The 69452-nt window shown below is 43.7% G+C and overlaps 5 protein-coding genes, 3 long non-coding RNA genes and 1 other non-coding gene across 9 annotated transcripts; 5 read left to right on the top strand and 4 right to left on the bottom strand.

The window, feature by feature from the left end:
- The first annotated feature begins 4256 nt into the window (after nt 1-4256).
- LOC146712674 (E3 ubiquitin-protein ligase TRIM21-like) lies at nt 4257-7097 on the top strand. Its single transcript, XM_085452182.1, has one exon. It carries the CDS (start codon nt 4263-4265, stop codon nt 5931-5933), a length of 1671 nt encoding a protein of 556 aa, XP_085308308.1. The 5' UTR covers nt 4257-4262; the 3' UTR covers nt 5934-7097.
- Nucleotides 7098-8442: 1345 nt separating this feature from the next.
- LOC146712675 (CST complex subunit CTC1-like) lies at nt 8443-12179 on the bottom strand. Its single transcript, XM_085436902.1, has 8 exons — nt 12053-12179; nt 10603-10756; nt 10258-10326; nt 10022-10184; nt 9764-9819; nt 9501-9657; nt 8680-8800; nt 8443-8608 (listed from the first exon to the last, which is right to left on the bottom strand). Exons 1-8 carry the CDS (start codon nt 12177-12179, stop codon nt 8517-8519), a joined length of 939 nt encoding a protein of 312 aa, XP_085293028.1. The 3' UTR covers nt 8443-8516.
- Nucleotides 12180-14731: 2552 nt separating this feature from the next.
- On the top strand, nt 14732-20750 carry LOC146712676 (uncharacterized). The gene is made up of 5 exons (XR_014919058.1): nt 14732-14960; nt 15335-15422; nt 15512-15697; nt 20234-20355; nt 20526-20750. It is a non-coding gene; the product is annotated as an uncharacterized LOC146712676 (long non-coding RNA).
- On the bottom strand, nt 15193-16383 carry LOC146712677 (uncharacterized). Its single transcript, XR_014919071.1, has 2 exons — nt 16280-16383; nt 15193-15675 (listed from the first exon to the last, which is right to left on the bottom strand). It is a non-coding gene; the product is annotated as an uncharacterized LOC146712677 (long non-coding RNA).
- Nucleotides 20751-21602: 852 nt separating the features above from the next.
- LOC146712678 (uncharacterized) lies at nt 21603-25777 on the top strand. The gene is made up of 8 exons (XM_085452206.1): nt 21603-21791; nt 22254-22428; nt 23500-23541; nt 23621-23887; nt 23971-24221; nt 24275-24470; nt 25045-25170; nt 25293-25777. Exons 2-8 carry the CDS (start codon nt 22398-22400, stop codon nt 25295-25297), a joined length of 918 nt encoding a protein of 305 aa, XP_085308332.1. The 5' UTR covers nt 21603-21791; nt 22254-22397; the 3' UTR covers nt 25298-25777.
- A 7773-nt stretch (nt 25778-33550) lies between these two features.
- LOC146712679 (E3 ubiquitin-protein ligase TRIM21-like) lies at nt 33551-40833 on the top strand. The gene is made up of 2 exons (XM_085452129.1): nt 33551-33740; nt 37938-40833. Exons 1-2 carry the CDS (start codon nt 33702-33704, stop codon nt 39615-39617), a joined length of 1719 nt encoding a protein of 572 aa, XP_085308255.1. The 5' UTR covers nt 33551-33701; the 3' UTR covers nt 39618-40833.
- A 5454-nt stretch (nt 40834-46287) lies between these two features.
- On the top strand, nt 46288-51676 carry LOC146712680 (uncharacterized). The gene is made up of 3 exons (XR_014919059.1): nt 46288-46505; nt 46668-46793; nt 48813-51676. It is a non-coding gene; the product is annotated as an uncharacterized LOC146712680 (long non-coding RNA).
- Nucleotides 51410-51481, bottom strand: trnap-agg (transfer RNA proline (anticodon AGG)). Its single transcript has one exon. It is a non-coding gene; the product is annotated as a tRNA-Pro (tRNA).
- A 931-nt stretch (nt 51677-52607) lies between the features above and the next one.
- LOC146712682 (uncharacterized) lies at nt 52608-58055 on the bottom strand. The gene is made up of 5 exons (XM_085452208.1): nt 57726-58055; nt 56659-56991; nt 53936-54265; nt 53439-53768; nt 52608-53373 (listed from the first exon to the last, which is right to left on the bottom strand). The coding sequence occupies exons 1-5, from the start codon at nt 57871-57873 to the stop codon at nt 53282-53284; spliced, it is 1233 nt and encodes a 410-aa protein (XP_085308334.1). The 5' UTR covers nt 57874-58055; the 3' UTR covers nt 52608-53281.
- Between the last annotated feature and the right edge of the window lie 11397 nt (nt 58056-69452).

A 69452-nucleotide genomic window follows, 5' to 3' on the forward strand; every position in this document is an offset into this window, starting at 1 on the left:
TTTTTAAAGCTAAATGAAAATAAAACTGAGGTTGTCATTTTTGGCAACTTTAATCATATCGACAGCACTCTGGGCCCCTTTCCTCGTATTGTAAAACACATGTAAACAACCTCAGTGTCTATATTGATGGTTCTTTTAAATTGAATAAGCAGGTGAGTGCAGTAGTTCAGTCCTGTTTTTTTTAGTTAAGACAGCTAGCCAAGGTAAAGCCATACCTTCCGGCTAACGTCTTTGAGCGTGTTATTCACCTTTTTCTTACTTGCAGATTGGACTACTGCAATTCATTTTATTATGGTCTAGATCAGGCCACCATCCATCGTCTTCAGATGGTTCAAAATGCAGCTGCTCGCCTGCTAACTGGTACCAAACGGAGAGAGCATATAACCCCACTTTTAGCTTCTTTACACTGGCTTCCTGTCTCCTACAGGATCCAATTTAAACTTTTACTTTTTGTTTTTAAGTCACTTAATGCCCGAGCCCCTCCTTACCTGTGTGAGCTCCTCTCTGCCTATGCTCCAGGAAAAACCATGAGGTCTAGCTCAAAACTAATGCTGTCCATCCCACGGACTAACCTCAAATCCCGTGCTGATAGATCCTTCTCTGTGGCAGGTCCCAGACTTTGGAATAGTCTCCCCTTAAATATTAGATCTGCACAAATACTTGAGCAATTTAAATCATTACTAAAGACACATTTCTATGCCCTGGCCTTTAACACACTATGACCCAAGCATTTTGGTCTTATTTGAATTAGTTTAGTTATTGTTTTAATTCTTTTACTGTCCTATTATTGGTTTTTTTTTGTTATTATTGTATTACATTGTTGCTTTTTAATACCATTTCTATATTGTTAAGCACTTTGTGCAGCATCGGCTGTTTGAAATGTGCTATATAAATAAATTTGACCTTGACCTTAAGTTAGGAGCCAAAAAGGGTGTAGTTTGTGTGTGTGAGCACCCGTGTGTACACCTGTGAGCATGAGCACGCTTGTTTTTAAAAGGTTCCTTCATGTAATGATCTGCTAGAGGGTGTGGGGGGGCCACAGCCCCGTCCTCCAGGGCATGAAGCAGGTATGGAGGAGATCCAAACTCCAGACATCCAGAGGCCCCCAGAACACAAGAGACCAAGGAAGACCAACAGAGGGGCAGCCGCGCCACTGTCCCAGAAAGAGCTGAGGAGAGTCCCAGATGAGGGCTCACTCAGCAGCCGCGGAGCAGAAGCCAGCGGGGGTTGCAGTGACGTGCCCGTGAGCTCCGCCGGCAGCCAGCTGTGCCAGAGTGACCGAGGCACCCCACCCACAAAGTGGCCCGAGCGAGCCCCAGGCTCCAGGCCCCGATAAGCACCCACCAAGGAGTGAGCTGGTGTGTACCTGGACGCCCATCCCCGGACACAAAGAACCACCAACGCACCGACGTCTGAGGGCGTCTGCCACCGGATATGAACTTTTTTCAAGACAGTGAATCTTGAAACCAGAGAAAAAATAGAGTTTTAACTTGTTCCATTGGCAGATTTTTTTCACTTATTTCAAGCTAAAATATTTATTAGAATTCAAATTTAGACAGAAACAAAGTGAATAATATTATTTTATTATCACGTTGATGCAGCACATGGTTCAGTTAGCTTTGTATAAACACGTGTTAGAAATGTTCTTCAATCAGCTCTTTTTACTCTCATTTCACAGCCAGTACTTTTTACTTTTACTTGAGTAAAGAAGTTGAATTAGTACTTGGAGTATTTTTAACAGTAGTACTTCTACTTCAGTACACACTGTGTGTACTTTTACCACCTGTGTCTGAGACCTCCTTCAGGGTCCACCTGAAGCTCTCAGTCTGCTGTGGAAAAAGGAAATCCAGGTGAGTTTCTCCTGATCACCTGAGGCCGTCATTACTGTGTGAACCCACACACCACTCCTCACTCCTCCCACCCGCTGCACACAGTCACTGAGTACAGACCGGCTGATTCCTGTAAAGGGAGAGGCAAGAAGAGGCGGAGCAACACCTGAAAAACAAGAAGCTCAACGTCATTTTGCAGAAGTGAAAGTGTGAGAGAGCAGCAGCAGAGCTGCAGTCGAGTCCTGTTTGTCTCTAAAAGAAGATTCACTGGAGTCCATCAGGTTCCTCTCAGCAACAGTGGTGAGTGCAGCTGACCACACTTCCTGCTTCTACACAAATCTTCACTCTGTTCACTTCATCAGGGCTCTAGAGCGCCACCTCATTTCTCCATGGTGCCACTTAGGCTACGTCCACACTCGCCCGGATAGATTTGAAAACAGCGCTCCGCGTCCACACTAGTGTTTTCAGTCGTTTTCACAGAGTTGTGCGTCCACATTAAGATGGCTGAAAACGCTTACGTTCCAGTCCTGCGCATGCGTGAAACGCAAGACGATTCGACCGGTCTCATTTCTGTCTGCCGCTTATTCACTTTCCGGCTGTTTGAAACGTCGCGGCAAAAGGTGGAGGAAAAGCACCGAGTTTTAAAATGGACTAACAGTGAGGTGGAGTTGTTGCTGCGAGTAACACAAAAGTACAAAGTTGCAAAAGCGAGAGAGAATTAAAGAATTTGAAGAAAAGCTCTGTGGAGAGAGAGCGGCCGGACCAGTTTCTCTGACTATGATACTGTAAAGCTGACAACATGATGCATTTACTGTGGTGAGTGTGCAAAGACCATGGCAGGTGTTGTGCCAAGGTAGGGATCCCCAACAGGATCTGTTTCCCTGCGTCAGGAACATCGGCTGGGCAGGGAAAGCGGACCCAACGCACTCCGCCTCCATCATGACCAACTAGACGTGGAAGGAGTGATGTTTTAGTGACAACATGAAAGATGAGTGTGACCGTTCAGTTTGTGGGTTACAACAGAAAATGATACATTTATTGTTCTCGTGTGTTATCGGACGGGATCGTTTTAACAAACCGAGGACATTTTCCTGATAATTATCTGTATCCTCCTGTAACTTTACTGTTTAAAGAGCTAAAACCTCCAACATTTCAGGATCAATAAGTCCTTATAAGACGTGTTTGTGAGCTAAAAATCAAGAATGTGGGATACTGTTTGTCTGTGTCAGCCAAACAACTTCACATCTTTGTAACGACTGTTAAAAAGATGTTCATCCTGTTGATCCTGTTCATCTGGACGCTGCACTGTACAGCAGACACGACGTTGTTCAGTTTGTGTTTCAGATGAACCAGTTTGTGTCTGAGTGTGTTGCTGGGTCTCCACCAGTTACTCTGACAACTGAAGGTTCAAGATTTTTATTTTGACATTTGCACACAGGACCAACAGTCCATGCACAGTGGAATACTTGTGCAGAGCTTTCCAAGTCAAATCACACTTTAACAATATAAAGACAGAAAAAGCAGGAGGATAGAAATGAAGTCCGGAGTAGGGTAGTCGTACTATTTTCTATATACAAAGAAAAAGAAGAAAATGTACAGAGAGTGTGTAGTTCTCTACCTCTTATCGCACTCACAGTGTTGCACATTTGTTCCACAGATCTGTTTCACAAGTCTGTTGTGAGTGTATTGCCCGATGGTCAGTGAACCGATGATACATTCAAAGTGAGGTTAAGTAGTGCTGTGTTATTTTAAGTGTTCAGTGTGTTTTTGTTTGCCGTCAGTCTGACAGTTGTGGGGAAGAAGCTGTTGAAGAATCGTGTTCTGTGTGTGATGCTGCTGTCCGCTCTGTTGTGTCTGAGATTGTATGTGCAGCTTTGTATGTGCAGGTCCATGGATGCAAGTGTTGTTCCCATAATCCTCTCTGCAGACTTTATGACTCTGCAGAGCCTTCCTCTGTGTCTGTGTAGTGTTTCCATACCAGACAGTGATGCCTGCGGTGAGGATGCTGTCTATCAGTCCTCTGCAGGCCTGGGTGAGAGGGTGGTGGTTCATGCCAGCTTTCCTGAGCAGCCGAATGAAATAAAGCCTTTGCTGGGCTTTTTTCACAGTTGCTGTAGTGTTGAGAGTCCAGCTCAGGTCTGATGTAACCTGCAGTCCCAGGAATCTGTGGCTGTTTGCCCTCTCCACCTCCGTCCCTTTGACAATAAGATGCTGCAGGGGAGGGAGTTCTTCCAAAAGTGCAGTATTCATTCCTTGGTCCGTGTTGAGGATGAGGTGAAGAAGCTTCTGTGATGAGTAGAAACTTAAAGAAGTCCAGACGCTTTTCTCTCCAAGCTCCTCAGACTACTGACGCTTGTTTCTCTCTTTGTAAAATGAAATTTAAAGTGAATTTTGAATAAAATGTTTCTCTTCTTTCTCCCTCAGAGTGCAGACATGTCTGCTGCCAGCAATCTGCGATCTGAAGATCAGTTTCTGTGCTCCATCTGTCTGGATGTGTTCACTGATCCAGTCTCTACACCATGTGGACACAACTTCTGCAAAACCTGCATCAGTCAGCACTGGGACACTAATGGCAGAAAGAAGTGTCCTATGTGTAACAGAGTGTTCAAGAGACGACCTGAACTAGACATCAACACTTTGTTCTCTGAGATGGTTGCTCAGTTCAGACGTGAAGCTCAGCAGAAAGCCAGCAGCAGCAGCTCAGAGCAACAAGCTGCCAAACCAGGAGAAGTTCCCTGTGACGTCTGCACTGGAACCAGACTGAAGGCCCTGAAGTCCTGCCTGGTGTGTCAGACCTCCTACTGTCAGACTCACCTGGAGCCTCATCTGACACTGAAACGTCTGAAAAGACATCAGCTGGTTGATGCTGTGGAGAACCTGGAAGGCAGGATGTGCACGAAGCACGATAAACTCCTGGAGCTGTTCTGTAAGACCGACCAGACATGTGTCTGCGTGCTCTGCCCTGTTTTAGAGCACAAGAACCACGAGTTTGTTCCTCTGAGAGAAGAATATGAAGGAAAGAAGGCAGAGCTGGAGAAGACAGAGGCTGAGATTCAGCAGATGATCCAAAAGAGACGACTGAAGATTCAGGAGATCACAGAGTCGGTGAAGATGAGTAAAGATGCTGCAGACAGACAGAAAGCAGAAGGTGTTCAGGTCCTCACGGCTCTGATGGAGTCTGTTGAGAGACGCCTGAAGGAGCTCATGAAGGAGATCGAAGACAAACAGGAAGCTACAGAGAAACAGGCTGAAGGTCTCATCAAAGATCTGGAACAGGAAATCTCTGAGCTGATGGAGAGAAGCTCTGAGGTGGAGCAGCTCTCACGCTCTGAAGACCACCTCCACCTCCTCCAAAGCTTCTCCTCCCTGAAAGCTGCTCCACCCAGCAAGGACTGGACAGAGGTCAAAGTTCATCCACCATCATATGAGGGGACTGTGGGGAGAGCTGTGGCTCAGCTGGAGGAGACAGTCTGGAAACCCATGAAGAAGAAGCTGTTTGAGGCTGAGCTGCAGAGGGTGCAGCAGCATGAGGTGGATGTGACTCTGGATCCTGATACAGCTCATCCTGCTCTCATCCTGTCTGATGATGGAAAACAAGTGTACTGTGGTGATGTGAGGAAGAATCTTCCAGACAACCCAGAGAGATTTTCTCTGTGTGTTAATGTTTTAGGAGAGCAGAGTTTCTCTTCAGGCAGATTTTACTTTGAGGTTCAGGTTAAAGAAAAGACTAAATTGGCTTTAGGAGTGGCCACAGAGTCAATCAACAGGAAGGGAATAATCACAGCGAGTCCTCAGGATGGTTTCTGGACTGTGATGCTGAGAAATGGAAATGAGTACGAAGCTGCTGCTGGTCCTTCAGTCCCCGTCTGTCTTCATCCTGGTCCTGAGAAGGTGGGGGTGTTTGTGGATTATGAGGAGGGTCTGGTCTCCTTTTATGATGTAGGTGCTGCAGCTCTGATCTACTCCTTTACTGGCTGCTCCTTCACTCACAGACTCCACCCATTCTTCAGTCCCTGTAACAATGATGGAGGTAAAAACTCTGCACCTCTGATCATCTGTCCTGTCAATCAAACTGATCAACGACTGATTTTATTGGATGAATGATTGATTTTTCTTGAAGGGAACAAATGAACATATTGAGTGTAAATCCTCTACAGTCTCCATGTTTCTATAGAATCTGATCATCAGGACTCTGATTCACACTTTGATTCTCATGGAGTTTGATTTGACCAGAAGAAAAGTTGAATCAGGAAATGTTCCCACTGATGGAGACTCGAGCTGAAGAGCAAATATCAGAGAACAAATGTCCAAAAGCTTCATTTCCAATAAAGTTTGTTCAATGCTTTGAGTGAATCCAGACTCATGTGTGGCTGTTATACGGAGCATCAGAGTCCAGCTGAGTTATGTTGGATACAAACTGCTTATTTTGGCTCTGTGAGGAGTTTTGTTCACTGAAAACTGATGAGACGGATAATATTCAAAGAACTCTGTAGAGATTCATGCATCCATGTTCTCCACCTGCAGGTGTGGAGGAGAAAGGTGGAGCACAGACTGCTGCATCCTTCCAGTCACATCATTTTGATGATTATATTTGCATGTTGTGATGATTTGGGTTAAAGACAAACAGAGTTGAACGGCTGCAGTCACAGCATGAAGACGATGCTGAAGCTGAGCTGTCAGTGAACATGTTTCACTGTGATTTGATTTGAAGAATAGAAAGTGTGTGTGGCTGCTGACAGCTGCAGTCTCTGCTAGTCTGCATAACACACACACAACTTTCCCCCTGAGGCAACGATGCAGCAACAACACAAAGAACAGCTGCAGACACACACACACTGTTAAAGAACACTTTACTGTTTAAGGCAGAATTCCTCAGTAACAATGATTTGAGTCTACTGTGTCTACTGTGGTTTCCAACATACAATCTACTGAAACATGTTTTTCTTTCTGCCGTACAAACTATTTGATCACAACATCTTTGCTTTTTTCCTCCAATCGTTTATTCTGATTATTTTATTTAGTTTAACTAAGAAAAGCTTCAAATTTAACTCTTAACCTGATTTAAACATTTAATTTCTCATTAACTCAGACTTTTAATTTATTTCCTTGTTTAATGTATTATTTCTTTATCCTTGTTTAAGTTTTGCCGATCCTTTCTGTGTAACCTGTTTAATCTGACCTTTGACCCTTTAATTTTAACTTAACAGTACTCTTGTTTTGACCTTTGACCTCTTTATTCCTTATAACCAAATAAACCCTTTTATCTGATATTTTCACCTTATTGATTGATTATATATATCTATTATATTTTCTCACCTTACCTTATTTTGACCTTTGACCTATGTCCTTGTTAGCCTTGATCTTCCTTCATCAAAGGTGAAATTTCTTTCACCTTTGAACTTAAAGCTTAAATCAAACCTTTGTTAAAAAGCTTCTTACCAACTTGTAATTACAACTCTCTGCATTAAACACGTATCTTATCATATAAACACTGGATCACTGAGAGAACTTTAGGCAGAACCAAATGAAGCAGCTGACCTCGTCAAACTCACAGCGACAGTAACTGACAGTGAATTATTTTAATCTTCTTCATTGTATTTGTTAGAAACGTTTATTTTCCTTTAATTGGACTTTGGTTAAGTTCAATCCGATGTATTAACCGACCTTTGAGGTGAAGTGCAGCTGCGAAGAACGCTAAGGCAGGCAATGAGGTGCGTTTAATGTCGCTCTGTTAATTTGAGCGTCCATAAATTGAATGTCTTATTTTTTCTTACTTTATTATTGCTCATTTATTGGAGAATTTGGCCATTTAATCAAGATAGATTTTATGTTGTTGGTGGTAAAGATCTGGATGGATGTTTTATTTTATTCTGTGTTTCTATTTTTCAGTTTTACTTTTCAAGACTTGGTGAATTGCCTTTTTCTACTTTTTGTTTAGTTTTGTTAAAATTAGCAGCAGTGAGAAGTGTTGTTGTTGGTCTTGAATATATTTGATGTAGCCCATACTGTTAAGGTAAGTGTCATGTTTTTAGTTGTTAGTCTGATGAAGAATCTTTTATTTTTCTCCAAAAGTTGATTGTGTTTATCTGGACATAGTGTTTTTCAGGTCCAGCTGAATGCAGGTTTCCCCAGTCTTATACGTGTCAGGAGCATCAGCACAGCTGAAATGCATTTTTCCTAAGCACCGCGTCTCTGTGGCTTTTAAACCCCAAAACACGCTAAAACAAAAATGGGTCCACCCCAAGGATGGGGTCCCCCGGTGTAGTTTCCACTGTGACAGACTGTGGGCTTCCTCAGAGTGAGGCTGAGAGCGGCAGGCCCAGCTGGAGTCTGACCCGTGTCACACAGTGGAGGTCAAACCTTCTGTGCCACAAACACCAGATTAACCAGTTTCACTCATCATCCTTCTACTGTCAGATTTTACTGGTGCAGGTTTGATGAATCACCATCTGAGAACGTCTCTGATGTGGGCGCCACCCACAGGGATCACTTCCTGTAGAAGGGTCACATGACCTGTTATAGGCCCCTTTCGTGTGAGGTTAAACCCAGAGAGCTTCGTGTGACCTCTGACCCTGATCACCAGCGTTAGGGTCAGTGAAGGTGAGATACCATGTGACAGGAGGAACAATAAAGTTTTATTTGTACGAACACGTAGAACAGATGAAGTCAGAACGAAGCAGGTGGAGCTCAGTCAGGGTGGAGATGCAGACAGGTGAGCTGAAGGGGAGGAGCCAGTCTGGTCAGGAACTCTCTGTCTCCTCGAGTGAACCTCCTCACCTCTGAAACACACACACACACACACACTGAAGGTTGCAGTCAGGGTTGGTCAGGGTGGTGAGGGTGGGGTTACCTTCTGGTCTCTGGTTGGTGTGTTTCCTGCAGGTGAGGCTGAGCGGCCAAATCATGACATCGCTGCTGCACAGACACAACAGGAAGTGGAGGAGGAAGTCGTCAGCGTCCCCGTCACACACCTGAGACAGACACAGAGGTTATGTCTCTGCAGACTCACGGCTCGGACCTGTGGAAACGTCCTGCAGGACGCCTGTTTCTCTCTGTGGTGGCCCCCCCCACAGCGTCCCCACCGTGCTTCACTGTGTGGACGCTGTTCTTTGGGTTGTAGCTGCATCTTCTTCTCGTTTCACCTCCTCTGACCACAGGACGTTTCAGTCTGCAGGTCTTCGTCCTCAGCAGTGTGGCTGAAGGTGTCTGCAGACGTGGAGCTCTGTGAGCTCACAGTGCGTCCCTGTGCAGCCTGTAGAGTCTTTGAAGTCTTTGCTCTGACAGGCTTGTTCTGTGCTGGGCGGCTCTTTGACTTTCTTCAGGTTTCCCTTCCTGACACTCTGATAACCTCAGATATCCACAACGTGAATCCTCACAAACATCTTTTTCTCTCTTTTCACTCAAACCTTCTGACGTTTTCACACCAACTGTAAATATGAAGAAAACCCTCAGTTTGACGCCACGCCCCCAAACCAGTTCAGCAGTAAAGTGTGAGCAGACGGAGCTGTTACCAGGATGTAAACAGGATGTGCCCTTTCACAGTTAAAGCCTCAGGAATAAAAACATGACCCGATCTTAAATTTTTAAAGATAAAATAAAGTTTAAAGACGACGATGAGCACGTGACTCACCTGTGGCAGGTAAACATACACACCTGACAGGTGCTACTGACCTGGCTCTGCCCACGAGGGAAGACTCTGATGTGACCTCTGACCCTGAGAGCTCTCTGAAGCCCTTCCCACTGAGCATCAGCCAATCCCAGCAGAGCAGGAACCAGAGCAGCTGAGAAGCAGACGTGAGCCTCACCTGTCCCGTCATCGATCACCAGCCTGATCGAAGAGCAGAGCCACATGGTTTGATCATGTGACTGTCACCTGACTCATCCAGGTGATTAACACGTATCAGCAGGTGAGCTCAACAGGAAGCTGCTCTTACTTTGCTTTGGACTGAAACACTGACGAGGTCGAGTGACACTGAGAGCTGCTGCAGCCCTGAGAGAGAGAGAGCAACAGGTAAACACACACACCTGAAATCGTGAGCAGTTTCCTCCAAAACGACACTTTACTTACTGCACCAACACTAACACACCACCAACACGCTAACAACACATGAAGCACTCTGAGTACTTTCACTGCACCCGAGAAACTGCAACTAAACACATCCTGTACACACTGTGTGTATTTTATGCAGTACCTGTGTGTACACGCTGCCACACAGCGAGCAGCTCCACTGCAGTTGCAGGAACAGGAAACACACCACGTGACCTTTGACCTGTCCCACAGCGCACCTCTGCTTGCTGCTCAGAGCCCACTCACCCAGGTGCATGATGGGAGCAGGAGGAGGAGGCTGGGCCGAGCTGATAGAAACCAAACAAACAAATAAACAACAGCACGACAAACACGTGAACCAGACTTTACCTGTAAACTTACCTGGTGTCTCCCAGGGAGACCACAGTTATGGAGCTGACAGGTAAGTACGTGCAGTACACACTTCCTGTCCTGAAACACACACACAGGTAAACCGCACAGGTACGTAACCATGGGCGTGACTTTGTATTGAACATTGGGGGGTCAAGATTTCTGTCTAAATAAATAAATCTGGGTACATTTCCAGATGATTAAACAACTATTTTGCTGGTAACACCTGAAACCAGTAAAGAAAACCAGCAGCCTATTGATGCAAGATGATCCATAACTTTATTGGGGCTGACATTGTTGGAAATGAGTCCAAATAAAGAGTCCAAACTTTTATAAGCCTGTCTATGTGTGTCTCACCTGGACAGCCTCCTCTGGAAACCAGACAACAGCAGAGTGTTACCCGGCAACAGGCCAGGTGGGTAGGGGGTGTGGCTTAAGTCCAGGTACACCTGCAGACTCCTCCCAGCTTGGTCACAAAGAGTGAGACGCACACCTGCACACACACATTCAGCTAACAGTCAGACCAGGGGTCCGTTCTTCGTACCTCGCTAAGTAAGTTAGCTGGATTTGATTGTTGACGATTTCGTGTGATCTTGGATCGTTCGGTTCTCCGAAGCTCATCCGGGACTTGCTGTCATAGCAACAGATCCGTAAGCGTAAACCTGCTCGGGAGCAGGCTTACTTTATGTAAACAGGATTAGATCACAGCCACTCAGGTATGTCCGCTTCATGTATACGAAAGCAACGGTGAAATATACTCACTCAAATGAGCAATCCTATTTATCCATATTGTATATTCTGTATCTATATATGTGTATATATGGTGTATTTATGCTTATATCCTTACTCTTATTCCCCTTAATGTATCTGTAACATGCAACTTCCTTCGGTGCTTTGCTACTGGAAACTGAATTTCCTGGAGGAACCCACCCGAGGGATTAATAAAGTTTCATCTAATCTAATCTAATCTACTTGGGTTTTCTTCCTGCAGCCCTCATGTTTACTCAAGGTCTAGTTCTGTCTTCATGCTGATTTTCTTGTTCAGTCGTGTCTCATGTTGCAGTTTGTCAATCCTGTCCCTGTGCTCTGTGTTCCCTCTGTTCAGTATCAAGTATGTGCCTCATGTGTTTCCTGTTTTATTTTGATAGTCCCTGTCCTGTGTGCAGTGTGCTTGGTTTTGCTTCCCTTCTGTCATTAGGCCTGATTTGTCCCAGATGTGTTACCACCTATTCCCCATCTTCTCGTAGTCCTGCTTGTGTATTTAAGCCCTGTGTTTCTCTGTTAGTTGTTGTGTTGTACCCTCACTGTACTGTGTTTTGTTTTCTATGTGCTTCTGGTAATGTTCTGGTTCACTCTTTCCTGGTTTGATTTTCTAGTTTCCCGGGTTTCTAGTTTGGGCTTAAGTTTTGAGTTTCTAGTTTTGTTTTCTTCTATTTCTATTTGAATGTTCTCCAGCAATAAAGCTGCCACTTTAGTTAATCATTCTGTCTCTGAGTCCTGCGTTTGGGTCCTACATCCTGCCTGCCACCTCAACACCTTTAATTTTACAGCTTCTTAGTTATTATAAAGTGCTGCAACTCATAATGTTTTCTAAGATAGTAAAACCAGATTTAAACCGACTACTTCTACAAAGATGGAGCTAAAGTGATGATATACATTTAGTGTTTGGACTTGGACACATACAGTCTGTTTTTCCTTATAACTACATGTGAGTTCAATTAACATTTTGTAGGAAAAGGGAATTTGTTTTTTAAAAGGATTATAGATTCGGAGCTGAATTACCCAACGGAACATCTCATTCACTGACGTTTGCTGGAGAAGCTGCTCTGCCTCTTTGTGATGGAGCAGCAGCGTGACGTACTGAAGACTGTTAACGGGGAAGTGCTGAAGCTGAAGGCGTCTCTCTGCTGCTCAGACTGACGTTCAGTCGTCATCCAGACAACATGAAGACTGCACCGGTCTCTCTGCTCCTCGGTGAGTCAAACACTAAAATCACCGATTTATTTATCACAGCTCCAACAAACAATATGGCAGGAAAACAACCTTTCAGCAGTTACAAGCTTGCAGCTACTGACTTTAAAGTTCATGTAAAAATTCTGAAAAGTTTCGTCAAGGCGAGAGGAACAGTTCATTCTCCTTCTTACGTCTTTCTGGTTTCATTTGATTGGTGGCTGTGAAGTTGGGCAGGAACCAAGAAGTGATGTTAATGTTGAATAATGGAGCTCACACTTTTAACTGAAATGTATGAAGAGTGATAGAAAATGGTTTCAAACATGCATGATGAAAGTTTTTCGGTTTAAATCGATCTCATCATCACTGCAAACCTCTCAGAGGTTCAGACTCTCAGCAGTTTAATCTGGAGTCCTGCAGGAAAGTCACCATATAGTCTGGACTAAGTCAGCGATTAAACTTTCTGCCCAGCTAAGTGTCAGTAACATGAAGACCAAAAGAACAAAAGAGACTTGACCTCTTTTCATCAAACATCTCTTCAGTCAGGAAACCACAGCCTCTGACTGCATGAAGCACAGGGTCCTCTGACTGCGTCCCCTCTTTTATCTAGTCTTCACTTCCTCTATTCACAGCCAATTTTCCATTAAGAGGACTGAGTGTATTCAAACAACCACAGACGGTTTTGACTGTTAAAGTTCCCATTCCCATTGACATGATGACCTTTAAACAGCAGCAGTGTGGGAGTGAAACAGGCCGCAAATCTGAAAATAAAAACTGTGCTTTTGAAGGGTGGCTTGTTAGTCCCACACTTTCTTCTCTGCACATGAATGAAAGCTCATCCATGCACAGTTCCTTCTCCATTGTTTACAATGCTGTGCACTGTGACGTTTACCGTTGATTGCCATCTGATCAAAAAATGTATAGAAAACAGGAAAAGACAGGCTAACCTGCGTTGCTGTCTCGGTGGTATTTTATAACTTCCTGTTCCTGTTACAGTGCACGGTGGTGTTTGTGTAGTTTAATCTGCGTGGCTCACAGATCTGGCAAAAATACAGACCTTCCATAATTAAGTAGAAGTACAAATACTACTGTTCAAAAATACTCCAGTAAAAGATGAAGTACTGATTCAACTTATTAACTCAAGTAAAAGTAAAAAAAAGTACAGACTATGAAATGTACTCAAAGTAAGAAAGTAGTAGCAGTAAAACCCTGGCTGATTGTGACCCACACCCATTACCACACCTTGGCTCATGTGATTAGGTAGAGGATCATCAGGGGGTCCATTGTCCCTCTCAGTGGGAAACTCCCACAGAGCTTAAATGTGGGTCTCTTCACCGTTTGATCCTAGAACTGAAGAAGCTTCTCAGATGAGAGGTGAAACGTCTTCAAGCAACTTAAAAAAGTCCAGACGCTTTTCTTTCCAAGCTCCTTAGATTGTGGCAGATACTTCAGGAGATTAAAAAGTTTCCTGAGAGAAAAAAAACAACAACAAAAAAAAACTGTGCAGCCTCAGTCTTTCTTTAAATGACCTCTGACCTCCTGTTGCAGGTGTGTGTGTGCTGCTGCTGTCTGCACTGACTGTTTGTGCAGGTGAGTAGATGAAGTGCACCATGGTCCAGGACAAACACTGAGTGTAAACACTGATAGAAACTGTCCGTCTGTCCTCCAGTCTCTCTGAGCGTCAGTCCAAACCTTCAGCAGTTCTTCACAGCAGCCTCAGTATCTCTGACATGTGAAGGTCAGCTGGGCTCTGATGGATGGACGGTGAAGAGGGACACAGGAAGTGGGACTGAGTCATGTGGAGCAGGTGGGCGGGGCTTCGGGAGGTTAACTGGTTCATCCTGTTTGCTTGATAAGCAAAGCGAGCCAATCAGTGGAGTTTACTGGTGGGGCAGGGATAGCTCAGTAGGTAGAGTGGTGGCCCCATGATCGGAAGGTCGGGGGTTCGATTCCCCTGAACAGCTACCCTGAGGTACCCCTGAGCAAGGTACCGTCCCTACACACTGCTCCCCGGGCGCCCAATGGCTGCCCACTGCTTCACTGAGTGAATGGGTTAAATGCAGAGAGGGATTTTCCCCACGGGGACCAATAAAGTACACCTTCTTCTTCTTCTGGTGTGAAGGTGAAGCTGGAGAGAAGAGTGAAGAAGTCAACATCACTGTATCAGGTAATGAAGTCGTTCATTTCATCAGACTAACAGCAGACTGTTATACCACCTCTACATCACTCTGTGGGTCTTTTCCTCAGATAAAGAAGTGATTTTGGAGATCCCTGCACTGCACCACTTCCCCTGCCAGTGGCGGACTCCCTCAGGTGTCGGTGCGTTGGTGGTTCTTTGTGTCTGGGGGTGGGCGTCCGGGTACACACCGGCTCACTCCTTGGCGGCCGCTTATTGGGGCTCGCTCGGGCCATTTCGGAGGTGGGGTGCCCCCGGCCTCTCGGCCTGGGGCTCGGTCACTCAGGCACAGCTGGCTGCCGGCGGAGCTCACGGGCGCGTCACTGCAACTCCCCCTGGCTTCTGCTCCGCGGCTGCTGAGTGAACCCTCATCTGGGACTCTCCTTAGCTCTTACTGGGACAGTGGCGCGGCTGCCCCTCTGTGGGTCTTCCTTGGTCTCTTGTGTTCTGGGGGCCTCTGGATGTCTGGAGTTTTGATCTCCTCCATACCTGCTTGATACCATAGAGGACAGGGCTGTGGCTCCCCACACTCCCTAGCAGATCATTACATGGAGAAACCTTTGGAATGCAAGCATGCTGATCCACACAGGTATGCACACAGGTGTACACATGGGTATTCACAGGCGCGGACTACAGCTTTCTTGGCTGCTGCCTCAAAGCACATTGTGCGCTGTCTATCTTGCGTGTTGCACAATATCGTTTATTATTTAGTAACTATTGATATCTATGGCTAGCTAGTTTATTGTGATGGTGCTTTTTTTTTTTCTTATTATGTTGCTCTTTGTTGTTTGCTGTCTCCTCTGTTTTTTTTTCTCCATACAGGTGATCCAGGAGTTTTGTTTTTTTTGTTTGTTTGTTTGTTTTTCTCTCTTCCCCCCCTTCTCACCGTCTCTTCTCCCCTTTGGTTTTCTTTCTTTCTCTCCCTCTCTTTCTTTCATTCTTTCCCCCTGTCCTATCCCACAGTCATGTCTGTCCCGTTTGCAACTGAAAATCAGTCAGTGTTCTACTGATGAGTTTGGATCATCTCCTCAGAGCTTTCTGAGGGTCAGAGGTCAGAACACTGACATCACTTCCTGTTTAAAGCAAACCTGCTGAGCTTATAATAAATTCAATGACCCAGTTTTATCATCTCTCCTGCAGATGTCTATGACACCACCACCATTTCACCAAGTGCCACCAAACCACCACCAACAACAACTATCAATCTCAATTCCCCTCCTTCTACATCGTCCTCCTCCATCATCTCACCTGTAGCTGCTCTGGGTTCTCTGGGTCTTCTAGATCTTATTCTGGTTGCAGCTTTGCTGTTTTGGAACAAAAAACAAGGTATAAAGTGTGTCAAACCCCCCAGAGCTCATTAGATTAAACATTTTACATGGAAAAATAAATTTTCCTTAATAATTATGTAATTATATACTATAATTCAATTATAAACTGTCCCCATTCACATTGTTTAGCAGAGAACTTATCTTACATGAAAAATATAGAGACACTTTTATTGATAAAGTATAAGACCCGATCCTTGGGGTGGAACAATTTTTGGCGCAGCGTGTTTTGGGGTTTAAATTCCACAGAGACCCAGTGTTTAGAAAAAATGCATCTCAACTGCTCCGATACTCCTGTCACAACAGTATCACTACAGGTTTTGACAAAAGTCCAGCTGGAATTAGTGATGGGATTTCCGGCTCTTTTTAGAGAACCGGCTCTTCCGGCTCCCAAGCGGCTTTTCAGGTTGTTTTGTTGCTTTAATTAAAAACGGTCCGGGGCTCCAGGGTCCGGGGGGAAGCAGGGATTAATCCCATACATGCTCTCAGTGGGTTCCAAACACACACACACTCTCTCGGGTCCAGGGCAGATCTATATACACACAGAGAGAGACGTCCAGGTTAGGGATAGTCTCAAACTCACAGATACAGGTTCAGGTCCGCCGTCATAAATAGTGCTCCAAATCAGCTGGGATCGGCTGCAGGTGTGACGGTGAGCACAGGTGCGTGGGCCAGGGGCGGGAGCCCGTAATGAGCACCGCCCCAGCAGAGGAGAGAGAGCGCAAAGGAAACAAAACAAACAAAACATGTTGCCAAACACAGAGTGAGCCAGCGAGGCACGAGGACCACGACACAAAGCACGTGCAAACTCCAAAACACATTTCTAGCTTTAACTGAACTTCAAAGCAGAGCAGATCACTTAAATTACACAATTGAAAGCATGAAAGCATGTGTGTATTGTTTGTGTATTTATACACAAGCACTCATATATATTAAAAAATATGTTCATTTACCTGTTACTACCACACACCAAATTCGGTTGTTGGTACTTGCTGGATTGTGTAGCCTCTAGGTAACAAAAGCTCAACACTGCGCCCAGCATCCTGGAGCACTTCTGTTGTCTTCTGTACATGCCTCGGAGTTTGTATGTGCTTTGTCTGTAGGGGCCACCGTAAATATACTTTTATTTATTCACCCCACATAAAATGTAATAAATAAATCATATAATACAAAAACCAACTATTCACATTTCAACTTTTAACTATTTAAATTTTCAGCTTTTTCCTTTTAAACAAATTTAAAGTGAAACAACACAAAACACTGCAAACCACAACACAATTAAATATAAATTATAATATGAAAACAAAAAGAACATGCACATTCTCTGTCATATGGACCTGCATGAATAAACTTTCTGAATCCTTTATCATCTGCAACTGAAAATAGTTGTGGATGATTACTATACCTTTCTAATGTGACGTTGTTGTCCCTGCTCTCTCTCTCTCCGTCCCGCTCTGTTCCTGTGCTACTGAGTGTCACTACCGCCCCTCCCCCCTCTGCTCAGTGAAGCGGAAAAAAGTGAGAGAGAGAGAGAGAGAGAGGGTGAGAGAAAAAAAAAACCCACGGCTCGCGATAAGGAGCCGGCTCGTGTCGTTCACGTCAAAGAGTCGGCTCTGAGAGTTTCCTTCGCGACCCACACATCACTAGCTGGGATAACCACATTTACTCAGGGCCTTCTTGATTCAAATTCAAATTCAAATTTTATTTGTCACGTACACAGTCATACACAGTACGATATGCAGTGAAATGCTTGGACAACTGCTCGTGACCTAAAGAGAACAAAAAAGGAAAAGGCTATGAATAAGGTAGGAAATAAATATGAAAAATTAAAAAGGGTAAATTTAACTAAGAAGGAATAAAATATAAATTAAGGTTAAAAATGAAATAACTGTACAACACAAATTAGAATGAAGGGTAAATTTAACTGGGAAGAATAAGATAAAGATAAATATATAAATTAAAGTTGAAAATAAAATAACTGTACAACAAAATACAAAATACACAATATAGAACTATATAAGAATGTATGAAGAAATATAAATGTAAATAAATATATACACAATAACAGCAGCTGTACAAGTATTAACCGGAAATGAAGAATATAGTGACCAGTGTTGTGCAAAACCAAAGTCCAGAAAGTCCAGTGTGTGTGTAAGAACTGTATGTGTGGGTCAGTACTGTGTGGTGGTGTGATTGAGAGACCGTATCGCCTGCGGGAAGAAGCTCCTCCTCAGTCTCTCTGTGTTGGTCTTCAGGGAGCGGAATCGCTTTCCTGACCTCAACAGAGAGAACAGTCTGTTGTTGGGATGGCTGAGGTCCTTCACGATCTTCCTGGCCTTGGTCCAGCACCGCCTGCTGTAGATTGAGTGCAGGTCAGGGAGCTCGGAGCGGATGGTGCGCTCAGCTGACCGCACAACCCTCTGTAGAGCTCGTCTGTCCTGCATGGTGCTGTTCCCGAACCAGGTTAAGATGTTTCCCGCCAGGATGCTCTCTATGGTGCACGAGTAAAAGTTCCTGAGCACCTTGGAGGGCAGTTGGAAGTCTCTCAAGCGTCTGAGGTGGTAGAGACGCTGTCGGGCCTTTTTCACCACGGTGTTGATGTGACAGGACCATGACAGGTCCTGCGTGATGTGAACTCCGAGGTATTTGAAGCTGTCCACTCTCTCCACTGGGCACTCGTTGATGACGGGGGTCTGGTAGTTCCTCTCCTGCTTAGTGCTGAAGTCCACTATCAGCTCCTTTGTCTTACTGACGTTTAGAAGGAGGTTGTTCCTCTGGCACCAGTTCTCCAGATTCCTAATCTCCTTCAGGTAGGCCGTCTCGTTGTTATCAGAGATCAGGCCCACCACGACGGTGTCGTCAGCAAACTTGATGATGGTGGTGGAGCTGGTAGTGGCCACACAGTCATATGTGTACAAAGAGTACAGCAGGGGGCTCAGAACACACCCCTGGGGGGCTCCAGTGCTGAGAGTGGTGGAGGCTGAGACATGTCCGCCCATCCTTACTGCCTGTGGTCTGCCAGTTAGGAAGTTGGAGATCCACTGACACATAGATGAGCTGAGTCCCAGATGCTCCAGCTTGGTGGTGAGTGTGGAGGGAATTATGGTATTAAATGCAGAGCTGTAGTCTATGAAGAGCATTTTAACATAATTCCCCCTTCTAGTGTCCAAGTGAGTGAGTGATGTGTGGAGGAGATGAGAGATGGCATCGTCTGTGGAACGATTTGGACGGTAAGCGAACTGTAGTGGGTCCAGTGTGTCTGGTAGTGAAGAAATGATGAAGTCTCTGACCAGGCGTTCAAAGCACTTCATCACTACTGAGGTGAGGGCTACAGGGCGATAGTCATTGAGAGAAGCAGGGTGGGGTTTCTTCGGGACAGGAACAATGATGGACTCTTTGAAGCATGTGGGGATCACCGACTGAGATAAAGAGATGTTGAATATCTCAGTGAACACAGGAGCTAGCTGGTATGCGCAGTCTCTTAGGATACGACCTGGGATGCCGTCTGGTCCTGCTGCTTTCCTGGTGTTCACTCTCTTGAAGGCTCTCCTTACTTCATGCTCGGAGATGACGAGCACGTTTCCGGTGCTGGCAGTATCTTCCTGTCTGCAGCCGTTAGCGCCGCTAACACTAGCATTGTTGGAGACCTTAGCTGCAGCCTCGAAGCGAGCATAGAAAGTGTTCAGCTCGTCTGCCAGAGTCACGGCCGCGTTCGTCATACCGGTTGTTGGTGCTTTATAGTCCGTTATTGTCCTTAGTCCCCGCCACAGGCTCCTAGAGTCACTCTGTTGGAGTTGTGACTCTAGTTTCCTCCCGTAGCGCTGCTTCGCCTCTTTCACCGCCCTCCGCACGTTATATGACGCGGCTTTGTACGGGTCCATGTCCCCCGTCATGAGTCCCGTGTTGTAGGCAGCGGTGCGGGATCTCAGAGCGTCGCGGATGGTTTTATCCACCCACGGCTTCTGGTTGGGAAACGTTGTGATAGTCTTTGTCTCCACGGTATCATCCGCTAGTTTCCCAATGAATCCCACAACCGCTTCCGTAAACACGTTGACGTCATCGTCGGAGCTGTTTCTGAACATGCCCCAGTCTGCGTCATCGAGTGCGTCCTGTAACGCGGCCACCGATTGATCCGTCCAGCGCGCGACCTTCCTCTGAACCGGAACTTCCTGTTTCAGCCTTTGTTTGTATTTTGGCATGAGGAAGATGGCGGCGTGATCAGATTTGCCAAACGGGGGGCGGGATTGTGCCTTGTAGCCGTCCTTGACCGTAGTGTAGCAGTGGTCCAGTGTCCTTTCACCCCTGGTGGGGCAGGTGATGTGTTGATAAAAGTTCGGCGCTGCGCGTTTGAGGTTGGCGCTATTAAAGTCCCCCGTCACAATAAGCGGGGGCTGCTGTGTCTGTGGGGATGGTGTTCGCTCTGTGTTGTAGCATCCTGATGACTCCCAGTTTGTGCTCCATGCTGGCAGACGTCTTCGGTTTAGAATCTTTTATTATTTGTCTCGTGTTTAAATCCTCGTCTTTCTCATTCCTGCAGAAAGGACGCTGTCATCAAGTCTGAGTCAAGTCACCTATCAGGATATGAACTTCAGACAATCAGCCAATAAAATTACAGATACACACTCACATGTTGTTTTCTCCAGTCCGAGGACACTGCAGGTACACATTCAGCTGTTATCCAACAAGTTATTGCTTCACAAAATATGATTATGACCCTTTGTCCACTGTGGGTCCTTGTGATAATTTCTTTGCTCCTCTATTCGTCTTGTCTTTCCATCTCCTGGATTCTCTTTTAACCATCTACTCATTCTCGTTCTCTTGTGCATCAGGGCTGAGTTATTGATGGAGTTTCCCAGATCAAATTTAAAGGAGGATGGGAAGAAGAGGATTTTCTCTCTGCCAGTCCCGTCAGCTCCCTGCTAAGATTTAGAGCTTGTCCTGTTTTTCAGTATGAAGGCCCTGCTCATCTGTTTTTCTTGCCATTGCTTAAAAAGTGTACATTCTGCATCCAAATGTCCAGCTGCCTTCAACTTTGATGTTTGTCTTGGTCAAAAATAAGCCTTCAGTTTATTCCTTTGTTTAAATAAAAGTCTCTTGCTGATAAACTGAACCCTGGCTGTGGCGTCAGAGTAGCGCTATATAAGTGCTACATAAGAACCAGTCCTTCTACCATTTACTAAAAGCAGGCTTTTGCCAGGGCTGCAAAGGGATTTGTAAAGAATGAGTTTTTAGTGTACTATGTTTCAGGCAGTTGTTGCATGGAAGTGGCTGTTACTGAAAGTCCAGCACAGACCTGTAGTGACAGCCAGTGATTGGCATTTTGAAATGATAATAATAGCATAATGATTTAAAATTCCAGGTTCCTAATGGAGGTCTTGCAGATAAACAGTAACACATTCTATAATTTATTATTAATAAATAATAAACAGGTGGAGCCGGTAGCTCAGCATGTTTGATTTGGCAGTTTTGCACTAGATGAGCTTCCTGAGGCAACTCAAACGGGATCTGTGTTTCCAGGTGGAACTGAACAACAACCTCTCCATTGGAGCCAATAATAAAAACATGAATAACAATAAGCTTTATTTGGGGCTCTGATCTGAGGATGTAACATCATTTGTAATGTGGGTCTCAACAAGCTCAAGGAACGCTTTAAAAGTAGCCATTAATATGGTAAAATCACAGGTAGCCAGATTTCCTGATGTTGTATCTCCATTAACAGGTCACGGCATTTCGCTCTCGAGGCAGCCAGTGCCCTCCCTGCAGTCCCAAAAGGTTGATTCGGTTCATCTTGACGCACACCTGTGTGCACTTATATTCAAAAGGTTTTTCCGTGTAAAGATCTGATAGTGGGTGTGGGGAGTCATAGATTCTGCCCCCCCAAGGACCACCGGATGGGCGGATGCTCCACCCTCTTTGAAAGAGCTGAGGAGATGCCTATATGGGATGTCACCCAGCAGCCACAGTGCAGAAGTCAGAGAGGGCCGGCAGCCAGCTGCACCAGAGCAGACCGAGGTTTGAGGGCCCTCCACCCCCCAAAGTAGCCTGACGGAGTCACGGATGCCAGGCCCTGCCAAGCAGCCGCCGGGAGTGAGCCAGTATGTGAGACCTGACTTGACACATAGACATAGACAAACATGCACACACAGACACAAACATACACCACCCTCATACACACATATACAAATATTCAGCACTCACCCAGTGTGGAGACAAGATGAACCCACACTCCCCAAACACACTCTGAACCCCAAGTCCATTTCTTTTAGGGGAGAAATGTTTGATTTTGGGGTGGGGATAAATTTCATGATACATGATCACATGGTCAAATATTTTTAGACGTTTGGCTCCTCCCACGGGATGGTGTGCATCTTTCTCTGCTTTCTCTGAGATGTGAGTATGGATATGTGTGTGTTGACTGTTGAGGCAGGTGGATGCTGCTGATTGCTGGTTTGAAAGAGTTCCTAAGTGTTGATTGGATGATTGGATGTACAGCAGCTTCTTAAACCCCAGCTCACAGCCACCTCCGCCCTCTACTTCCCTCCTCTGTACCAAATAAGGAGCCAGCTTTGATCCAAATCAGCTAACTGCGCATCACCAGCTCTTCCTCGTCCTCGCTGTCCAGAAGCAGCAGCGTGATGATCTTGACAGGGAAGTGGTGAAGCTGAAGGTGTCACTCTGCTGCCAGTCGTCGTCCCGACAACATGAAGACTTCATCTGTGTCTCTGCTCCTCGGTGAGTCAAACGCTGAAATCCTTCACTCACTCATAGCGTTCATTTATCTTATAACACAGTAACAGAGTGTGTGCTGGATGCTCTCACTGACTGACTCTAAAATGAAATCTCTTCAGGTCTGTCCAAAGTCTGAAGTTACGTTTATGCGAGAAGAAGAGTTCACTCTTCTTCTTTAGTGTTTTTGTTGTTTTAAAGTTCAGATCCATCGTGTGTTCTGGACTCAGAGAGTTGGACCTTCATATCCAGTTTGTTGTCTGTAACATGTTGACTTGTAGAGAAGTCAGGCAACCTCTTTTTTTTATCGAAGATCAATTTTCATTCAGGAAACCACAGCTGCTAGCTGCAGGTACCACATGCTCCTCTGGTCTGTTATGTAGTCTTCACTTCCACTATAGAGAGCAAACTTTCCTTCATGTGGACTCTAATGAAAGGACTGGAGACTGTTTTTTGTCATTTACCTTACTTTTGTGTATTTTGTTATTTTTCTCATGATGAGCTTCAAACAGAAGCAAACTGGGACTCAAACCTGTGAATAAAGATCAATGAAGCAGCTTCTCCAGGTTTTTATTCAGCAGCTGATGCTGAATAAACAACTAACCCTTATCCCATGGCTTTGGTTTATAAGTTCTGACTGTTTAATCCTGAGAATGCTTTTCTTGCCTGCTGTACCCCTTACTCTTTTATTCCCCATTGCCCATCCACCCCAAACTGCTGAGTCTTCATGAAGCCTGAGTGGGGAGCAGTTTCTCTTCTGCTGCCAATAATCAACAATTCCCCAAAATCTGCTTAGTTTGGGAAATATTTAGGTGCAGGGTGTTAGATTGTCAAAACACATATGACGCCCACCTCATTCAGACCAAGTGTACCAACATAGTTTCGTCAGCATGTGTTAAAACTGAGCTGGCGCTTTGTGTGATGTTTATAAGTCTAAATGTACTTTTAAAACCTAAACAGAACCTTCAAAGCGAATTAAAGGTCTCCCCCCTTTAATGTGATGTTTTTGGAACAAGACCAGATTGAAACAGGTTCATTGACCTCTGACCTTCAGTGACCTCTGACCTCCTGTTGCAGGTGTGTGTGTGCTGCTGCTGTCTGCACTGACTGTTTGTGCAGGTGAGTAGATGAAGTGCACCATGGTCCAGGACAAACACTGAGTGTAAACACTGATAGAAACTGTCCGTCTGTCCTCCAGTCTCTCTGAGCGTCAGTCCAAACCTTCAGCAGTTCTTCACAACAGCCTCAGTGTCTCTGACATGTGACGGTCAGCTGGGCTCTGATGGATGGACGGTGAAGAGGGACACAGGAAGTGGGACTGAGTCATGTGGAGCAGGTGGGCGGGGCTTCGGGAGGTTCAATGGTCCATCCTGTTTTTTTGATGAGTTCAGCCCAGTCAGTGGAGTTTACTGGTGTGAAGGTGAAGCTGGAGAGAAGAGTGAAGAAGTCAACATCACTGTATCAGGTAATGAAGTCATTCATTTAATCATCAGACTAACAGCAGACTGTTGTACCACCTCTACATCACTCTGTGGGTCTTTTCTTCAGATAAAGAAGTGATTTTGGAGATCCCTGCACTTCCTGTGAGGACAGGAAGTGATGTCACACTATGCTGTAAAAACAAAATTAGTGGCACAGCTGCAGCTTATTTCTACTTTAATGGACGTCCTGTTGGACCTAAATCAGAGCACATAATCACCATTAACGTGCAGCAGTCTGATGAAGGTCTCTACTGGTGTTCTACTGAGGAGTTTGGATCATCTCCTCAGAGCTTTCTGAGGGTCAGAGGTCAGAACACTGTTTCCTCTTAAAGCTTAAACCTGTTGAGCTGATAACAAACTGAATGACCCAGCTTCATATCTTTCCTGCAGATCCTACTACACCAACACCATCAACAACAAAAACATCAGCAAACATCCATATCTCCTGTTCTCCTCCTCCTCTTCCTAATCCCTCCTTCATCATCCCAGTCATAGTTACTTTAGGTTCTCTGGTCCTTGTGGTTCTGGTTTTGGTTCTAGTTCAGCTTCTTTGGAAGAAACGCACAGGTATGATATCCGTCTGACCCACCTGGGCTCTTTTGGTTCAAGCAGCAAATTAAAATATTTTGAAATTTCACTTGAGAAAATCTGAGGGACTTTCCTGTCTGCATTTATTTTGTAGAGCACTGGGTCCCAACATCTTTAGACTGATGCATTCCCATGGCCCAATTGAAAAGTTTTAAAAGTTCTGGAAGTGGGTCCATAAAAATGAAAAGTATTACTGATATAAACTTGGCTTATCTCTCATCCAAAGTCACGTCCAGACAGCTTCCATCAGGGTTTCAATTTTAGGATCGCTCCCTAGAAATTAGATTCAGACTAAAACCCCACAGACACAAACACCAGTTTGGGTTGTTTTTCCCGATTGGCTGTCACTTGTTAAGGTGGTATGATACAGGAACAGTTTTCTGTGGTCTCATCACTCTGATGCTGCCATCATGGCTCTGCTTAATCCATAATCAACGAGTCTTTGCTCCTGAATCCTGTACCTGTAACATCAGACTGTCTATGAAAGTCTTCTAAACATCCTACAGCAGTGAAGTGATCACCAACGTTCATTCACAACACATCATTTCTGCAGGGAGACACCAGCCAGCCTCTACAAATGATGTCGCATATGCCGAGGTCACCATTAGAGAGTCAGCCAATAAGATGTCAGTCATCCAACCAGAAGGGATTTACTCCAGCCTGAGCATAAACACTACAGGTACACATTCTAGCAGGTGACATAAATGAGCGATAAAAGCAAGAGAAATTGAGAGTTGAAGAAGATGAGACTTTTTTTCTCCTCTTCATGCTGCCATGTGTATTTGACCTCTGTCTCTACAGGTTAAAAGAAGAGAAAACCAAGTGGTACCAAAGACCAACAGCTGGAGGAGGAACACTTCCAGAAATGACTGTCAATGAACACAGTTCACCACACCACCTATTCCAGGAGCGCAGCTTCATAGTAGGAGAGTCAGGTGCTGAACTGGCCTGCCTGCAGTCCTGATCTTTCATCAATGAAAACATCTGGAGCATCATGAAACCAGAAGCAGGACAAAGAACAGCCAGGACTGCTGGGCGGCTAAAACCCTCCATCAGACACGGATGGAGCAACATCCCACTCCCAAAAAGTCCAAAAGCTGCTGTCCTCAGTTCACAGACATTTCCAGAATGATGTTAAAAGGCGAGGCTGTACAGGAGCATTACAAAATTACACTTCTGATATGTGTTTGGTTTTCTGTCTTTGAGAGAATATGAGACTTGAAAATCATTGGATTCTGTTTTTATTTGTTTTAAACAGCATCACTACTTTGAGGTCGTAACATGTGGTCATGGAAAAAATATTTTTACCTCAACTATATCAAAAGTTTTGAAAGTGGGACAGGAACGCAGGATCCACAGCAGGTCTGCAGCTCTGTCGCTAGTTTCCTGTTTTACAGTTAATGTTGTCACTGGTTTCCACTAAACCTTTACTGTGGTCTCTGTGGTCGAGTCACTGTTTGAAAAATGTGACAGTGACAGTGTCAGACAGCCGTGGCACTGATCCTGCTGCTTCAACAGATCGCTGCATTGGAAGAATGTGATTGGTACATAGTGTGAGTCAGTTCAGGTTAGTATGAACGTCTGCCCTTTTCCAAAATAAATGTGGGAAATTTTCTTTATCCATGTGTGTTTGGTGAAAAATAAAGTTGACAAGTCGCTCAGAGAGAGATCAAAGATGAGGTTAGGCCACCTTTTGGATTCCACACGAGGAGCTGATGAAGATGCAGAGTCACCAAAGTGACGGGAGAAAGTTCTCCTGTGTGAGACACAGCAGTCACATCAAAAGCAGATAAATGGTGAAGTCACCTGAGTCAGTAGCTGTTTTTCCCCAGAGTCGAGCGTTCATTCACCCACATCAAAACAGGTGCTGCTGGTGTGGTTAACTGATGAGAGAAGCTGAAGTCTCTGCGTGACAGGGCTTCCTTGTTGACACCAGTGGGAAATGATCAAAGGTAAAACAACCGGTGTGATAAACCACGAAGTGTTTTATGTGTTTAAGTTCAGTTTAACTGCTGTTCGAACGTTGTGGACTGTTTCCCGCCATGAAGAAAGAAAAGATAAACAGTGTCTGACAGAACATGAGAGTGTGCTGAACTGGATCAAATTATTACTGAGAATGAAATACCATGACCTCATGAACTACAGTAAACTAAGAATGATGATGATGAGTAGAAGGAAGAAGACGACCCACAAACTCCCTCCTCAAATGCCTGTCTCCTCAAGGTCAGCTTTGTTTCACTCAGCAGTTCCACCTCAACAACGCTGTGTGGTTCAGTCAAATTTTCCCGTATCAGTTATAGTTTCCCTGCTTTCTTTCTTTCTGGTTGTTTCTGCCCTCCCGTGACCATCCTAGAGCCTGTCTCTCTGCCTGTTCCTGCTCACAGAGAGGCTTGTACCCTGCCTTCCCCTGCACCCTTTCCAGTTCCCTGAATGGTGGTCGCTGTGGTCCAGTCAGTCCCAGTTGCCTAGAGCAGCTAGGGCTCCGCTTGTCCCTGCAACCATATCAGTTCCTCAGGTAGCAACAGCTAGTGTCCAGCTGTCACCTGCTCCCAGCGTGAGGACATCCAAGGCCCAGTCCACCTTTGCACCCTGGCTGGTGTCCAACTACTTCCCATGCCTGTCCCTACTCCTAGGGTGACAGTGGCCAAGACACAACCTATCCTTGCACTCGCACCCATTCCTTGGATTGGGACAGCTGTTCAGCCAATCCCTTCAGCAGTACCTGTTCTAAGCGCTCAACGAATCTTAGTACACCATGGAAGCACAAGCAACAGGGGCGGGGGTAAGCCGGTGTAGACAGCACATCTGGTCCTGTAGCATGCGCTGGGCCCAGATCTGCCCCCTGACCTCGGCCTTGGAGATAAGCATGCAGAGGTGTTTGGGGTGCAAAGGATGGGAACGAAGATTCTAAACACAGTCTGTTATCATGGAGAAAGGTCTTGTTGTCCAGCTCCAGCCTTGAGGCCAAAGCTGGCGCCAATGTGGTAGGCGCATGAGATGGTAGTGATTTTCCTTTAGTGCAAAAACTGCATGCCAATTTTACAGTTGCTCTAGATGTCCGTCACTGGTCTCTCAATCTCCAAGATGTTATTACTATTATTATTATCTTGTTATTACTATTACTAAGCTCTTTTTAGCGGCTATTTGACCACAAACAGCTGGTGCAGTTTTGCTAGATTAACCCAATGATTTAAAATCATGGTTGACATTAAATATTTTGCATGTAAATGATCAAAGAACGTAGATTTTACGATTTGAGCCCCGTTATTATCTTTAGGGTGACCTTAGCCATTTGGAAAACTCCAGAACTTCCTGATTAAAAAATTTGCAAGTGATTTCTTTCATGGCAGTTTTTCATTTGTGAAACAAATCAATTCCGTTGTAAAAGCCAACTTCTTCCAGCTCAGGGCAAAAAATAAGAACATTTTGTAATCTGCTGACTTTAGAAAGTTATTCATGCATTTATTTAATCCAGGCTTGATTACTGTGATAGTCTTTATTTTGGTATCAGCCAGGCTCTGCTCTCTCATCTTCAGCTTGTTCAGAATGCTGAATCCCAGTGGGATAAGGTAGAGATTTCCTGTCCTCTGTTGATTTCCCCTCCACGATATTCATTTGATCTTAATGCGCCTTGCTGCTGCATTTATGGCTGTCCATGAAGGATTCGCGAGAACCATCCTTCAAATCTGGGGAGACAGAGGACGCATTTGTGGGCCACATTTGGAGGAGCCTTCAAATATGAACAACCTTCATCGCCTCACTGTGACGTATTCGGCCTACAAATACGGCCTCTGAATTTGGCAACAGCCAAAGACTATGTGACTGTAACATTAAATTAACAGTGTCTTTAAATGACCTTTGACCTTTAGTGACCTCTGACCTTCAGTGACCTCTGACCTCCTGTTGCAGGTGTGTGTGTGCTGCTGCTGTCTGCACTGCAGGTGAGTTGATGAAGTGAACCATGGTCCAGGACAAACACTGAGTGTAAACACTGAAGTGCTTCACTCATCTGTCACAGATAGACACACTAACAGAGTGTGAGCTCTCACTGACTGACTCTCAAATCAAATCTGTTCAGGTCTGTCCACAGTTTCATGTGTTGTTTAGGCGACAGGAAGAGTTCACTCATCTTCTTTTGTGTTTTGGTTTTATTTGATATTTGTTTGTCATGTTGTGAAGAGGAAATCAAGTAGAGATGTTTTCAGTTTCTGTAACATGATGGTTTGTATAGATATCAGCCAACAATCATCAGATATCAGCTTTCACTCAGGAAACCACAGCTGCTAGCTGCATGTACTAAATGTTTGTCTGACCGGCCTTTGTTGTATAGTCTTCACTTCCTCTTCTGTTTACAAATTTTCCATCATGTCAACTGAGTCAAATTTAATTTCTCTCAGAGTTTGTATGCTTTGTTACTTTCTGATGATGAGCTTCAAATATGAGCAAAGTGAGACTCAAACAGGACGTAAACCTGCAAATAGAATCCATGAAACAGCTTTTTCACACTGTTCATCCCACAGCTGAGGTGGAATAAACATCTAACCTTCAAGAATGTGCTTTTTTATTTTGCAAGACCTGCCTGCAGTACCTTTACTGTCCACTTACCCAAAGCTGCTGAGAGCCTGAGTGGGGAGCATCAACTCAAACAAACAACAAATCAGTGGAGTTTACTGGTGTGTCATTCCGTTACAATCGAGGTGAGTGGCTGCAAATTTCCACCAGGTTCTTGAACCTCTTTCATATCCGCCCCAAGCAGGTCCATAATCTCTTCATCTGCTCCACTCACCTGGAGCTGATTTTTGGCAATCAGGCTGGAGATATTTAAGCCTCACACTGACGTTCCTTCTCCACCAGTTAGTCAGCTACTCCATGTTGGAGCTGGCTTTTATGTCCCTTGTTCTCGTGTGCCTTAGTTTTCCACGTCTCTTACTCTACCTTAAGCTCATCCCTTGGACCTCGAACAACTTACCTTCACTCTGGAAATCTCTCCGTGCCTCACCGGCCTGCCATCCCGCTCCATCCAAACCTGTGGAACGTAGATCAGCCAGCTCACACCATCCAACTCACCTGGACTCACACTGCCCCTCCCTCAAAGCGTTTTTCACTCCAACTCCCAGTGAGCTATAAATACAGCTAAACTTACCCTCTCCAGTGTTTCCCCTTCTTCTAACTCCGTTCTCCTGACAGCTAGACCTAAGCTGTCACGCTCCAGTTACCCTTCCAGCCCAATTTCCGCTTTTGGTCCACAACCACGTTACCAGGTTTCTCACGCCAAGTCACTGTTGCATTCTGTGTGGCTGTTTTCTGCTACTGCCAAGTGTTAACCTGTGCTAGACCAATAAATGTTGTTAAACCCTGCTTCTCCTCCAGGGTTCTGCTCAGTTCTGGCCCTCATGACACGTTCATTTAATCATCAGAATAACAGCACGCTGTTTTAATTTTTATATAAAGAAAGGATCCTGACATCCTGACACTTCCTGAAAAGACAGGAAGTGATGTCACTCTACGCTGCAAAGACAAAACTGGTGGCATAGTCACTGCTTATTTCTACTTTAATGGACAACTAACCAAAACAGCATCATGATTAATGTGCAGCAGTCTGATGAAGGTCTCTGCAAAGAGGTCATTAAGAGTAACTGTGTCTGTTTCTACATTGAAACTGTGACACTAACCTCTGTCCTGAAGGTCATTGACTGAATATTGATCATGTGAGTCATCACACGAGCAGAGGTGTGAATACAGGCGTAGGTCATTACAGGTGAACAGGTGAAGCCTCCATGAGACATTGATCTCAAGACTACTGAAAAACGTGATCTTCTTCACAGTGCTGCTTCAGCTCACTGACGTTTATCTACGTTATGCACAGCTCTCTGAAATCCCACCAACACATTTCATTCAATGTTAGGGTCTCGGCTTTGGACTATCACAGCACCTCAATTTCAAAAATGGACAAATGAACAAAAGCATTTTGTTCTCAGACATTCAGACTGTCTCTAAACATTCTCAGTAAAAAAAATTACAAATAATCTGAGTTCAGAAACTCAAACTCAGTCCTTCACTCACTCATACACAACAACACTGACGTCGCCACACAGGTGAGAACGAAGGTAGGCTGGGCGTACCTGTATGTGGACTAACCACAGAGGTCCAGAGAATCATGAACAAATGAATTCATCTTTAGAAAGTGAACAAATCCTGACTGTGGTTTGTATTTATGCACCAAACAACAGTTGAGAGCAGCCAGTCTGTTGGGGGTCACTGGGTGGGGTACTCAAGGGTTCTTCATCCAGTGAATCTTTGGAGACTTTAGAGCTCATGTGGACAATGACAGTGAGACCTGGGTGGCGTGACTGGGCACATCATGCGAAGGCCCAGGTCTTTGGGGCCTACAGACACCACAAAAGAAGAAGATCAAATGGAAAATGAATGATGGAAACTGAGGTCAGAGCTGCAGACTTGCTGGTGAGGAGAGGTAATGATCTTCAGGCAAGTCAAGCGCTGTTCAGTCCTCTCCTCATCTTCCTCATGCTCCTTTGTATATTCCATGTAGCATTAAAGGCACAAATGAGTTTAAACAGGTAAAGTCAGGTAAATGGATCCTGGTTATTGATTCAAAGTGACTAAAGTCAGTAAAGTCAGTAAATGTTTAGGCTTTATTGTGTCAGTCAGACAAACATTAACAGTAACCTGTCTCTTCTATCAGACACAGAGATGAGTGATGACATCAGAAATAAACCTGAGTGCAAACAAAGGGAAATGTTTCTTCTGTGAGCTGTGTGACGTTAGCACTGACCAGCAGAGGGCGCCGGAGTCACATGATTGAAAATAAAGGCATAAATTGTCCAAAATTAACTTTCTTTATTTCTGTTCCCTTTATGTGTCTCCTTTCATCTTGCCTCCTTGTCTCCTCCCTCCTTCCACCATGTCTTCCCCACTCTCACATTCTTACTTCTCCAGTCTCATTGTTCCTTCCTCCTCTATGTATGTCTCCTTCATCGCTTCTTTACTCTTTTTACCCTTCTCTTCTTTCACTTTATCTCCTGCCTCCTCCTATGTTGCCTCTATCTTCTTGTCTCAAAGTTTCCTTCATCCTTCACTCCTCCTTCGTTGCCTACTCTCTCCTTGTCTTATTTATTTCACTCTTCTTTATTTTCTTCTTTTCAGTTTCCTCCTTGTCTCTCATTGGGTCATGCCTCCCTGTCTCCTCCTCCCTTGTCTATGAGGATTCGTGAAGGTGAAACATGTTCAACACAAACTGATTCTCCACACACATCTATGGGCTCAAATTGTGGTCATAAATATTTTGTACTTGTAAATCTGACCGACTAGTTGTGAACTGAGTTTTGTAACCTTGTAAACCAAAATATCTAAAACATTTATGTTTGTGCATCTATAGATGCAAATTGGTGTGTGTGCAAAAAAGATTTGGGTTTTTTTGTTTGTTTGTTTTTAAAGAAAGAAAAGAAAAATAATAATAACAATTAACAATAATTATTATTATTGTTACCAGCCTAATAATAATTAGGCTGAAGAACCAACAATTTTAGCCCATAAGAACCATAAGAATGAACTACCTCCAGGACCTGAAGCTCAGTAAAGCACCCCTCCAACAGCCAAACCTATCTGTTCTCTCATTGGATTGTGATTGACATGACGTTAACCAATCAGCTGAAAGGAAGAAAAATTCGGTCAAAATTTGTACTTTGAGGTTGTGTGATCCCCTTACAGTCTGAGCACACCCTTCACTCCCCAATATTTAAATATGGGGACCACTACCCGAGTCAGAGAGTCAAGGGCCCCAGATATGCAACGTTGCAAAGGCCTGTCAACCAAGTGAGCCCTACAACATCGAGAGCCTTCAGGAACTCAGAGTGAATCCCATCCACACTACAGGCTCTGCCACCAACAAGGTGTTTAATTGCCTCATTGATTCCAGACTCACTTCCCTTACAGAAGATCATCTGTGGGATTAGGACAGCTTAAAAAAGTCTTCATACCCCTTGAAAATTTACACATTTTTTCACCTTAAAACCACAAACTTAAATGTTTTTATTTATGTTTTTAGTAATAGGCAGAGGCTAGCCTGTTTGGCACCCTGGGCAAACACTCCATTAAAAAAAGATGATCTGATGTCTTCTCTGCTTAATAAGGTAATTGAAGAAGCTCTGACACATTTTTCTGTATGTTTTTACATAATTCCACCATTTCTGGTTATAGATGCAGAAACTTCATGAAATGAAAAATCTTCCTGATCACAACCTCAGTCTTTTTCTAAATGACTTCTGCATACTATTGTGAATAAAAAATGAAATCTGAGATTTGCGAAACAGTTCTTTCTGTTGTTATTTACATTTTACGAAGGCCCCCAGATCTTGTGTAACTGGGTTTGTAAAGGCAGTTGTTCAAGCTCAGCAGCCTTGCAGTGACAGTCGGTCACGGGACTTTCATAGCGATCTGAAACTGCAGCTTCCCAGTGAGAAGCTTACAGGTAAAGTCACAGGGGTCATAATTTAATAAAAAGATTTACTCAATCTAGCCTTCCCTAGTTATTGTCTGTATCCTGTAAATGTTCTTTTATGTAGTTTTAATTATTTTATTTTATTGTTAAATAATCTCCTAGTCGAGTTGTGTTTGTATTTTCTTTTACATATTTTCACTGCACTGCAGCAAATTAGTGCGCTCCACCTGTTGGTGTATTTATTGGCTTTTAATGTTTCCCTCCTATAAATGATCGTATTACTGTAAAACACTTTGGGGTACTGCTGGTTTTAAATGTGCTATATAAATAAAGTTGTATTCTCTTTGTTATTTCCTGTTCTCAGAAGGAGCATTGAGCTGTTCATAGACTGCATAAACTGCAGTATTAGCAAACTGCACATATAATTTATGTCCACTCAGGACTGTATGCTTGTCTTTTCACGTTCATATGTATATTTATATTTAGTCCCATGTCTCTGTATTAATCTGTTTATCTTAATAGTTTTGTTATCATATCTCTGTTTCTACACTCATTTTATATGTTGTTTCTTGTATATTTGCTGCTATGATAACTCAGTTTCCCTCTGAGATCAATAAAGTTTCTCTGATTCTGATGAAGACGAGTGTATTAGAAACAGCTCGTCCTTGTGGAGAAGCAGCAGCGTGACGAGCTGATGATGTTAACAGGGAAGTGGTGAAGCTGAAGGTATCACTCTGCTGTCGGTCTCCAACATGACAACATGCCGACTTCATCTGTCGCTCTGCTCCTCGGTGAGTCAAACCCTCCCTTCTTCAATTCTTTATCACAGCTCCAACACACACTAAAGGTCAAAGGTAAAGAGCCTATTTTCAGCAGCTGGAAGCTCTCGCTGATAGTTTCTCTCACATGAAATCTGTTCAGATCTGTTGGTTTTGTTTTCCTTAGTGAGAAGAAGTGATCACTACTTCTTTTGTTTATCTAAGGCTGGTTGTATCTGATATTTGTTTGTGTGTTTGGACACAAATCAAGTAGTGTATTTCCTGTAAGCACCTCATATTTAACTCGAGTGTATGAAGATACAGCAAATGACAGAAAACTGTGTCAACTGCATAAACTCTTTAAAATTTAGAAGTTTAACTCTGCGTTTCTCTGTAATCTGGACTGACTCACAGAGCTGAAGCTTCATGTCGTGTCTGTAAGAGAGGAAAGTGACCTGTTTTCATCAAACATTAACCTTTACTCAGGAAACCACGGCTCCTAGCTGCATGTACCACATGTTCTCCTTATCTGCCTGTTGTAATCATCACTTCCTCTGTTCAGACCAGATTGACTGAGTCTAACTAAATGACTGAAGATAGTTGGTTTTTCAGAATTAACGTCGGATTTTCCTCATTTTCTGTATGCTTTGTTAAATTTCTGATGGCGATTTAGACGAGCGGGACTCAAACGACTGTAATGTTTACTAAACAGATTTTTCAGGTCGCTCACTCAGCAGCTGATATTGCCAAAGTCGCCTAACTTTAATCCAGTGATCTCGGTGGTTTGATGGTTCATTAACTCTGATTGCTTTTTAAAATGTCTCTGTTTTACTTAGCCAGTAAGAGCTGATTGGGCCTAACCTACCTTCGCCAGCACTGGCTATGGGAACCTGCTAATGTTGGGTTTAATGTTGTGATTAGTAAAATCTGTAGTTTTTTACTTACTGAACAACTACTTAGAAACCTGCAGACGTATCAATACAAAAGAATTAGGGCCTGCAAAACAAGCAGGTCAACCCCAGCAGTTTTAACTGGTCCTGATATAAAACTGCTAGGACAGGTTACTCTCTCCTGGGAAGTTGGCTGCAGCCATGCGGATTTCTGAATGGAAGAGATCCATGTACACGCCGATTTTTTTAATCATCCAATGCATTAAAAAACAATAGTCATAAATAAAGTGTTTTGGCTTGTGATTCCTAAATAAACACACTAACACTAGCTACACGTTTTTAAAGGGTGCAAATCCAAGTCTCCTATTCAGTGACTCTGGTCTCCAGAGCTGAAAATAGGTTTGAGGTTCTTTTGAGAATTCTGAAGTTGGTTTAGTCTAAAATGCCTGAGTTGAGAGCAGGTTCGTGTAATTTGAGAATTTCTACCTAAAAAGAAATTAAAAGGAAAAATAGACCATTTTCCATCCCCAATATTTGAATCCAGAGAACAAGAGCAATAGAATAAACAACATCACAATGATATATGGGAATATAACAGTTAATACTAAATGTTAAACATTATTGTGAAGCACATAAGATCAACAGAACACAGTGTGCTTTGAGGTAGGAGCCAAAAAGGGTGTAGTTTGTGGGTGCGATCACCCGTGTGTACACCTGTGAGCATGGACGCGCTTGTTTTTAAAAGGTTCCTTCATGTAATGATCTGCTAGAGGGTGTGGGGGGGCCACAGCCCCGTCCTCCAGGGCATGAAGCAGGTATGGAGGAGATAAAAAAAAAAAAAAGAAAGAGCTGAGGAGAGTCCCAGATGAGGGTTCACTCAGCAGCCGCGGAGCAGAAGCCAGGGGGAGTTGCAGTGACGCGCCCGTGAGCTCTGCCGGCAGCCAGCTGTGCCTGAGTGACCGAGTCCCAGGCCGAGAGGCCCGAGCGAGCCCCAGGCTCCAGGCCCCGATAAGCACCCACCAAGGAGTGAGCCGGTGTGTACCTGGACGCCCATCCCCGGACACAAAGAACCACCAACGCACTGATGTCTGAGGGCGTCCGCCACCGGATATGAACTTTTTTCAAGACAGTGAATCTTGAAACCAGAGAAAAAATAGAGAATTTTAACTTGTTCCATTGGCAGATTTTTTTCACTTATTTCAAGCTAAAATATTTATTAGAATTCAAATTTAGACAGAAACAAAGTGAATAATATTATTTTATTATCACGTTGATGCAGCACATGGTTCAGTTAGCTTTGTATAAACACGTGTTAGAAATGTTCTTCAATCAGCTCTTTTTACTCTCATTTCACAGCCAGTACTTTTTACTTTTACTTGAGTAAAGAAGTTGAATTAGTACTTGGAGTATTTTTAACAGTAGTACTTCTACTTCAGTACACACTGTGTGTACTTTTACCACCTGTGTCTGAGACCTCCTTCAGGGTCCACCTGAAGCTCTCAGTCTGCTGTGGAAAAAGGAAATCCAGGTGAGTTTCTCCTGATCACCTGAGGCCGTCATTACTGTTTGAACTTTACCCACACACCACTCCTCACTCCTCCCACCCGCTGCACACAGTCACTGAGTACAGACCGGCTGATTCCTGTAAAGGGAGAGGCAAGAAGAGGCGGAGCAACAGCTGAAAAACAAGAAGCTCAACGTCATTTTGCAGAAGTGAAAGTGTGAGAGAGCAGCAGCAGAGCTGCAGTCGAGTCCTGTTTGTCTCTAAAAGAAGATTCACTGGAGTCCATCAGGTTTCTCTCAGCAACAGTGGTGAGTGCAGCTGATCACACTTCCTGCTTCTACACAAATCTTCACTCTGTTCACTTCATCAGGGTCTAGAGCGCCACCTCATTCCTCCATGGTGCCACTTAGGCTACGTCCACACTAGTGTTTTCAGTCGTTTTCACAGAGTTGTGCGTCCACATTAAGACGGCTGAAAACGCTTACGTTCCAGTCCTGCGCATGCGTGAAACGCAAGATGATTCGACCGGTCTCATTTCTGTCTGCCGCTTATTCACTTTCCGGCTGTTTGAAACGTCGCAGCAGAGGTGGAGGAAAAGCACCGAGTTTTAAAATGGACTAACAGTGAGGTGGAGTTGTTGCTGCGAGTAACACAAAAGTACAAAGTTGCAAAACCGAGAGAGAAATAAAGAATTTGAAGAAAAGCTCTGTGGAGAGAGAGCGGCCTGACCAGTTTCTCTGACTATGATACTGTAAAGCTGACAACATGATGCATTTACTGTGGTGAGTGTGCAAAGTCCATGGCAGGTGTTGTGCCGAGGTAGGGATCCCCAACAGGATCTGTTTCCCTGCGTCAGGAACATCGGCTGGGCAGGGAAAGCGGACCCAACGCACTCCGCCTCCATCACGACCAACTAGACGTGGAAGGAGTGATGTTTTAGTGACAACATGAAAGATGAGTGTGACCGTTCAGTTTGTGGGTTACAACAGAAAATTATACATTTATTGTTCTCGTGTGTTATCGGACGGGATCGTTTTAACAAACCGAGGACATTTTCCTGATAATTATCTGTATCCTCCTGTAACTTTACTGTTTAAAGAGCTAAAACCTCCAACATTTCAGGATCAATAAGTCCTTATAAGACGTGTTTGTGAGCTAAAAATCAAGAATGTGGGATACTGTTTGTCTGTGTCAGCCAAACAACTTCACATCTTTGTAACGACTGTTAAAAAGATGTTCATCCTGTTGATCCTGTTCATCTGGACGCTGCACTGTACAGCAGACACGACGTTGTTCAGTTTGTGTTTCAGATGAACCAGTTTGTGTCTGAGTGTGTTGCTGGGTCTCCACCAGTTACTCTGACAACTGAAGGTTCAAGATTTTTATTTTGACATTTGCACACAGGACCAACAGTCCATGCACAGTGGAATACTTGTGCAGAGCTTTCCAAGTCAAATCACACTTTAACAATATAAAGACAGAAAAAGCAGGAGGATAGAAATGAAGTCCGGAGTAGGGTAGTCGTACTATTTTCTATATACAAAGAAAAAGAAGAAAATGTACAGAGAGTGTGTAGTTCTCTACCTCTTATCACACTCACAGTGTTGCACATTCGTTCCACAGATCTGTTTCACAAGTCTGTTGTGAGTGTATTGCCCGATGGTCAGTGAACCGATGATACATTCAAAGTGAGGTTAAGTAGTGCTGTGTTATTTTAAAGAAGTCCAGACGCTTTTCTCTCCAAGCTCCTCAGACTACTGACGCTTGTTTCTCTCTTTGTAAAAATGAAATTTAAAGTGAATTTTGAATCAAATGTTTCTCTTCTTTCTCCCTCAGAGTGCAGACATGTCTGCTGCCAGCAATCTGCGATCTGAAGATCAGTTTCTGTGCTCCATCTGTCTGGATGTGTTCACTGATCCAGTCACTACATCATGTGGACACAACTTCTGCAAAACCTGCATCAGTCAGCACTGGGACATGAATGTCATCTGTCAGTGTCCCATGTGTAAAGAGACTTTCTACACTCGACCTCAGCTGAGGGTCAACACCTTCATGTCTGAGATGGTTGCTCAGTTCAGACGTGAAGCTCAGCAGAAAGCCAGCAGCAGCAGCTCAGAGCAACAAGCTGCCAAACCAGGAGAAGTTCCCTGTGACGTCTGCACTGGAACCAGACTGAAGGCCCTGAAGTCCTGCCTGGTGTGTCAGACCTCCTACTGTCAGACTCACCTGGAGCCTCATCTGACACTGAAACGTCTGAAAAGACATCAGCTGGTTGATGCTGTGGAGAACCTGGAAGGCAGGATGTGCACGAAGCACGATAACCTTCTGCAGCTGTTCTGTAAGACCGACCAGACATGTGTCTGCATGCTCTGCCCTGTTTTAGAGCACAAGAACCACGAGTTTGTTCCTCTGAGAGAAGAATATGAAGGAAAGAAGGCAGAGCTGGAGAAGACAGAGGCTGAGATTCAGCAGATGATCCAGAAGAGACGACTGAAGATTCAGGAGATCACAGAGTCGGTGAAGATGAGTAAAGATGCTGCAGACAGACAGAAAGCAGAAGGTGTTCAGGTCCTCACGGCTCTGATGGAGTCTGTTGAGAGACGCCTGAAGGAGCTCATGAAGGAGATCGAAGACAAACAGGAAGCTACAGAGAAACAGGCTGAAGGTCTCATCAAAGATCTGGAACAGGAAATCTCTGAGCTGATGGAGAGAAGCTCTGAGGTGGAGCAGCTCTCACGCTCTGAAGACCACCTCCACCTCCTCCAAAGCTTCTCCTCCCTGAAAGCTGCTCCACCCAGCAAGGACTGGACAGAGGTCAGAGTTCATCCACCATCATATGAGGGGACTGTGGGGAGAGCTGTGGCTCAGCTGGAGGAGACAATCAGGAAACTCATGAAGAAGAAGCTGTTTGAGGCTGAGCTGCAGAGGGTGCAGCAGCATGAGGTGGATGTGACTCTGGATCCTGATACAGCTCATCCTTATCTCATCCTGTCTGATGATGGAAAACAAGTTTATCATAGTGATGTGAGGAAGAAACTTCCAAACAACCCAGAGAGATTTTCTCACTATGTTAATGTTTTAGGAGAGCAGAGTTTCTCTTCAGGCAGATTTTACTTTGAGGTTCAGGTTAAAGGAAAGACTGAGTGGACTTTAGGAGTGTCCACAGAGTCGATCAACAGGAAGGGACAAATCACAGTGAGACCTCAGGATGGTTTCTGGACTGTAGTGCTGAGAAATGGAAATGAGTACAAAGCTGGTGCTTACCCTCCAGTCCCCCTCTGTCTCAATCCTGGTCCTGAGAAGGTGGGGGTGTTTGTGGATTATGAGGAGGGTCTGGTCTCCTTTTATGATGTAGGTGCTGCAGCTCTGATCTACTCCTTTACTGGCTGCTCCTTCACTCACAAACTCCACCCATTCTTCAGTCCCTGTAACAATGATGGAGGTAAAAACTCTGCACCTCTGATCATCTGTCCTGTCAATCAAACTGATCAACGACTGATTTTATTGGATGAATGATTGATTTTTCTTGAAGGGAACAAATGAACATATTGAGTGTAAATCCTCTACAGTCTCCATGTTTCTATAGAATCTGATCATCAGGACTCTGATTCACACTTTGATTCTCATGGAGTTTGATTTGAACAGAAGAAAAGTTGAATCAGGAAATGTTCCCACTGATGGAGACTCGAGCTGAAGAGCAAATATCAGAGAACAAATGTCCAAAAGCTTCATTTCCAATAAAGTTTGTTCAATGCTTTGAGTGAATCCAGACTCATGTGTGGCTGTTATACGGAGCATCAGAGTCCAGCTGAGTTATGTTGGATACAAACTGCTTATTTTGGCTCTGTGAGGAGTTTTGTTCACTGAAAACTGATGAGACGGATAATATTCAAAGAACTCTGTAGAGATTCATGCATCCATGTTCTCCACCTGCAGGTGTGGAGGAGAAAGGTGGAGCACAGACTGCTGCATCCTTCCAGTCACATCATTTTGATGATTATATTTGCATGTTGTGATGATTTGGGTTAAAGACAAACAGAGTTGAACGGCTGCAGTCACAGCATGAAGACGATGCTGAAGCTGAGCTGTCAGTGAACATGTTTCACTGTGATTTGATTTGAAGAATAGAAAGTGTGTGTGGCTGCTGACAGCTGCAGTCTCTGCTAGTCTGCATAACACACACACAACTTTCCCCCTGAGGCAACGATGCAGCAACAACACAAAGAACAGCTGCAGACACACACACACTGTTAAAGAACACTTTACTGTTTAAGGCAGAATTCCTCAGTAACAATGATTTGAGTCTACTGTGTCTACTGTGGTTTCCAACATACAATCTACTGAAACATGTTTTTCTTTCTGCCGTACAAACTATTTGATCACAACATCTTTGATTTTTTCCTCCAATCGTTTATTCTGATTATTTTATTTAGTTTAACTAAGAAAAGCTTAAAATTTAACTCTTAACCTGATTTAAACATTTAATTTCTCATTAACTCAGACTTTTAATTTATTTCCTTGTTTAATGTATTATTTCTTTATCCTTGTTTAAGTTTTGCCGATCCTTTCTGTGTAACCTGTTTAATCTGACCTTTGACCCTTTAATTTTAAATTAACAGTACTCTTGTTTTGACCTTTGACCTCTTTATTCCTTATAACCAAAAAAACCCTTTTATCTGATATTTTCACCTTATTGATTGATTATATATATCTATTATATTTTCTCACCTTACCTTATTTTGACCTTTGACCTATGTCCTTGTTAGCCTTGATCTTCCTTCATCAAACGTGAAATTTCTTTCACCTTTGAACTTAAAGCTTAAATCAAACCTTTGTTAAAAAGCTTCTTACCAACTTGTAATTCCAACTCTCTGCATTAAACACGTATCTTATCATATAAACACTGGATCACTGAGAGAACTTTAGGCAGAACCAAATGAAGCAGCTGACCTCGTCAAACTCACAGCGACAGTAACTGACAGTGAATTATTTTAATCTTCTTCATTGTATTTGTTAGAAACATTTATTTTCCTTTAATTGGACTTTGGTTAAGTTCAATCCGATGTATTAACCGACCTTTGAGGTGAAGTGCAGCTGCGAAGAACGCTACGGCAGGCAATGAGGTGCGTTTAATGTCGCTCTGTTAATTTGAGCGTCCATAAATTGAATGTCTTATTTTTTCTTACTTTATTATTGCTAATTTATTGGAGAATTTGGCCATTTAATTAAGATAGATTTTATGTTGTTGGTGGTAAAGATCTGGATGGATGTTTTATTTTATTCTGTGTTTCTATTTTTCAGTTTTACTTTTCAAGACTTGGTGAATTGCCTTTTTCTACTTTTTGTTTAGTTTTGTTAAAATTAGCAGCAGTGAGAAGTGTTGTTGTTGGTCTTGAATATATTTGATGTAGCCCATACTGTTAAGGTAAGTGTCATGTTTTTAGTTGTTAGTCTGATGAAGAATCTTTTATTTTTCTCCAAAAGTTGATTGTGTTTATCTGGACATAGTGTTTTTCAGGTCCAGCTGAATGCAGGTTTCCCCAGTCTTATACGTGTCAGGAGCATCAGCACAGCTGAAATGCATTTTTCCTAAGCACCGCGTCTCTGTGGCTTTTAAACCCCAAAACACGCTAAAACAAAAATGGGTCCACCCCAAGGATGGGTTCCCCCGGTGTAGTAACCTCGTTTCTTCGAACATCGACGTTCATTCAGGAAACCACAGCTGCTAGTTGCACTCACCACACGTTTGTCTTATCTGCCTATTATGTAGCCTTCACTTCCTTTAATAAGAGCAAGTTTTCCACTATAAACACAGAGTCTAACAAAAGACTGGAGACTGTTTTGGTCATTTCCCTCAGAGTTTGTATGTTTTGTTGTTTTTCTGGTGATGAGCTTCAAACAGCAGCAGATTGAGACTCAAATAGAACCTAATAAAATCAGTGAAGCTATTCATTGCTCATGTCATCCATCAGGGAGTTACTTTAATATCATTACATTGTTTGCTTTTAGTAAATGTGGAAATTGAATATGAATTCATTTTATGTTTTTCTTTTCTTTTTTATTTCTTAATACCTAACTGCTGCACCTGTACTGCCCGTATCTCTGCAGATATACTGTATAGCCACTCAAAACTGATGTTCAGATAGAGGGTGGAAGCCGCCTGTTTTCTCTCTCCACTATAATCCCTGACAATTTTATTAGTTTGGGCGACCTTTACATGTAGGTTGTTGGGATCACAGCAGAGTTAGAACAGAGGGGACATGGTGTTTGTTAAATGTCCGAATGGCCCAGGTGGAAGAAGCTGTTAGTGAATCTGGAGATGTGGGACCTGAGGTACCAACATACAACACTGTAAAAAATGACAGATGCCACCAAAGAGTCACAGAAGGTCTTCAAAGCGCTCCCTGGACTCCAAATGACCTCAGCCGCCTCAGCAACTGCGTTTTCTAAGGACAGCGCTAGCAAACGCTCTCCGCTTGCGAGTGAAAAAGAAAAAACACCCCTTCCCTTCCTTATTCATGTTGAAGTGTACCATGTCCACCAATCAAAAAATGATATGGCAACATGAGGCATTTGGTTGTTTAGGAAGAGGGAGAAGTTTTAGGAGTGACACCAATGAGAGAGAGAGAGCGAAAGAAAGAGAGAGAGCGAGTTTTCACATGTGAGAGATTAGTGACGTTTAGTGTGTTTGGAGGCTGTAGTTAGTGTGTTATGCAGTTATTGGGTTTTTATGAGTTATACTAGTGAATGTCACAGGTGCTCCTGCTGTCAGACCTTGTGGTGTTCTCCTCTGTTTTATAGTGGACAGGACCTATTCTTTGGGAGTTGCATGAATACTTTGTGTGCCTTCTTATTTGATGCAACACACCTGATTGTTCTGTAAATAGTTTGAAATGATTGTGCAAAACATCTGAGGCCTTTGCTGCATTTTGGGGTAAATAGCAACATTTTACTTTGTTGTTTGCATCATTTTTAAAAATGTATCATTTCTATTTGCATTTCAAGTTATGAAAGGTATTGATTAAACATGTTTATGTTTTAACTGTTTTCCACTCAGAGTATACAAGAGGTTGAAGATACTATTAGGGGGGGGCAGGTACACAGTCACTAAAGATAAATAGCACAGCATTTAGTTGAATAGACGTTAAAAGAGAAGGTGTTTCAACAGCTGTTGTCTACACTCTTGACACAGGAGAACAGAAGACTTCACCACCAGGACCTCCCCACCAACTGGGTGTCACCAACTTTCTCACAACACCTAACTGTAGTGATGGCCAAATGAAGCTTTCCGAAGCACTGAAGCTTGTATTGAAAAACAGTTCATTACTCGAAGCTTTTCAACACAGTCCTCTCCGGTGACATCTGGTGGTGAAAATTTTAAAGAGCAGCTTGAATCTGCAGAATAAAACGGACTGCTCAATCATCACTGCTCACTCAAGAGTGGAGTTCTCTCTGATATTGGGCCACCGTTCCGTTGCTTTGAACATGTAATTGGTTTTGTTTTCTCGATTGGGGGGCTGAAAAAAATGTAATGCGTATTTGCGTAATACATTTTGATCAATAAACTTTCCCTATTTAAACATGCACTATGGTGTGGCCTTTCTTTGCTCATAACTCCTTGATGTTGGTAAATACAATAAGTGAGCAATATATATAATATACATATGATAATGCACAGCACATTATGGAGTATGCCCCTGCTGTGAAGTCCTGCCTCCATCTACTTGTCATTTAATCACTGGACAGCTGGACAGGTTCATACAAAATATTAGATGAGGCCAATTGTCCTATACATATTTTTGACCTAGGGGTGGGATTGATTGTGAACTGGAAAGGGAAAATGCTTAGGGAGCTGAGTACGGCTGCATCGTCACTGATTTGTAGAATCATTTTGATTCGATACAGGATCCGATTCAATTTGATTGGAATCTGGAAAGTTTTGCCTCAGTCAGAAATATTACAAGTCTGATCATTTAACAGTATATATCCATAATTTCGTATCTATTAAAAGAAAGCTGACACATGTGAGACTTAATTAGAGATGTAAACAGAGAGTTATGAAAGCTGCAGCTGCAGAAGCCAGCGAAGAAAAAAGAGGCAAACACAGCGCGGACCCGCCGACACATCAAAATCTGATTCTGACGCGTCGGGTCCGCGCTCTGTGTTCACGTGTGTATGCAGAATCCGTAAACCTGCTCCCAGTTACTGTTTTAGCTGTATGGTGTTTGACGACATGTTGTGAGGTTTAACCTGAGATGCTGGCGTTTCAGGCATGATAACGTTAATTTACAAATCGACACGGGATTTTAATGAATCAATATCACTTTATTCAATTTAGCATGGATTGTAATCAGAAAGGCGATAATCAAAACCCACCCCTAATCAAGAACTTGCAAAGTAAAAACATGATCAATGTAAGGTAGCCCTTTTGTTATTTACATTTAAAAAGAGGATTAGTGTTACTGTGCGCTGGCTGAGTCTGTTTCTTTTCTTAGAAATAGTTTCTCCTGCCCTGGAGAAAATCCACCTGCATGGAACAGAAGAGGCTGTGGAGTGCAGGAACTACACTGCAAGCTGGTAGATATGCAGGTATTCCTGGGTCCTGCAGACTATCACCTAAAAACAATAAACAAAATGATTTTCTAAACTGTAGCAATGTAATGTATGTATAGTGTCAAATACATTTTTGTAGTCTTCATCAGCTTTAATTCACATGGAAGTGTTCCTGAAGTCATATGCTGTAATGATATTTACATTATGAAAACATGATTTTGGACATTTCAGGTTTTTCACTTCGGCAGATAAAATGAATTGAGCAAAATCAACTCAAAATATTCCCACACGTCAGAACGTCCTCTCTTCCTCGCTGGCTCCATATCTGTCAGTGGAATGATCACCTCGTCGCTATCTGTCACCATCAACACACTCCACGAATCCCGTGGATGATTCACTTCCTTATATCTGTTTGAATCAGGTACCGAAGCAGTTACGTGCGTAATGAAGCTTCGGACGTCACTGGTCACGTGACTTTTGCCAAACGAAGCAAGCCTCGACACAGTGCTTCTGAACCAGTGTGTTGTTTTTTTCGACACACGCTCCGGAGCGCCAGCTTCAAGCGGGCCATCACTACCTAACTGTGACCTACACAGATAACCAGTGTGCAGCTTTGAAATATAACATCCAGAGTCTATGTGACAAATGGCTAAACAAGTGCCATCACAGCAGGGTGAAGGGTGAACATGGTAACATAGAAGATGCTCTCCCAGGCCTATTACTGCCTTCTGGTCATAATTTCCACTCTCTTTCAGTGACCTCTCACCTTTAATATCCTATGACCTTCATTGACCTCTGACTTTCAGTGACCTCTGACCTCCTGTTGCAGGTGTGTGTGTGCTGCTGCTGTCTGCACTGACTGTTTGTGCAGGTGAGTAGATGAAGTGCACCATGGTCCAGGACAAACACTGAGTGTAAACACTGATAGAAACTGTCCGTCTGTCCTCCAGTCTCTCTGAGCGTCAGTCCAAACCTTCAGCAGTTCTTCACAGCAGCCTCAGTGTCTCTGACATGTGACGGTCAGCTGGGCTCTGATGGATGGACGGTGAAGAGGGACACAGGAAGTGGGACTGAGTCATGTGGAGCAGGGGGGCGGGGCTTCGGGAGGTTCAATGGTTCATCCTGTTTGTTTGATGAGTTCGAGCCAATCAGTGGAGTTTACTGGTGTGAAGGTGAAGCTGGAGAGAAGAGTGAAGAAGTCAACATCACTGTATCAGGTAATGAAGTCATTCATTTCATCATCAGACTAACAGCAGACTGTTATACCACCTCTACATCACTCTGTGGGTCTTTTCTTCAGATAAACATGTGATCCTGGAGATCCCTGCACTTCCTGTGAGGACAGGAAGTGATGTCACTCTACGCTGTAAGAAGAAAACTGGTGGCACAACTGCAGCTTATTTCTACTTTAATGGACGTCCTGTTGGACCTAAATCAGAGCACATAATCACCATTAACGTGCAGCAGTCTGATGAAGGTCTCTACTGGTGTGCTCCTGATGAGTTTGGATCATCTCCTCAGAGCTTTCTGAGGGTCAGAGGTCAGATCACTGACATCACTTCCTGTTTAAAGCCAATCTGCTGAGCTGATGATAAACTGACTGAACCAGCTTCCTCATCTCTCCTGCAGGTCCTTCAACCACAGCCTTGTTTACAACAACAAAAGAAGCAACAACAACCATAACGTCACTGACAAACACTCATATCTCCTCTTCTTCTACCCTTCTTTCTCCTCCCCCTTCTCCCTCTCCCCCCTCCTCCCTCATATCCCCAATTGTAGCTGCTATAGGTTCCCTGGTGCTATTGGTTCTGGTTCTGTTTGTACTTCATCTTCTGTGGAAGAAGCGCACAGGTATGGCATCTGTCTCAAATTTTCATCCAAAGTCATCATGTTGGACACATCAAGACAGCCTCCATCAGCGTTTCTATTTTTAGAACACTTAGAAAGTAGATTCAGACTAAAACTCCACAGACACAAATACTAGTATTCTTTCAGATCACTTCATCTTTGCAGGGAGATACCAGTCAGCTCCAGTAAATGATGTCACCTATGCTGAGGTCACCAGTAGAGCCTGGACCAATAAGACTCCAGCCAGCGAACCTGAAGTACTTTACTCCAGTCTGAGGACAAACACTGCAGGTACACATTCACCTGTGCTCTAGCGAGGGACATCAATGAGAGATAAACCCAAAAGTAGTTTTCATTGGGCTTGTAAAATGTGCTCAATGAAACAATGAGAATCTTCTTCTCAAATTTATCAAACTAGTGTTTTGAAAGTGGGACCTGAATGCAGGTGCAGTTCACTCTTCAGGTTCCTGTTTCCTCAGTAAAACCTGTCACTGGTTTCATAATTAAAGCTGTACTGTGGTTTCGTTGGTCAGTTCAGTGTTTATAACATGAGGCAGTCAGCAGAGAGAGACGTGGCACTGAGACAGGAAATCCTGCAGCTTAAACAGATATGATCGGTGTTTGATGGGAGTCAATTCAGGTTTGTGTGTATGACACAGTGTAACAGGAGCTGTCGGCCTGAACTGAAGATTAAAAATAATCTGAGCGGATTTGGTTTGTTTTTAATCCAGATGTATCTTTTCAAAAATAAATCGGAGAAGCACACGTTGGACAGTTTAATAAAAATACTCTACAAACCAGCAAACCAGCAAAATTAGGAAAATAACAACCAGTACAAGGTGAGAATGTACTGCTCGCGTTCTGACTCTAATCTGAGGAGCATAAACACATTTTAAGACATTATTTAAAGACAGGCAGCGAGTGGGCTGAACTAACGAGGGCAGGGTGATGCTTCCACAGTTTAGGCTACAGCTGAAAAAGCCCAGTCAGCTCTCACTTTGAGTCACGTTTTTGGGACTAGCAGGAGAAGCTAGTTCAGTGACCACATTATTTCTTTTATTGCCATGTAAATCTGAGGGTTATACACAGTAGTAGCAGTAATCAGATGTAAAAGCACATAAATAGTGAAGTCACCTGAGTCAGTAGTTCATATTTCCCGGAGTCGAGCGTTCATTCACCCACATCAAAACAGGTGCTGCTGGTGTGGTTAACTGCTGAGAGAAGCTCTCTGTGACGGAGCTTCTTTGTTGAGATCAGTGGGAAATGATCAAAGGTAAAACACATAAACCATGAAGTGTTTTATGTGTTTAAGATCAGTCTAGCAGCTATTTGAATGTTGTGGACTCTGTAGAGATAAACAGTGTCTGAGAGTAGAGAGAGTGCATGTCAGCAGATACCGGTGCTGAGATACAGGACTGAACAAAGGAAGATGTAAAGTTACCACACAGCAAAAGATGTTCTTAACTTTGTTTCTTGTCTTCATCTCTTTGTGTGACTAGTGTTTAAAGTGAAACAAAATGAGTTCTTTTTCAGAGAGAGATTCATGAAGCCCCTCACAACGTCTTCATAAGAATTAAGATTTCTCTGCAGGATTATTATTAAATGAAAACAATATATATTTGAATTCAGTTCAGCAGGCAAACAGGGTTGATGGGAAATCCAAGTTCAGTGAGTTGTAAATAAAACCCGGATATTCAGTCACTCATTGGCATGTTCTTGTCTTGATGATGTCATCCCAAAAACACACATGACCAATGCTGACATCATCACTCAGACCCCTGAGAACACAGGTAGGGAGGCTGCACCTATATGACTCATGTCCCAGTGTTATTACATGCTGAACTATCGGGGCGACTGTGGTTCAGTGGATTGGGAAGCTCCTCTATAAGTGGAAGGTCGCCGGTTTGATCCCTCCTGCTCTCTCTCTGTCCTGGTGGTTGTGTCCTATGGCAAGACACTTCCCCTACCGCCTACTGGTGATGGCCAGAGGGGCCGATGGTGCAATATGGCAGATTTGCTTCTGTCAGTCTGTCCCCGGGCAGCTGTGGCTACAACTGTAGCTGCCTCCACCAGTGTGTGAGAGTGACTGTGGAACTGTACTTTGGGTGCCTAGAAAAGTGTTATATAAATGCAATCCATCATTAACTTTTTTCTCTTTAAGCTTCAGTTTAAAAATTAGGTTTAAAGTTTCATATATTTGTTACATACATATACATTTTAATTAGGTTTTAAAGTTGGTAGGACAATAAATGCCTCACCCTTCTAGTGACCTGCACCATGACTGCACACTCAACTGTCCCATTTTTACAGAAGCTAAAGGAACCACAGACACCACAGAAGAAGTGTAAACAGGAAGCTGAGGACAGACCTGCAGACTTCCTGTGGACAGTCTCACTCTGTCAGTCACCATGGGAACATTTACAGGCAGTCATCAGCTTCCTCCTTTCTTCATTCACTCCCATTCATTCACACAGTGATGTCATTGTGGGAGCAAGTTCCTCCTGAGGAACCAGGATTGACGGGGAACTAAAGAAATCGACCTGCTGCTGGTTTGAGTCTGTGCAGCTTGAACTCTGACAAAGGTCTACTGCGAGGTGAAGAGTCGTCACTTTCAGGAGCTGCTTCCATCATTTCAAACTGATCAATACTCTGAACTTATGAACACTCATGTTTGACACAGAGTGTCCTGTGATGGTCCTCAGTCTTTGAGCTAGTTTTTGTGTTTGTTATGGACTATGTGTTTATTTGTTCTCTTGTTTCAATGACCTTTGTTCTGGTTCTATATTGGTGTCTCTTGAGCTCAGGTTCCCTTATTTGTCAGAGTCGTCATTATTTATATTTCTTATTCTCTATTTCTTGTTGTTCATGTTTATTTCCTTCGTGTCCAGTCTGTGCCAGCCTCTTCTCTGTGTTTTGTTATTCTTTCAGTCTCCCCGCTCACGTACCTGCGTTTGTCTGTTTTCTCTGTGTTCTGTCTCATTGTGTTTGTAATCCCATCCCTGTGTTTAGGTCCTCAGTCTCCCTCGTGCCTGTTTTGCTGTGTTCTTCTGTGAGTTCTATGTTTCCTTCGTAGTTTCCTGTTTATATTCTCTAATTTTCTTTTTTTGTTTCTCTTGTATTTTTATGTTTCTTTCTGAGTATCTTTTAACATTAATAAAGCTGCCTCTTTTAGCCGACCCCTTTGTTTCCAAGTCCTGCATTTGGGTCTTGCCTCTGCCTGCCACACAGCTGTTCATGACAGGCACAGAAAACGATTTTGAGCCTAGAAGTAATAAATGCATGAACTTGTTTTTCAGCGTCACTCTGAGACAGGATATTTCTAATTTTAGAGATGTTGCTCAGATGGAAGAAAGCAGTCCTACATATTTGTTTAATATGTGCATTAAAGGACATGTCCTGGTTAAAAATGACTGGTTTCATCTCAAAGCTGGCCAGTTGGACAGGAAACAAAACAAGATGTTATTTACATATGAGCATCACACTTTACCTGAAATACACAAAGAATCTTTCTAATAATAGAAAACAGTTTCAAACCTGCAGGATTAAAGTGATGAAAGTTTGTGATTTAAATTTGTCTCATAAACGTCCAAAACCTGCTGAAGGTTCAGTTCAGTTAGTATCTGTAACATGACGACTGAACATGAAGGCAGACGACCTGTTTTCATCAAACAGGAAACCACAGCTGCTGTGTTTAGCATCGCTACTTCTGATTGGGTCTGTTATGTAGACGATGTTTCCTCTATTAAGAACTAATTTTCCACTGTGTGGACAGAGTCGATAATCGTCCTGTGTCTCTCAGAGTTTCATTGTTTGGTTTTCAGTCTAAATGTTGCCATCAGTCACTGTCAGTTTGGGCACCGAACCTTAAACACGCATGTCAAAAATAAATCTACATTAGTAATGCATAAACAGCAAACCAGCAGGATCTCTCTGTGCACTGTGAACACTGACTGAGGCTCATGTGATGCAGTGGGTTGTCTTCTAAATGTGTCTTCTTGTCTGCATGCTGAAGTATTCTTAGGCAAGATACTGAACGCCAAATTTCTTCTGACGCCTCCATCCAAACGTGAGTGTTTGATAAAGGTGCTTAGAAAGCAGTGTGTGAATAGCTGAGTCTTGAGTGCTCAGCTGGATTAGAGCAGTAGCAGCAGTTCGTTTACACAAACAACCAGTTTACATGTATAAATGATGATCAGTGAACTGCCATCACTCGTGGTTGAAGCGTTTCTTATGTAGAGCCGGAAAATAAACCACAAGCTTGAACACTATTTTTACTGACCTTTATCTGTGTAGCCTTCCTGTATTGAGCTTGGCAAGGACTAAAATAATTTCCCAGCATTATTTTTCTAACTAATTGTTTTTTTGCTTTAGTTACACTCCAAATAACAGCTGACATGGCATTTCAGACTTTTGCTGTAATCAAATTTGTAAACTTGTATTTAAGTTGGTAGATAAGCTACATGTGTGCAGAAAGCACTGAAATAGATTCCTTTGTGATAGTAAAGTATTAATAGTTACTGATGTTCAATCTTTGTGCAAAAGGAAGAAATGTATGTGCATTTTTCCACATGCATTTTGTTAATGTTGTGTCAAAGAGTTACACATTTATAATATTTGATAGATAGCTGTGTATTTTTGTAGTTCTGTGCACAAGTTTGGATTGAACCCTCTGATTTAATCTAAAATAATACTCTGTGTTCTTTTGTTAGGCCAACATGAAAGACAAATAATTATCTTCAAAAAACTTGTTGGAGAATTAAAATTGTAAGAAATGGAAATCAGATCTCTCAGCTACATCTGTGTGAGGTACTATGGGAACGTGTGATTTCAGGCTGTAGATAACAGATTTCTAAGAGGTTTCGTTAGAAGATGTAGGAGGTTACCCTGTAACTCTACATACGTGAGGTGGGCTCGTCCAGGATTTGAACCCGGGACCTCTCGCACCCTAAGCAAGAATCATACCCCTAGACCAACGAGCCACATAAACGCCGTCACCAACTTCTTTTCTGAAAGTCACACATCAGAGCACGTAGCTGAAGCTGAATATATGAAACATTGTCTTGAAAGCTGCCAGTCAAAAGTCTGGAAACACATCGCCGTGGTTTTTCCACATTGTGGACACAAACAGTTTCAGGACATCAGCTCAGAGCAACGGTCATTTTAAAGAACTTGCCTCATTCAACCAGACAAGCACTGGTTTCTATGCTTTAGTGCTTTCTAGCTAAGATATGCTAACATTCATTCTTGGGGTGTTAATCTACCAACTCAGGAGGTAAAGCAGATCATTTCCCAGTTGGAAAATTGATGGGATCATTTCCTGGATGCTCCAGTCTGCATATCCATGGACAAGTCATCTTTTCATTTCCAGTCAATTTTATTCATATAGCGACCAATCACAATAACAGTTACCTTTATATTGTAAGGTAGACCCTACAGAGAAAAACCGAACAATCATATGACCATCTGACCAGACCATATTTCACTGGCTTCTCTAAATGTTCAGCAAACTTTAAAAGCTCTTCATCATGCTTTTTCTTCAGCAATGGCACCATGGATGGTGACCTACATGCCATGCTTTCTTGAAACAATTGTACCTGCTGATTCCAGGTTTTTCTGTAGCACCTTGGCTCTTCAACGACTCTTCTGATCATTATTATATATGGTGAAATGATGTTCTTTCCACCTCTGTATTAAGAACCCAACAGTGCTCACTAGAACCTCCAGTAGTTTAGAACCAATACCTTCAGTATGTTTTGCAACAATACGGTTGTGAAGGTTTTGAGACGGCTCACTGGTTTACCCATCATGAGATGTTTCTTTTGTGACACTTTGGTAATGACACAGATCTTTATAGGTCATCAGTTGGGACTGAACCTGCTAATATTAATTTGTAATAACTGTCAGGATGGCTTTCAATTATTGATAAATTTCATTTGCCATGAATCATGATTTCCTATGTCTCATTGCACCTTCCTTTTCTTCCTTTTGTTTTTCTCTGTTATTTCTCATTATCACACGTTAACCCCTGACCTGAACTTTCAAAGGTGAGTGATAAAACATTAATTGAATTACAATATTATACAAAGAACAGAAGTAAACACAAAATGCAGTTTCTAAATAAATGTGTTTATTATTAAGGGGAAAAACCCAAACCTAGATGAACATGTCAGAAAAAGCTATTGCCCCTGAATTTAATAAATAACTGCAACCAAGCATTTGTAACAACCTGCAATAAATCTTTAACAGCACTGTGGAGGATTTTCAGCCCACTCACTGTTGCAGAATTGTTGTAATTTAGCCACATTGCTGGGTTTTCAAGCATGAACCACCTTTTTAAGGTCATGTCACAGCATATAAATCAGATTCAGGTAAGAACTTTGACTTATTTGGGTGTTTTGCATAATTTTCCGGCTGCAGAAACCAAGTGCGCTTCAGGTCAGATGAGAACGGATGGCAGATAGTCTCCTAAAGAATTGTTTCTTTAAGAGGGCCGAATTCATGGTTCCATTTAGGGAGGCAAGTCTTGCAGGTCCCGAGGCAGCAAAACAGCCTCAGACTATCAGACTATCACCACCATATTTTACTGTTGGTATGAGCTTCCTTTTCTGAAATGCAGTGTGTAATGACACACACTCATCAGTCCAGGGTTTTTTTCCCCAAAAGTCTTGGAACTCTGCCATGCAGGCTGGTGTGCTCCAGTCCCTTTCTTAAAGTGTAGTCATGAGAAAGGGACTTTAATTTTAGCTTGAACTAAAAGCTGATCCTAAACTAAGCACAGATCAAACTGATTGATCAGCCATCAGAGGAGTCGGATCAATGGAGCTGCTTCTGTTCCTGATGTCCCCTGTTTGATCCTGGACCTGAACTCTCCCTGCAGAGACAAGACAGTCAGACAGGGACAGACAACAAGAGACAAACTTATATTTTCATACTGACCTTTGACCTTTAGCAGCACTGTGGTCTCTCTTGAAATGCATTTTTCTTTGCTGCAGACATTACAGCTGTATTCTCCACTGTCTCCATCTGTGGGCTGTTTCAGGGTCAGACTGAGGTCTCCAGTTTTCAGCAGGTCTTCATTCATCTTCGTTCGGTCTCTGTAAACCTGGTGCTGTTTGTGAGGCTGGTCAGAGCCGTTCTTATACACGTGGACCTTCCTGTATGGTTCATAGCGTCTCCACTCCACTTTAGCATCTTCAGGCAGGTTTTGTGTGGTTGTGAAGGGCAGCTGGACAGACTCCGCCCCCTCCTCCACCTCCACCACACAGTCTGAGAGGACAACAAACACAACATGAGCTGTACAGACAGCAGTGAATCTAGAAAACACCTTATTAAGCTTCTTTATGCTGCAGTCTGATATTTACATTTAATTATTGTTGTTGTCATTTTATAAACAAATACACTGTAAGAAATATTTCATAGGTATTTGCACTGACTCTTCACTCTCAGCAGAACTGTTTTCTTTCTCTTGATCCCTTTCCCCTCAACTCTGCAGATGTACTTTCCAGTGTCTCTGTCTGTGGGGAGTTTCAGGGTCAGACTGAGGTCTCCAGTTTTCAGTGAGTCGTCTCTCATTTCGTTTCGCTCTCTGTAAAACTGGTCTCGTGCGTCAGGCTGGTCAGAGCCGGCGTGATATTTGTGAACAGTCATCGGTGGTTCAGGTTCATAGCGCCACCACTCCACTTCAGCATCTCCAGGCAGGTTTTCTGTGGTTGTGAAGGGCAGCTGGACAGACTCCGCCCCCTCCTCCACCTCCACCTGACAGACTGAGAGGACAACAAACACAACATGACACAGCAGCAGTTTTATTCAATGATTCCAAAGAGAACTTTAATATTCAATTTTAAGCTCAAACTATGATATTTGTCTTTGCTTGTGTTGATTTCCTAAAGATGAAATATACTACACTCATTTAATTCAGGATTAATCAATCAATCAAAGCTTTATTCGCCACATGCAGGTTGCCCTGCAGTGAAATGGGACCCCCCCCCTCGACCTTACACACACAACACAGACATCACATGAGGATACAAGTCAGAGATCGGTAGCGTTACAGAAAAACACTGAAATATACACTACAATGGGAAAGTACAAGAGGAAAAAAAGAGACCTCTACTCATGCTGTGCTTCCATGGTAGGACAGCACGAGAACAGGAGACAAAAAAACTCCTCTGCACAAAAAGCACATAAATGTCCACAGCACAAGACATGACAACCCACAGGATTGGGTTGTCATGTCGCCCGAGTGTCCCCTCTCCTCACTCCCTTATCTTCCCTGGGAAGATAAGGGAGTGAGGAGAAAAGGGAGAAAAGAGGGAGAAAAGAGGAGAAAAAGTGCGACCGCCTTCGCTGAGAGCAAGACAAGTACAATAATAATTCAATAATGTATTTTATTGGTTGTTCTTCATTTCTTTTGAATTGTTGCCTTCAGTCCACTTTAGTAGGATTTGAGTGGGACTGCTCACAAAGAAAGAACGAGTCTCTAATTTTTTATGGTAGTTTAATTTTAATAAAGGGAGACAAATTATCACCTCGCCTCTGTCGGTGCGCCCCAGGGTGGCTGTGGCTACACTGTAGCTGCTGTCACCAGTGTGTGACTGTGTGTGTGAATGGGTGACTGAGTGTAATGTAAAGCGGGTCCTTAGAGACTGAGTAAAGCGCTATATAAATACAGGCCATTTACCATTTATTAACAAAAAATCCAAAAAAGAAAGATTACATAAAAAGTGTAAATTCATCTGTATATCATTGAATGAAACACATATTTGGACCCTTAAACTTACCCAAAACTACAATCTGTGTGTTCATGTAACACACAGATTGTGATCAATCAAATCAATGAAGTACAGATACTCCTGATCTCAACTCATTTTGTGTATAAATCTATTGTATTGTATCAGTACAATCTATTTTGGTAACTAGTTACAAGAAAGTGGAGCATATAATGACAAGATGACACTTTATTGGATCTTACACCAGTTTACCCAGAGCACTTCGCTCTCGCTCTGCAGGCCTACTTGTTGTTCCTAGAGTATTTAAAAGTAGAATGGGAGGCAGAGCCTTCAGTTTTCAGGCCCCTCTTCTGTGGAACCAGCTTCCAGTTTGGATTCAGGAGACAGACACTATCTCTACTTTTAAGATTAGGCTTAAAACTTTCCTTTTTGCTAAAGCATATAGTTAGGGCTGGACCAGGTGACCCTGAATCCTCCCTTAGTTATGCTATGTCGATTCATGGTTTTCTACAGTTTTTGATCTACTGCAGAATATTTTTAAGGTTATCTGCTATAAAACGCCAGACCAGGAAAATCTCCTTCATGTTTTTCTCTGTTTTATCCTCAGTTACTTTCACACAAAGACATCAGCTGTGATGCTCACAATTATGATGAAGTCTCACATGTATCAGTGCTGATAAATGATCAGAATTATAATATTTCTGACTGTCTGAGGCTAAATTGAATCAAATCGGGACCTCGTGAATCGGAATCAAAGGGATTATAGAAATCAGTGATGATACCCAGCCCTAGTGAGCAGCCTGGGCCTGACAGAGTGGATGTAGGTGTGGGTAATAAGGAAAGATGAAAAGAACTACTGATAACTTTTTTGTTAAGTTAAAGTCTGATCCGTCTGAAGTTCATAGCCAGCTCTGACACGGTGCCATCGATCTCTGAATGCTGTAAAAGCAGCAGTGTATCCAGGAAACACATTATACGTGATAAATGCACTGCCCGAGTGTCCCCTCTCCCCACTGCCTTTCAACAGCATGCAACAGCAAACAGGTCGTCAGAGGAGCCGAGATGATGATTGTGTTGATTGTGGTTGTGATGATGTGTTAATACACCTCTCTGAATGTAATAATTAGTCATTAATAACCTCTGCCTCTCTACCACAGCACGTGTGTTTATCAGCCATCGTTTTGTTGGAATGGGTCAGAAATGGCCGCCCCAGTCCTGGTTCTGACGGAGGTTTCTTCCTGTTAAAAGGGATTTTTTCCTCCCACTATCACCAAAGCACTTACCCATAGTGGGCTCATATGATTGTTGGGTTTTTCTCTGTTTTCTCTGTATTATTGAAGGAACTACCTTATAATATAAAGTGCCTTGACGCAGTTGTTGTTGTGATTTGGTGCTGTATAAATAACTGACTTAAATTCATTTCTGACCTTTGACTCGAAGCCTCACTTCTCTCTTCAGCAGGATGTTTCCCTCGCTGCTGTAGGCGGTGCAGGTGTAGACTTCGTTGTCTCTGTCTGTGGGGTATCTCAGGGTCAGACTGAGGTCTCCAGTTTTCAGCAGGTCTTCATTCATCTTCGTTCGGTCTCTGTAAAAGTGGTCTTGTTCTTCAAGCTGGTCAGAGCCGTTCTCATTCACGTGGACCTTTGTGGTCCGGATGTAAATGCAGGTCCACTCCACTTTACTGCCTTTAAGCAGGTGAAGTTTGGTTTTGCAGGGCAGCTGTACAGACTCGACCCCCTGCTCCACCTCCACCAGGGGGACTGAAAGGAGAAAAAATACCACAATGAGCTGAACACAACATCATCAGCACTGAGAACATTTTGTTTGGATGAAGTGAAACATCTGCACTGAAAACATGTTTGACTGGCTGCAGCCTGGGATTTGTCCTGTTGCTCCACTGAGCAGACACTGTGTTATCTTTGGTGTCCTAAATCAATTATGGGAAGAAATTTATCATCTGTCTTTATCTTCACTTCCTACACCCAAACTGGAAACGTTAATAGACCATAATGGGAGCTTGCCTACTTAATATTTCCTTTGAATTTTCTCTCTACATGTAGATTATTATGAACTTTTGTTAAATAAGCTATTATTCTGGGCTATGCAGGCCCAGACAAAGCGTGCAGCATTTTAATGAGGTTGTTTTAGTGTGGAATAGAAGAAATAGAAGAAGCTCGTGTGAGTTTCCTTAAGAAAACATCTGATCCTCAAAATCCTGGTGCTTTCAGGCTGACATTGACTCAAAAACATTATCATTATAATATTTTCATTCTAAATCATTTCATAAATTTCTCTGAAACTCCTCAATTTCTCGGACTTGTGTCACATCTTCAGTTTGAGCTGATAAAAAAGTAATGGTTGAAAAACCTAACTTAATAGATCTTACTGTAGCTCACTCATCAAGTCCTGTTCACCTCAGGGACAGATTATCAATGTGGTCACCAAGCTCTTCAATTCCTGACTCACATCTTCATCTTCTGTCTACAGCACTCACCTCTGACGTAGAGCTTCACTTGTTTCTTCTTTAGGATGTTTTCCCCCCTGTCATAGACGGTGCAGGTGTAGGTGAGTGCGTCTCTGTTTGTCGGGTATTTCAGGGTCAGGCTGAGGTCCACAGCTATCTGCAGGTTTTTCCTCATCATTGTTCGATTTCTGTAAAACCAGTGCTGTTTTTCAAGGTGGTCAGAACCGTTTTTAAAGACGTGCACTATCCTGTTGGAGCTGTCAGTCCACTCTACAGTTGCATCTTCACGTCGGTAAACTGTGGTTATAAAGGGCAGCTGAACAGACTCCACCCCCGAATCCACATCCACCTGTGAGACTGTGAAGTAAGAAAAACAAATAATGATTTGTGCGCGCAGTCTGTCAAAGCCCCCATGTTTGACATGTAAAGTGTGTGAGGGGAGCAAAGAGTAATTCAATTAGTATTCTAGACAAATAGCTGCCGTTTGTCCTCAGGCTCCTCAATGAGAGAAAGGAGCCTGTTTTGCAAAATGCGCTGGAGGATTCCTTAAGAACATGAAACATGGGGAAACACTGGTTTGTGTTTTATTGAAAGAAAGGAGACAATTAAAACAACCTATTAACATAACTAATAGATTAAGAAGAAGAAAAAACACTACAAGTCAAGTAAAACAAATCTGAGGTTTAGGGATGATTCAGATTATTCACAATGCAAACACGTCACACACACAACATACCTTCCTTAAAATAGCCTCTGAAGTGAACTCCAACACCCACGATGACAGCTGCAACTACAGCCAGGACACCCAGAGCCACTGGGACACTGATGGGAACTTATAACACAATGAAAACATGAACATTACATGATGTTAACATGAAATGATTAACACTCTGTGACACTCCATGTGATTTTGAATCTCTTTGCACTGACCTCCACCTTTGACCCGCTGAACCTGCAGTTCCACTCTTGACTGACCCAGTTCTACTCCAAACTTACGGACGGTGCAGGTGTAGCTTCCGCTGTCAGACAGCTGAAGCTTTTTCAGAGTGAGAGTGAGGTCTCCGGTTTCCAGAGCGTCGGGATTCATGGATGTTCGGCCGCTGAACTGCTCATTTATATTGCAAAACACCAGCACTCTGAGAAGATGCAGCAGCAGATCTCAGAGAATGACTCGGCCTCTGTGTGGAAAGGTTTTAGGAATATCACCAACTACAAGCCTAAAACCCCCCACTCTACTGATGACTTGCTCTTAGCCAACACCCTTAACGACTTCTACTGCCGTTTTGACGAGCCATCAGGCAGCCTTCACACCTCCAACGGCCCCAACAATAGAGGCACTTTGGACACTCATTCCCCCACCTCTCCCCCCTCCATAGAGCCATCACCACATTCAAACACTTCACCTACAACACCCCCCTCCTCACCCCACACAAAAGAGGATTTCACACCACCTCCTCCCACCACAACTCTTCATATTCATGAAGCAGGTGTGAGGAAGCAGTTTAAGAGTCTGAATGCTCGGAAAGCTCCCGGCCCAGACGGTGTGTCTCCTGCCACCCTCAGACACTGTGCAAACGAGCTGGCCCCAGTGTTTTCTGGCATTTTCAACTCCTCACTGCAGGCATGTCATGTGCCTGCCTGCTTCAAGTCCTCTACCATAATCCCTGTCCCCAAGAAACCTAGGATCACTGGACTAAATGACTACAGACCCGTGGCTCTGACATCTGTGGTCATGAAGTCATTTGAGCGCCTAGTTCTCTCCCATCTCAAGACCCTCACGGCCTCCTGGACCCCCTGCAGTTTGCATACAGAGCCAACAGGTCTGTAGATGACGCCATCAACATGGCCCTACACTTCATCCTGCAGCATCTGGACTCCCCAGGAACCTACGCCAGGATCCTGTTTGTGGACTTCAGCTCTGCCTTCAACACCATCCTTCCAGACCATCTCCGAGGCAAGCTTTCCCAGATGAATGTGCCTGATCCCATCTGCCGGTGGATCACTGACTTCCTGACGGACAGGAAGCAGCATGTGAGGCTGGGAAAGAATGTCTCGGACTCCCGGACCATCAGCACCGGCTCCCCTCAGGGCTGTGTTCTTTCTCCTCTGCTCTTCTCCCTGTACACCAACTGCTGCACCTCCACCCACCAGTCTGTCAAGCTAATCAAGTTTGCAGATGACACCACTGTTATTGGACTCATCTCGGACGGGGATGAGTCTGCCTACAGGAGGGAGGTTGAACGTCTGGTGTCCTGGTGCAGCCACAACAACCTGGTGCTAAATGCCCAGAAGACAGTGGAGATTATTGTGGACTTCAGGAAGCACACAGCCCCACTCCCCCCCATCATCCTGACTGACACCCCCATCACCTCTGTGGACTCATTCCGCTTCCTGGGTACCACCATCACCCAGGACCTGAAGTGGGAGCCCACCATCACCTCCGTCATTAAGAAAGCCCAGCAGAGGATGTACTTCCTGAGGCAGCTGAAGAAATTCAACCTGCCAACACGGACGATGATGCAATTCTACACTGCAATCATCGAGTCCATCCTCACCTCCTCCATCACTGTGTGGTACGCTGGAGCCACTGTCAGGGACAAACAGAGACTGCAGCGTGTTGTGCGCTCTGCTGAGAAGGTGATTGGCTGCAGACTCCCATCTCTGCAGGACCTGTACACCTCCAGGACACTGGGGCGTGCAGCTCAGATCACAGCTGACCCTTCTCACCCTGGACACAGTCTGTTTGACCTGCTCCCCTCAGGCAGGAGGCTCCGGTCCATTCGCACCAGAACCTCTCGCCATAAGAACAGTTTCTTCCCCTCTGCTGTCGGACACATGAACAATAACCGTATGACTGTTCCCACCACTAACACATGACCCTACGCTGTGTTCACTGCATCATTCCATGTTTGGCACTGATCACCACCTGCACTCATGTATATATCATGTATATATGATATATATACATGATTGTGGGGCGACCGTGGCTCAGGGGGTTGGGAAGCGTATCTGTAACCGGAAGGTCGCCGGTTCGATCCCCGGGCTCTCTGTCCTGGTCGTTGTGTCCTTGGGCAAGACACTTTACCCTACCGCCTACTGGTGTTGGCCAGAGGAGCCGATGGCGCGATATGGCAGCCTCGCTTCTGTCAGTCTGCCCCAGGGCAGCTGTGGCTACAACCGTAGATTGCCTCCACCAGTGTGTGAATGTGAGAGTGAATGAATAGTGGTATTGTAAAGCGCTTTGGGTGCCTTGAAAAGCGCTATATAAATCCAATCCATTATTATTATATCTATCTACTTAGCACTTTTAATTCTTACTCTTATTTTTATTTTCATGTCTATTTAAACGTAATTTATAACACTATGTTTGCACTGAAGCACCGCAGCAATTTCCTAATGTTGTAAACCTGCTCAACATTTGGCAATAAAACCCTTTCTGATTCTGATTCTGATTCTGATTTTGGTTCTGGAGGTCATCGCCTTCTCGTCGACGCAGGTGCACTGTGGAGGGATTGAGGTCATAGCGACTCCACACAGCTGTGGATTCTTTTTCTTCAAAAGTGGGAAACTCACAGGGCAGGAGAACAAACTCCGCCCCCTCTAGTACCTCCACACCTGAGGCACACTGGGAAACTGAGGAGACAGACATAGACAAAGACCTTATTGATCCCACATAAAAATAGAAAAAATAAATAATAAAAAGATTCTGTGCAACTATATGCAGAAAAATAACACAAGATGTTTTATGTGCACATAAAGTGCAGGCAGTGATAGTTATACACACATATTTATAAACAGTGTTTATCCTGTTTATAATGTTACAGCCTGGCTTCTGTCGGGATGAAGGACCTGTGATAGCGCTCCATCCACAGTCTCCATCCACAGTCTCCATCCACAGTCTCCATCCACAGTCTCCGTCCACAGTCTCCATCCACAGTCTCCATCCACAGTCTCATGCAGGGATGAGAGATGTTGTGCATAATAGCCCACCCACCTCCTTTATGGGGTCTAGGGGACTGTCCAGGACAGAGCTGGCCCTCTTCACCAGGCTATTTAGCCGTTACCTGCCCCTCTCTCTGCTGCCGCCTCCACAGCAGAGCTCTGGATAAAAGATTGCAGACATCCTCAGTAATGTCCTGCAGACTTCAGCCTGTCAGCACAGTCGACTTTGGTCCTGGTGCCGAGTTTGAGTGTTTTCTGAGCAGTCCAGGTTATCGTTAAGGTGAAGACCCAGCAGCTTGTACGTGGTGACCACCTCCATGCCCAAACTTTGGATGAGGTGTGGTTTGCTCGGGAGGTTGACCACCACCTGCTTCGTCTGATCCTTCTCCTCAGATGCACATCCAAGGATGGCTGTATCAACGGATTCAGTTTATCTGCCCACCAGTGACAGATGTGGATTCTACATGCTCAAAGACTATTTCCAAGACGTTTCTCCTGTCTATAATAATGCCGTGTGTGTGTGTGTTTACCTTTGCTGTTTTTATATTTTGTCTGTCATCTCTCCCCCTTGCCTGTGATATTTTACCCACTGACTGTCTTACTGTTCAGAACTCAGGCCTGGATTACAGCTGGACTTCAGTTTCAGTGTGTTTGTGTTTGAGTCCCGTCATTGTTTTAAAAGAAATGAGAGGACTACAGTTCACTTTTTTCTCATTTACATACTTCTTATGGTAAAAGTCTGGTGCAAACATACACTTGGTCCTAAAACAAAAAACAATTCTCTCTTTTGGCTTTAACTATGCGAGAATAACCTGCGGCATTTGAGAACCTATCTTCCAGATCAACATGCACAAACCTGTCTGACTGTTTCTGTAAGCAAAACCAGTGTGTGTGTGCTTGTGTAAATATGTGTGTGTGTGTGTGTCATAAGTTTAAAAGAAACTTTGCTCTTGAGTTCCTACTACCAGTTTGTGACAGGAAGCCAGCAAGTGAAATTAAAATGGGGGTAATGTGCTCAGACCTTTTTGTTCCAGTTAAAAGATGCGCTTCATAACCTGCAGACGCCTAACAGATGCATCACTAACCCCACTATAAAGTGCGTTACAATAATGGAGTCTAGAAAATTCCCACATGTGGGACTAATAAAGGTACATCTTATCTCATCTCTTATCTTAGATGTAACAAAGACATGGATTACTGTCTCAAAAAGCTGCTCTGATAAGATGGGCTTTATTTTTGCCAGTTGTCTCAAATGAAAAAAAGACAGATTTTACAACAGCTCTGACCTGGCTTTCAACTTCATCATCTGCCTCCATTTAAACTCCCAGGTTAGTGGTGATTGGTTTAACATACTGTGCCAGCAAACCAAGATCCATAGTAGTGGTCTCAGAAGTGCCACCAAAAACCATCACTTCTGTTTTCTGCTCATTAAAATGTAAAAAGTTCAAAGGCACCCAGGCCCTTATTTCATCAAGACATCTGAGCAGAGGGCCTACTGAGAAACCATTTATCTTTTAAGAGGGAAACAAATCTGGGAGTCATCGGCAAAACAGTAGAAAGAAATCCCATGTTTCCTGAAAATATACTCGGGTGGTATCAGATATAAGGAGAAAAGAAGCGGGCCTAAAACTGAACCCTGTGGAACCCCACATTGAAAAGAAGCAGCAGAGGATACAAGCTCACCAAGTTTCACAGAGAAAGTTTGGTCTGCCAATTAGGATCTGAACCACTGCAGTGTGGTTCTCCTAACACCCACCACCTGCTCTAACCTGCAAATTAAAATCTTATGATCCACTGTATCAAAGGCAGCTGTTAAATCTAAAAGCACGATCATAACACAGTCATGTGATGCAGTTCCTAAAAAAAATTATTAAAAACTCTTAAAAGTGCAGATTCTGTACTATGCAAAGCTTTAAAACCAGATTGAAAAACTTCCGAAATACAACATTCTTCTAAAAATGGATATTCATGGCTTGTAAACTACCTTTTCAAGAATCTTTGAGATAAAACTCAATTTGGAAATAGGTCTGTAATTTGCAGTCATTTCAGGATGTGAATTCCAGTAATACTGTAATATTTGCTGACACCTGAAGTTCATCCTTCTTCCGTTTACGTTCAGCTCTCTACACTTTCTTCTGGCTTCACAGGTGCCTTCATTCAGCCATGGTTCAGATATGGCTTTTACTTATCTAAGATTAAGGAATCCCAACAGCCACTTCATAAATGTATGGCACAGCATAGAAGAGCCACCTCCACAGGACAAGACTCAGCAGTCCATCTGCATTTAAAGGACAAAGGTCACTCTTTTGAGGATGCCAAAGTTCACAAGCCATCTATGTCCACTGTGAGCGACCATCTTTGAACAGAGGCGGTGGTTTACGACACCAACTATCTGCCATCTATAATCCAGTTTTGAGATCCTTCCCAGACGCCTTAACGCCCACTCACATCCTGGGCCATCTGACCTCAGGAAATCACATGATAGGGTGGCGTTAGGCTTCACAAAGAACTCACCCAAAAACCTTGGCTGATTGTGACCCACACCCGTTTTCACGCCATTGTCCCTCTTGGGGGGACACTCCCACAGGGCTTAAATCTGGGATTTTCCACGGTTCGACCCTAGAACTGAAGAAGCTTCTCGGATGAAACGTCTTCAAGAAACAGCTGTGAGGACAGAGCAACTCCTTGGTAAATAATGCACTTGATGGTGACTTATGAAGGTCCTTGCAGTCCAGTTGATCTTGCGCACTTCCAGGATCCCTGTGTGAGGCACAGAGTCATAGGCTTTCTTGTAGTAAATGCAGGTGGTGCATATGTTGGTCAGTGTAGTTTTCCTTTGTGTGCCCCACTCACATATTAATCCTTATTCCTCTTTGTTGCTATGCCTAACAGGAACTTATATGAAGTACCGAGGTATTCGGGTGAGACCACTTGCTTCTTGGGATCCTTTGGCATCAGGGCTGTCTCCGGCCTCCACTACATAGCACTGAGACGGCACTTTTAAGGATTTTTAACGATATTCTTTTAACTCTGGACTCTGGCAGCCCTGCTGCCCTTTTATTGTTGGACTTGTCAGCAGCTTTTGACACGGTCGACCATGACATCCTGTTATCACGGCTAGAATTTCATGCTGGCCTAAAAGGATCTGCCTTACAGTGGTTTCGGTCCTATCTGTCAGAAAGGTTTTTTTATGTCAGTATGGGCCCCCACAACTCCAAAATAGCCCCTCTTAAATACGGTGTACCTCAAGGCTCTATTTTGGATCCTGCTCTGTTCGCACTCTATTTGTTGCCATTGGGCTCCATCTTCTCGCGGTACAGCATTTCATTTCATTGTTTTGCTGATGATTTGCAGATTTATCTACCTTTAAAAGCAGGGTCAGACCATCCCCAGCTCTTATTACGCTGCCTTGATGATGTCAAACAGTGGTTGTCATTAAATTTTTTAAAGCTAAATGAAAATAAAACTGAGGTTGTCATTTTTGGCAACTTTAATCATATCGACAGCACTCTGGGCTACTTTCCTCGTATTGTAAAACACATGTAAAAAACCTCAGTGTCTACATTGATGGTTCTTTTAAATTGAATAAGCAGGTGAGTGCAGTAGTTCAGTCCTGTTTTTTTCAGTTAAGACAGCTAGCCAAGGTAAAGCCATACCTTCCGGCTAACGTCTTTGAGCGTGTTATTCACCTTTTTCTTACTTGCAGATTGGACTACTGCAATTCATTGTATTATGGTCTAGATCAGGCCACCATCCATCGTCTTCAGATGGTTCAAAATGCAGCTGCTCGCCTGCTAACTGGTACCAAACGGAGAGAGCATATAACCCCACTTTTAGCTTCTTTACACTGGCTTCCTGTCTCCTACAGGATCCAATTTAAACTTTTACTTTTTGTTTTTAAGTCACTTAACACCCGAGCCCCTCCTTACCTGTCTGAGCTCCTCTCTGCCTATGCTCCAGGAAAAACCACGAGGTCTAGCTCAAAACTAATGCTGTCCATCCCACGGACTAACCTCAAATCCCGTGGTGATAGATCCTTCTCTGTGGCAGGTCCCAGACTTTGGAATAGTCTCCCCTTAAATATTAGATCTGCACAAATACTTGAGCAATTTAAATCTTTACTAAAGACACATTTCTATGCCCTGGCTTTTAACACACTATGACCCAAGCATTTTTGCATTCTGGTCTTATTGGAATTAGTTTAGTTATTGTTTTAATTCTTTTACTGTCCTATTGTTTTTTATTGTTATTATTGTATTACATTGTTGCTTTTCAATACCATTTTTATATTGTTAAGCACTTTGTGTAGCATCGGCTGTTTGAAATGTGCTATATAAATAAATTTGACCTTGACCTTGACCTTAAGTTAGGAGCCAAAAAGGGTGTAGTTTGTGGGTGTGAGCACCCGTGTGTACACCTGTGAGCATGGACGCGCTTGTCTTTTTAAAAAGTTCCTTCATGTAATGATCTGCTAGAGGGTGTGGGGGGGCCACAGCCCCGTCCTCCAGGGCATGAAGCAGGTATGGAGGAGATCAAAACTCCAGACATCCAGAGGCCCCCAGAACACAAGAGACCAAGGAAGACCCACAGAGGGGCAGCTGCGCCACTGTCCCAGAAAGAGCTGAGGAGAGTCCCAGATGAGGGCTCACTCAGCAGCCGCGGAGCAGAAGCCAGGGGGGGTTGCAGTGACGCACCCGTGACCTCCGTCGGCAGCCAGCTGTGCCTGAGTGACCGAGCCCCAGGCCGAGAGGCCGAGGGCACCCCACCCCCGAAGTGGCCCAAGCGAGCCCCAGGCTCCAGGCTCCGATAAGCGGCCGCGAAGGAATGAGCCGGTGTGTACCTGGACGCCCATCCCTGGACACAAAGAACCACCAACGCACTGATGTCTGAGGGAGTCCGCCACTGGATATGAACTTTTTTCAAGACAGTGAATCTTGAAACCAGAGAAAAAATAGAGAGTTTTAACTTGTTCCATTGGCAGATTTTTTTTCACTTATTTCAAGCTAAAATATTTATTAGAATTCAAATTTAGACAGAAACAAAGTGAATAATATTATTTTATTATCATGTTGATGCAGCACATGGTTCAGTTAGCTTTGTATAAACACGTGTTAGAAATGTTCTTCAATCAGCTCTTTTTACTCTCATTTCACAGCCAGTACTTTTTACTTTTACTTGAGTAAAGAAGTTGAAACAGTACTTGGAGTATTTTTAACAGTAGTACTTCTACTTCAGTACACACTGTGTGTACTTTTACCACCTGTGTCTGAGACCTCCTTCAGGGTCCACCTGAAGCTCTCAGTCTGCTGTGGAAAAAGGAAATCCAGGTGAGTTTCTCCTGATCACCTGAGGCCGTCATTACTGTGTGAACCCACACACCACTCCTCACTCCTCCCACCCGCTGCACACAGTCACTGAGTACAGACCGGCTGATTCCTGTAAAGGGAGAGGCAGGAAGAGGCGGAGCAACAGCTGAAAAACAAGAAGCTCAACGTCATTTTGCAGAAGTGAAAGTGTGAGAGAGCAGCAGCAGAGCTGCAGTCGAGTCCTGTTTGTCTCTAAAAGAAGATTCACTGGAGTCCATCAGGTTCCTCTCAGCAACAGTGGTGAGTGCAGCTGATCACACTTCCTGCTTCTACACAAATCTTCACTCTGTTCACTTCATCAGGGTCTAGAGTGCCACCTCATTTCTCCATGGTGCCACTTAGGCTACGTCCACACTCGCCCGGATAGATTTGAAAACAGCGCTCCGCGTCCACACTGGTGTTTTCAGTCGTTTTCACAGAGTTGTGCGTCCACATTAAGACGGCTGAAAACGCTTACGTTCCAGTCCTGCGCATGCGTGAAACGCAAGACGATTCGACCGGTCTCATTTCTGTCTGCCGCTTATTCACTTTCCGGCAAAAGGTGGAGGAAAAGCACCGAGTTTTAAAATGGACTAACAATGAGGTGGAGTTGTTGCTGCGAGTAACACAAAAGTACAAAGTTGCAAAAGCGAGAGAGAATTAAAGAATTTGAAGAAAAGCTCTGTGGAGCATGTGCAGACTGATATTCATCTTTAATAGGACTGTCAAAACTGCAGCTGTATAATGCTCTCCACTATCTTTGTTTAATTGGTCACATGCCTGCATCACATGACTAACATGCATCATTGTTTTAGAAAGTCTCTGTTTTCACTCTTCACTGTGACACAAACGCACCGTCTCCAAATTATTTACTTTCCGGCTGTTTGAATCGTCGCAGCAGAGGTGAGCAGCCTGATAGGAGTGGATGTAGCTGTGGGTAATGAGAAAAGATGAAAAGAACGATTGATAACTTTTTCGTTAAGGCCGGTGCTCTGACACGGAGCCATCAACCTCTCAGTGTCTAACACTGGTCTGCAGACGGCATCAGATAATGAGCCACATTAGATGGACTCTGAGCCCACTGACAGTAAAAGGGTGAAGTGTAGACATTTGGAAGAGAGCGGCCTGACCAGTTTCTCTGACTATGATACTGTAAAGCTGACAACATGATGCATTTACTGTGGTGAGTGTGCAAAGACCATGGCAGGTGTTGTGCCGAGGTAGGGATCCCCAACAGGATCTGTTTCCCTGCGTCAGGAACATCGGCTGGGCAGGGAAAGCGGACCCAACGCACTCCGCCTCCATCACGACCAACTAGACGTGGAAGGAGTGATGTTTTAGTGACAACATGAAAGATGAGTGTGACCGTTCAGTTTGTGGGTTACAACAGAAAATTATACATTTATTGTTCTCGTGTGTTATCGGACGGGATCATTTTAACAAACCGAGGACATTTTCCTGATAATTATCTGTATCCTCCTGTAACTTTACTGTTTAAAGAGCTAAAACCTCCAACATTTCAGGATCAATAAGTCCTTATAAGACGTGTTTGTGAGCTAAAAATCAAGAATGTGGGATACTGTTTGTCTGTGTCAGCCAAACAACTTCACATCTTTGTAACGACTGTTAAAAAGATGTTCATCCTGTTGATCCTGTTCATCTGGACGCTGCACTGTACAGCAGACACGACGTTGTTCAGTTTGTGTTTCAGATGAACCAGTTTGTGTCTGAATGTGTTGCTGGGTCTCCACCAGTTACTCTGACAACTGAAGGTTCAAGATTTTTATTTTGACATTTGCACACAGGACCAACAGTCCATGCACAGTGGAATACTTGTGCAGAGCTTTCCAAGTCAAATCACACTTTAACAATATAAAGACAGAAAAAGCAGAAGGATAGAAATGAAGTCCGGAGTAGGGTAGTCGTACTATTTTCTATATACAAAGAAAAAGAAGAAAATGTACAGAGAGTGTGTAGTTCTCTACCTCTTATCGCACTCACAGTATTGCACATTTGTTCCACAGATCTGTTTCACAAGTCTGTTGTGAGTGTATTGCCCGATGGTCAGTGAACCGATGATACATTCAAAGTGAGGTTAAGTAGTGCTGTGTTATTTTAAGTGTTCAGTGTGTTTTTGTTTGCCGTCAGTCTGACAGTTGTGGGGAAGAAGCTGTTGAAGAATCGTGTTCTGTGTGTGATGCTGCTGTCCGCTCTGTTGTGTCTGAGATTGTATGTGCAGCTTTGTATGTGCAGGTCCATGGATGCAAGTGTTGTTCCCATAATCCTCTCTGCAGACTTTATGACTCTTTGCAGAGCCTTCCTCTCTGTCTGTGTAGTGTTTCCATACCAGACAGTGATGCCTGCGGTGAGGATGCTGTCTATCAGTCCTCTGCAGGCCTGGGTGAGAGGGTGGTGGTTCATGCCAGCATTCCTGAGCAGCCGAATGAAATAAAGCCTTTGCTGGGCTTTT

This window comes from Copadichromis virginalis, linkage group LG3 (genome assembly GCF_057382275.1).
Source record: "Copadichromis virginalis isolate Kocher_CV1m ecotype Utaka linkage group LG3, C_Virginalis_male_GT1.1, whole genome shotgun sequence".
In the NCBI taxonomy this organism is placed as follows: domain Eukaryota; kingdom Metazoa; phylum Chordata; class Actinopteri; order Cichliformes; family Cichlidae; genus Copadichromis; species Copadichromis virginalis.

Bases quoted from the DNA above. Each gene is read 5' to 3' on its own strand.
- LOC146712682 (XM_085452208.1), bottom strand. From the start codon at position 57,873: ATGATGAGGAAAAACCTGCAGATAGCTGTGGACCTCAGCCTGACCCTG. The intron at 56,992-57,725 runs GTGAGTGCTGTA...TTCTCCTTTCAG, and splicing joins AGTGAAGCTCTACGTCAGAG to TCCCCCTGGTGGAGGTGGAG. The intron at 54,266-56,658 runs GTCAGAAATGAA...TTGTCCTCTCAG, and splicing joins AGTGAGGCTTCGAGTCAAAG to TCTGTCAGGTGGAGGTGGAG.
- LOC146712675 (XM_085436902.1), bottom strand. From the start codon at position 12,179: ATGACGACTGAACGTCAGTCTGAGCAGCAGAGAGACGCCTTCAGCTTC. The intron at 9,658-9,763 runs GTAAGAGCAGCT...CTCTTCGATCAG, and splicing joins GTGTTTCAGTCCAAAGCAAA to GCTGGTGATCGATGACGGGA. The intron at 8,609-8,679 runs GTAACCCCACCC...TGTGTGTTTCAG, and splicing joins CACCAACCAGAGACCAGAAG to AGGTGAGGAGGTTCACTCGA.
- LOC146712674 (XM_085452182.1), top strand. From the start codon at position 4,263: ATGTCTGCTGCCAGCAATCTGCGATCTGAAGATCAGTTTCTGTGCTCC.
- LOC146712678 (XM_085452206.1), top strand. From the start codon at position 22,398: ATGAAGACTTCATCTGTGTCTCTGCTCCTCG. The intron at 22,429-23,499 runs GTGAGTCAAACG...CTCCTGTTGCAG, and splicing joins ATCTGTGTCTCTGCTCCTCG to GTGTGTGTGTGCTGCTGCTG. The intron at 23,542-23,620 runs GTGAGTAGATGA...TCTGTCCTCCAG, and splicing joins TGCACTGACTGTTTGTGCAG to TCTCTCTGAGCGTCAGTCCA.
- LOC146712679 (XM_085452129.1), top strand. From the start codon at position 33,702: ATGACAACATGCCGACTTCATCTGTCGCTCTGCTCCTCG. The intron at 33,741-37,937 runs GTGAGTCAAACC...TTTCTCCCTCAG, and splicing joins ATCTGTCGCTCTGCTCCTCG to AGTGCAGACATGTCTGCTGC.